Raw genomic sequence first — 72,089 nt, forward strand, 5'->3', positions numbered from 1 at the left:
TAGTATCATGGGGCCATAGTACATCGAGGCCCAATTGAGTGACTGTTTCGAATTTGCACCTGACTTTGGATATTTGAGTGCAAGGGCTCTGCTGTTTACGCGCGTGGAGTTGTGGTTTGTGATTGTGTTTACCATTGGAGTGCAGTTTTATGGGGCTAGTACTTCGAGGCCCTATCGTGTGTCTTATCCTAATTAATGTATTGCAGTGCATGGCGAGTTGCAGTGAATTTTAGTGCTATGGGTAAACCTACTCCGCGGGCGATGGAGTGGCGGTGTTAGTAGTTACAATGGGGGTGTAGTATCAAAGGGCCATAGTATCCGTGGCACAATCAAGTGCCTTGTGCTTTTCCAACAGGTGATATTGCGTATTGCTGCGAGAGCGGTGAGTCTATGGCGTGCGAGAATTTGTTGCTTGAGTCCATAATGGGCATAGCAGTATTGCGCCATATTACCTCGAGGCCCAATCGAGTGACTTCTCCAGTTTACACTTGGTAGGGCTTTGCAATGCGAGGACTTTGCCTTATCCGTGCGCAATGGTGTTATGGTGTTTGTAGTGAAAACAGTATATAGTACCTTGGGACAACCGGATCTCGAGGCACATTCGTGATGCATAGCATCATGGGGGTGTGGTATCCTTAGGCTCGATCGAGGGTTTAATTCATTTGTCAAGGTCTTGCATATCTCTATGAATAAGGTAAGCCGTTCACGTGCGATAGTTGCTTGTTTGCGTCCGGTCTCAATTTGGGTTCAGAGTATCATTAGGCCTTAGTACCTTGAGGCATGTGGCGTGGCAAGGGTGGGGCACCTACGCTCGCACGTTCTGTTCCTCAGGCTGATCCGTATTCTGTGCGTCCTGCGTCTCAGATTTTCCCCTTGCTATCGCTGCAGGTATGTGGTACTCGAGGCGCTAGGTTTAAGACAGGAGCACCCTCGTGGTGACAATTATACAGTTAGTTGCGTTATATGTAGGGTAGGGTGTTCTGTTAAGTGATGCTTGCTTATGGCCCAGATCCGTAGGGACCTTGGTGGACTCTGGTCTGGGTGTCACGAGTTCGCGCCTAAAGGGACATGATAACTAAGGTATTTTTCTTCCGTCCTCTTTTGACTTTAATTCAAATAGCATGTTTAGGATCGGACGTAGAAATAACTCTTATCAGAGCGCGGTTGGTCAGCATGCCTTTTGCCCTACTGATCCCCGGTAGCCCAGGTCGTTGCCAATGGGCGGCCCCGGTTTATGCTGGGGCGGGCCGGTATTTAACACTTCAACGTGCGCTAGAAAGGCTCGAGACAGGAGCAAGGTCGTCGGGCTGATTCTCCTCCATGCTGTTTGGCTGCAGTTAGCCATGGAGGCCCTTGTGGTTTTTATTTGTTTCTGTCTCCTTTAATGGTTAGCCCCTTTCCCTACCTGTGACCGGGTAACCTTCCTGGGATCTTCATCCCCTGCTGCGTCGACGGGTGCATAGGGCTATACCTCCCAGCAGTCAAGATCGCTTAATTACAGTAATGCAGTATACGATTATTTCAGGGCTGTGGGAGGTGACTGGTACAGTGTGGGAGGTCTTGTAGCAACTCCAGTGCGCTTTCTGCCCCCGCTCTCTGTTCATGTAGGCGACAGGGCGGTTTACATCATGAACGGTCATGTCACAGGAGGAGACAACTTTCAAGTGTTCGGATTACAAGCTGTCTTTCTAGATATGAGTGGCGTGTGCATGTTACATAATCGTACCAAGCGGGCGCGTACGTTGCTATAGGGGTCAGAGTTGCATAATACAGCCAGGGTTCAGGCTTCCGTCATGCTGCGGGGCTGGGGTGGCGCCTTTTTATCTATGGTTGCATATAGCGCGGCCTTTCGCCCCTCTTGGTGGAGTGCACATTGCTGAGTTACAATTCATTACTCGACATCTGGGTGGGTACACATGAATTGGAAGTGCTGCCGGGGGTGTGAGGCTAGCAGCAAGCACTTACATGTTCTCAGCAGGTGCATATCGTAGGGGCCTACATATGTGCAGTACCCTAGGCCTTCAGCTAGTATATCCTGACAGGGTGCCCCTGCCTTTGTCACACTAACTACACTATTAGGCAAGCACGCCGCACCCTATCAATCCGAGCCCTGCTCAAAGTAAACATTGCAAAACGCAGCTATAGATTATGACGCACTCCGGGCCATGATACGAAAAGCAACCAGACGTCACGGCAACGCACGGCTACGTCAATTTGATAGTTCAGCCTTACAACTGACACGCAGTCCGTGGTTTACTAACATGCGGCGAAGTGCTGGACATAAAACATTTTATGTCATACGTAGAAGACAGGATACGTGGCCACGCCACCCATACCTAGTCTCTATCTTCGTCAGCTATGCATAGGTCACTGCAATTACGCCAGTAAGTAAACAAGAGGCATGCTTTATTTGAAATACCAGGGGTTAACTCGTTTCACAGTTAGAATAAATATTATGTATGTGGGTGAATGAGGGGTGAATATGCACGTCTACAACCAGGGTATACGCCATGGCACAAGTCATTATCCAGACAATTACAATCCCTTGCCGGGCAGCGGCTGTTCCCCTCGTCCTCACGAGTCAGCGTCACTCACAGATAGTGAACTGTCGCTCATATTTGCACTCAAATTATAAAATGTCACACAACTCTGTAACTTGGCGGTATGTGGACTGGCGTAAACCCCCCTTCATCTGTGTTAGGTTTTATGCTAAGCAACTGAGTGTCCTTGTTACATAAGCCAATGTCATATTGATCTGCCTTAGCGTGCCATGTAGACAAAGTTTGCGCTAGCAAGGGATTTTTGGTTTCAAAATATTTTGTTTCCATGTTAACCTACCAATGCCTCAACATATAAATTGCTAAAACTGCAAGCAGACCCCTCCACCTGGGATGTAACAGCTACCCAGGCTGCTCTTAACCACACAATGGGTGGGCATGATTTTCCTGACCGCAACACATCAAATCCGCTTCATCAATCACCAGGCTAAGCACTGTTACATCCAGAGAATTCTGAATGATCCACAATAAGGACTCCTCCCCCAATTATATATCATTCAAAATATACCTTATATCAGCATGATCGTCCCTGGTATACATGATCACATTGGCCAGGCGATTTTTAGTGGTGTGGCTAACACAGGCGATTTCTGAGCAGAACCTGGAAGCGGATTTCAGAGTGCTTTATATATCAAACTGTGGTAATCATTAATGCTTAGAACTCCGGGAGTTGATAGTACCCATAATATTTTGGGGCGGGCGTAGGGGGTGCAGCGAATGCAATTATGCTATAGTACGCAATACATTGCAGACAACCAGGCACAAGAACATACGTTACGTAGGCAATTATGGCACTTGTGCAAAGATAATCAACTTGTGATAAATTGCAATCAGTGTGTTAAGAGAGAAGTGGCGTGGCTCGCACCAAGGAGTACCTAGCATTGGTACATAGACAGCTGCACTAATGGATAACACTTTAAACTGAGATTGGGAATGACATTTACGGTAACGGGCTTCTGCTAGTTGGCTTTAACCTATCACAACTAATGATCTGGCAGTGATTTGCCAGGACTATCATGATTATTCATGCACCGTCAGCTCATGTACTTATAGGCGTGTGCGAAGACCCGTTTCAAGAAATATCCATAAGTAGTGTGGCCTATGTAGTTGAGTGCATGACCTGAGAGCCATAGCAAGTAATCTCCCTCACCATCGGCCTCTGGGGGTGGGAGGGGGGGAGTTCCCGGGAGGTTTTTAGCTGGCCCAGTTAAGTTTCTCGGTCTTTCCCGCCATGCTGGTCCCCTGGGCTGCTCTGCGCTGCGTTACACTTAGGGGGCCCTTGGTTGCAGTCTCAGCTGTCCCTTGAAGGTGATCGTAAGTCGTCTTACAGACTAGCTAACTTAGTGCTGGCAGGGCCCTGGCCGCTTTCAGACTTAAACCCAAGGGGGCAGGTGTTGTCGGCTGTAATTCCTGTCGATCCTGTATTTAGCGGAATCTGGGACTCGCTCTAGTTATATAGTATGCGTATTTCTCCCTCCAATTCCCCGGTCCTCTATTGAGGTTATCAGCACTAGCGTCATGTTAGCACACTTTCTGCTGGTTTGTGCAGAAGACGGCGATTGTGTTGAGAGGTGACTTCACCTTGGCGTAGTTTTCTGACGCTCAGTGGGGGGGATATGTTGGCGTCCCAGCGGCATGTGCTGGACAGCCTAACTCATGATACAGAGGGCAATCAGTAGCATTGCCCTGTACCTCCTCTATCTGGAGGAAGCAATTATAGGTGAAGGTTGCAGGTAAAAGGGCAGTAGCAGTGGTGGGGGGGCCCGTGCGGCAGCGGGAACCACCGCACTGGGCTGTGGCGGAGTTACTGGGCGATCCGGAAGAAGAGAGGTGCAAACGCTGGACGTCAGCGGGCACATAGGGGTGCCAGAGCATAACCTCAGAGCCTAACCTGTAACCTCATGGGAGGTGCAGGAATTCGTGTCGGCGCCCCAGTAGTCCTTCGGGCGGTTGTGGGCCTGTGCAACTGGGGGTTTGCCTAGTCACGCCCCGCAATGGGCGTGTCAGTATAATTTGGTAATTTTACAACAGTTGGGTGGTTCGCCACTGTGTTGTTTGGCTCAACAGGCGGGCAGGTGGCGAGAATGCGGCCTGCCCTAGGATCGCCCGTAAGCTAACCCACCGTCATTACATATGTTGTATGTAATAAACCTGCAGCAATTTTCCCAAACCTAACACTTGTGTCTTTGTGTTATTTGCAGGTTTGGGCATGTGGGGCGGGGGTTCATGTGGCCCTGATGTGACTATGGGCCTCGCGGTTCTGCTCCCCCTCGGAGCGGCTGCGAAAGTTGTGAGCATGAAGGCTGGTGTTGGAGGGCAGTGCTGGCTCTCACTAGAGCCCCCAGAAGTGGATGCTGGCGGTCGTTCCCCTCACGGCTGGACCAGGTAAGTCCGCGGATTACTCAAACTGTCACGAAGGGCATTTGTTCTCGTTTCCTTCCCCTCATGCCTCCGGTTCGTTCTTCCTAATTTTTTCCGCGTGAACTGAGGCCCGAGAGCAGCTCAGAGGAATGAGAAGGAACAGCACCGGCACCAGCACATAGATGGAGACTATGCTAGTGCGCAGGCGCAGCATTCCACCCTGGATAATAACCCCCCCACCCCCACCAAGGTGTCTATTGATGGTATAATTTTCAGGGTGTGCAGATACACTATGGCCCTGATTCTGCAGCTTCCAACTTTGTTAAACAAACAAAAAATATAATTTATTCTGCTGGATAAAATCGGAGGTCTCAAGTTCAAGCTTTGTAATGCATGGTTTCACAACCACTTCGATGGGGCACACAAGTGAGGTACCATTTTTACATTTCTTACGAATGTGTGGGAGAGCGGAATAGTAGACTATTTGTTATTAACAATTGATTAACTACAGCTCAGTGTTTTTCTGCAAGTTAGAAAGATGGTGATACCTGGATTCCTCCACCTATCCATTGCATCAGAAAATGCCTCCAAAAGGAAGACCCAGCTTCCCAAAACTAGAGACAAATTCTATAGCTGCCCCCAGTTTTAGATGTGCAAACAATTGAAAGATGCAGTTCCCAAATCATAAAGAAATCTTATTTTATGGGTTTTTCTAGGGGTATTAAAGATACAGCCAACTAGGCAGTGCAGCTTAATTCCTGGTGATCTTAAAGGACTGATGGCCACCTGGAGATGAACAGGATTGCATGCCACAGCTTTACTATATGGGGCCCACTGGATTCCTGAACTCCTAGGCCAGCAAGTAATTAAAATAGGAGGGTTATTCAGGCGTAATGTGCACAATCCAGCTAGAATCATTACTTCTCTAGCGATTACAAAGTTTGTTATAGGGTCGCAGCATGAGGGGGGGGGGGGGGGGGGAGTGGTTCAAACAACCAGAAGGCAGTTTCATAAATATCAATGGTGCACTCAGGTTGAAGGCGCCCCTCTGCTACAAAAGAGGCAGACACTGTACCAAGTTATTAAAGCCTGCTGCCAATGGCTATACCAATTGTTAAAGGTCCTGGATCAGAATTATGGTCCCAATTCACAAATCAGGAACACAATCAATTCACAAGCCATGGGACAGCTCAAAAGACCAGTAGGCAGCGGTTATATTAGGCAAAGATCATCCAACATGGACCTTAATGCCCTGCAGACTGCTTCCAACTCAGGGAAGATACGCTGAGATTATAAAGACAGGAGGATTGTTCTAGTGGGAAAATATAGATTTTTTTTTCCCCTGGAAAGACTCAACCCTCTCCTTTCTGGAAAACATTTGGCTAAAGCTTTTAAACTAAATGTTGGGAATGAAAAGTCCTCTGCATGGTTGAAGACATGTACCCCTGCTCCGAGTACCCAACTGTACTGTTGCCTGGTCCCTCATACAGATTTGTCATAGGTGAACATGTGTGCACCATAACAGACCTGTCTCACAAGATCAGTTTTGTTGACCAGAAGGGGTACCCAAAGTGCTACTCTCAGTAGTGGAAGGCTACCGCCTTCACTTTTAGTTAAGCAGCACAACTCCTTTATTGGCAGCATACCTTGTACTGATCGGTAGTAGTGAACAGAACCTTTTTTACCCCTTGTTACTGGAATGAGGCATATGGGTTCACTCCTTTCAAAAATCTGTACTGCTCTGTCCTCAGCTCATCCTTGGCCTGCATAAGGAAGATGTAGAGTGCTATACATCACAAGATTAGTTGAAGGAGAAGTGGACCCTACAAAAAGCAGCACAACCCCAACATAAACCATAAAAGACCCAGATTTTAAAATCACATTTTGGCTTTTAGGGGGTCTCATCCTATGGTTCTTATAGTCCATTTCCAAGTGGTGATCTGCCCAGAAGCCAGACAGATCGTGCGAGAAGCAGAAGCTCTGCAAGACTTCGGCCTGTGACCAGGACTGGAGGAAAAAGGCCTGTTAATCTCCCTGCTGGGTGAGGAGGAATCACCCCCAAAAAACACTACCTGTCCTGGAGCACCAGCACCTGTCTGCTTGCCAAGACCATAGAGACCAGTGAGAAGGAGCAAGGTCGAGTGGGGGAGTCCTACTCTAAAGGAGTGAGGTGCGCGGGAATGGCTGGGCACTGATCAGGTCGTTGCCTGTGTGCAGTGTCAATTTGGCAACCCCTGTATGCCAGGAGAGGGCTGTCATGGGCTGACGGGTTGCACACTGTGCGGATCTTACCAAGCCTGTATTGCTGCAGTGACCGTGTATGCAGGAGGGGCCACTGGTAAAGTTGATGCTAAGGAGTGTAGAGACTTGTAACTGCCATGGTGGAGACATTTACACCAGAGTCTGTGTATGATTTACCAAGTACTTCAGCTACCCTGCATGGCAGGAGGGCATTCCAGTACCTATGTTGCCAAGAAGTTTGGGCCATCGCCCGGGGATAGGACCGAGCCTGTGTTTGGCAGGTCATTCCGAACAGCAAGAACTACCCTCAACTGCCCGCAGCGGACACTGGGCTGCAGTTGGGAGCCGAAGGGCATCCTCTTTCCCCCGGGAAACTGGAGAAGCCAGCCACGCCACTCAAGAGGAAGAGCCTTTGCTGCTGCATGGGGCGCAAGCAGCCAGACTTCAGATCAGAACTCGTGGGTTCCCACACTGAGGACCAAAGCTGCAATGCTGAATGTTCTCATGCAGCAAGACAAACTGGGCCAGTTGGGCCCCAGGGACCTTCCTGCTAAAGGCACCAGAAACTTTACCAACTCCTGAACAGTCAATAGGGAACTAGAGTATGGCCTAATTGTGAGCATTCCCTAGACGCAGCCCCCAGTGAATGGGGAATAACCCAGAGCACCTTACAAGGAAGAGGGAAGGACAGGTATTTGCAGGACTACTAGAGCCCCGACCTCAAGGGGACTGTTATTGTTTGCGCATATAGTTCTTTCTTTGCATGTGTAGGCTTGGAAATAAAAGCAGCAAGTATTTGACTGGCCATTGATTTATTGTAAGTGCAGTTTGCACTTTGAGTTATGAGTAGTGTTCACTTAAACATCACCCAAAAAGATCTTGATACTCTAAAGAAGATATCAGCCAATAGTCAGATAAGATGCACGAAAGCTGACAAAGGGGGAGCCCTAGTAATCATGGACCAAAGTATGTATGAATCCAAGGTAATGGAACACATCACAGATACCCAAACATACATGAAATTGGATAATAACCCCACAATGGAGTTCATGAATACCTTGAAAAATATTCTTGAAAAAGCACATGAAAGGGGTATCATCAATGACAGATCTAAGAATTTTCTCACCAAAGCCAATCCCAAAAGTCCCACTTTGAGAATGGTACCGAAAACCCACTAAAATCTCATGGATCCCCCCATGAGACCAATAGTCTCAACATGTGGAAGCATCCATGAACCGATTGGCCAAATACTGGATAAATCTCTCCAACCAGCAGTTCAATCGATGAGAACATACACAAAAGACACTACAGACTTCCTCTCTAAATTGAACAACTTGAAAATCAATCCAGATGACAAACTGATCCTCTGCACCGCAGATGTGCGATCATTATACACTTCCATACCGCATTCTTTGGGCATAGAAGCAATAGAAAAAGCTTTACTGGATTCCACCATAGACACACAATTTCAAACATTCCTGATGGAACTCATGCTTTTCACTTTGTATCAGAGTTATTTTAAATATCAAGATACATGGTACCAACAACTCATGGCCATGGGCAATTCCGCGGCGCCGGTATACGCCAATCTCTTTATGCAACAGTATGAAGAAACTCACATTTTCAAGAAAACAGAATGGACAGACAACCTACTGACTAACACGATACATTGATGATATTTTCATTGTGTGGAAAAATTCCACAGAAAAACTACAAAAACTATTGACAGAATTCAACCAAATTGATGAACGCGTACAAATAACATGGGAACTATCGTAAAACAGTGTCAACTTCCTTGATGTTAAAGTGTCCATCACCCAACAGGGATTTGAGACAGACTTGTTTGTGAAGCCTACCGACAGAAATAATATGCTCCACCACACGAGTTTTCATGAACCGAATCTAAAAAAATACCTCCCATTTTCACAAATGGCAAGAGCAAAAAGGATCACATCAAATCCTATCAAGTCCACACAAAGAATTGAACAAATTGCCACCAAATTTCAGGATAGAGGATACCCACTCAACATCATTGAGGAATCCAAACAGAAAATTCTCAACACAGACAGACAGAAACTATTACAACCTGGTCCTGAAAAACAACAGACCCGCATAGTGGTAGTCTCCAAATACTCCACAGCCAGCACGAAATTCAAACTGATTATATATAAACACTGGTCTCTATTGAACCTGGAACCGGACTTCAACCAGATCTTTTTGGAACCTCCGTTATTTGCCTTCACTAGAGCTCAAAACTTAGGAGAACTGGTTCAATACAAACCGACTGACTGTTAAATATACAGGCACCAAACCATGTTTGAATTGCGGGAACTGCAATAGTATCATAAAGGGAAATGTAATCAATCACCCTATGAAGGGCAACACAATCAAACTTCAAGTCAACGCAACATGTGACTCAAGCAATGTAATCTATGCTCTCAAATGCCCCTGCGGGAAACTCTACGTTGGCAAGACAGAACGAAAAATCAAGACCAGATTGACAGAACACAAGTCTAACATCAGATTAAAAAACAGCAAATCTTCAATTGCCACACACTTTCAAGAAGAAAAACACAATATTTCCCAACTTAAGTTCATCATACTGGAAACCATCGCCAAAACGGAAGGTAGAGACAATACCAAATACCTACGCCAACGTGAAAATACCTGGATCCAAAGATTATCTACACAGAAGCCATTCGGCTTAAATGACAGAATCGAACTCTCTTGTTACCTATAAGTGTTGCAATTGGAGCCCTAAAAGGCTTCCTGTGTAATTTCCCCAATTGTACTGCAAATTGACTTCTTTTCATTTGAATTGTTAACTTTACAATCACATCACTGTTTTTATCTGACCATTAGGTTTACAGTACACTGAACCCACATGAGCTACCCCACCCGGCATCCACACACCAATATGGAGATACACCCTATTTAATAGTATTAACTTTACCCAATCACTCCTAACCCTCCATTTTACTTCACTTTATTTTGATTTTCACTCGTTGAATATAACATAATAATGCCTGACCGCGAACGCGAGTCTTTTCTCGCTATCCATGATCACGTGATCGTAGTATTTGTAAATGACTAAACGCGGCAGCAGACGTCTTCGTCCTGACCGGCGTAGCGAGTGGATTACCTTTCAACCCGAAGCCCAGTTAAACAGGTTAGTGCACCGACAAGCGGTAAATTCTGAACGGGACTAACCATACACGATGTATACTTATCGATCCTATCCCCTTTCACTTTCAGAATCACGGTTCATTAGAATACCGGCACACGTAAGCAACGCCAGGAGCATTCATTTGTTTTCCCCACGGGTTTGAAAGTTTTTTAAGGTGACCTCATAATTTGACACTCACCCTCCCTTACACTTCCTGTAGCATCCACCCCCACTAGTTTAAGAAACCACACACCATTATGAGTTCAGTACTTCAGACTTATTTTATGCAATTTGACTTTGTTACAGTACCTTTCCCTGACGAAGGGGCAGATAATAGCCCCGAAATGCATTGGATTTACACAAGGGACAGTGCCAATATGTTAAGGATGGATTAACTTAACACGATGTACTTATGAGATTCATCAATGAACTGTTATGTTGAATAAATGCGAATAACAATCAATGAACGAAGTGTGAAACCTCTTTGAATTATAGAGGAACCACAGTGTGCACCCAAGGATGGGATCAGTGACTCACTGATCTCACTATCTACTTGTTTACTTACCAACGTCGTGGGACACTAGACGTTACTTGAGTAGCACCTAAAATCTTACCAAAAACTTACCCAAAACTTTCAAAACTTGCTGTGCATCTGCCCCACATACCCATCACTTAAACTCTCCCCCACCCTCCAGTTGAGGAAGCCTTTGAACACTCATCCACAGCTACCACTGAGAGTCAAGTGCTGAAGGGGTGCTTGGGTCAGTTGCTCAGAAAGCATAGTCCGAGTAAAAGACCTCAACAACCATGGTTTGGCCCAGTAGCCCCTGCATGCCTATTGGCCCTCTGAAAGGGCTTCAGACACGAATGCTACACCGTTTCATAAACTTCCCTCCAACTTTAACCCTTCTGCACCCCTCAAGCCATTGTCCAGTTCCTCTATACCTCCAGCCAATCAAGCCATTAAATTTCTAGGTTAGCGTGACGCGACTTTTCAAACTCTGCATCATTTTAAAACACTCCAACTCAATGAACACAAGAACTGCATCTTTAATGAAAGCCTTATAACACAATACAAGAAAAGTGCATGAGAATATCTTGATTTCCAAACAAGATGCTAGGATTCAAGAGGCTGAACTGTGGACGCTGATGCAGAACCCTTTGAGGTCTTCTTGGGCAGAAGTTGGGCCTGTATGTTTGGCAACACACCCCCTTCAGCAATGGTCACACCATCAAACAGCCTGGCCAGTTCCTCATCATTCCTCACAGCCAGTTGTAGATGTCTTGGCACAACACGAGATTTCTTGTTGTCACGGGCAGCATTTCCAGCCAACTCCAGAACTTCAGCAGTCAAATATTCCAAAACTGCAGCCAGATAAACAGATGCGCCACAGCCAATCCGATCAGCATACCGCCCCTTCCTCAGGAGACGATGGACACGGCCAACTGGAAACTGTAGGCCAGCTCTGAAAGATTTGCTCTTGGGCACCAATCTAGCTTTGACAGGTTTCTTGCCACGTCCAGACATAATGCAATCTGAAGACAGAAAGAATATGCATTTGTGTTAAGTCATTGTGAAATAGATGCCAACTTTACAATTCATTATGTGGTACTTGTGAACCTGCCATTTAGTTTAGAGATTGCCATGTAGGGAACCTCCCCAAGGCAAGGTTGGATCACAATCTACTGAATGCCATTGGGTGACAATTTCCCACTTTATGCAAAGCTTGATATGGATTTCAGAGACCTGACCACAGCTTAAAATAGCCAAGTGGTTATAAGCAGAGAATTTAAGATTGGGACAGAAGAGTGGTATTAATTGACTAGTAGTACACTTACAGTCATTTATATGTTTTGGAGATATGAAGGGTTAGGTAGAATTTGATTTGACAGCCTATCCCTACTACTTAGTTCATAGTCCAGTAGATCCAGGGGTGAATATGCATTTTTTTTTAAAGGGGGGGTTCCTTTTAAGAATCATACTGCCAGGAGCAACGAATGTTAGGGTGTTTAGTCACGTTTCTACCCAATGCCCCTTTTCTAACACCATAGATTTTGGTACTCGTGGGTTCCGTCATACATGCTACCGCCTTGGTCACTCCTTTCCCCATCTCAAACTCCCTTTTTGCTTAACTTAAACATTAGTTGTAGAACCAGCCTCCAACACAAATTAAGTATTAGGGGCCCCAAGGGCTTGTGCCACATCTATCCTGTAGACTCTTTCCACTAAAATCAGTAATCCTTTGCCACGGCGCACAATTCTCAAAGCTGAGTGACAGGATGATTTCTAGTTTGGCACTTACTAATGATACCATGATCCAAACCAGACCATTCGAACTATCCTTCTTGGTGTTAAGCAGTAGCTACTCTTGAGAAATGGAGATTTTGCTGGGAAGAGGTGAAGTCAGAGCAGGATGCCCATGATCCAAGATGAGCCATCAAGGAACATGTGTTAACTAGAGCGCTAAAGAAATTAAATTTAAAAAAATTAATCTGTGCATGACTAGTAAACTCCCTCTACAAGTTCACAGTTGAAAATGTTAACTGGGGGCAAGGTCATCATATTTGTGTTGCCTTGCATGTGAGTGAACAGCTTCTACCAATGCATGAAAACACTTAGACGTTTGGCGAGATAAACTTCTTGTTGGTAGCACAAAATGCCATACTAACACCAATATATAGTAGAGTGTTAATTGGAGTTCAGATGGCGTTCCAAAAGCACGAGGTCCTAATTTATTTGCTGGGCTCCGAAATAGTCAGTGTTGGGATGGGAAAAAACCCTGCATGGTGCCAGACGTGTGCATCGCTGCCCAGAGTGCGACAGCTGCATAGATAGCTGTCATTTTTGATCATGGGTGAACACAGATCATGTGCACGCTCCATGACCTAGACCCGTCTCATGGTAAAGCTGTCTTGTTAGACCAGAGAGGTTAACCTAGTGCTCCTGCTGGTACCAGGAGCTAAGCGACAATGGCGCTGTGGTGGTAGCATGCCGTTTAGTAGTGATCAGTATTATGCAGTCCTATTTAAACAAGATCACAGGAGTGATACTTCTGGGCCCACTCATGTTATGTTGTGCTGATGTGTACTTAACTCAACCTTGGACTACATGGTGACTGTTATGTGTCAGAGTGCATGATACTTGCGTGAAACTGCTGGGTTGTACATGTGCCCAGTACAGGACACGGAGGCCAGTGGGTTCCATTTGGCATCTCCATTGGAAGACCATGGCCTGGAAAAGCTAGTGAAGATAGGAGTCCAACCCCAAGGCAGGAGTTGTGAATTGTCTGCATTCCTGAGGCAGGGGGGCACTGGAGGAAGTGGAGCAGAGCATCCGCCTTGCATATCAAAAGGAGGATTCCTGAAAGAGTTGCTGGTAAGTGCCGTCTGATAAGGTTTGCACTGTAGCACCAGGGAATCATGAAAGGGATGGATTAGGCCTTTTAAACTTGGAGCCATATCTCAGTGGAGGCAAACAGTGAGGTGTGAGCCTTGGTTTCTCTTGGCCAGCGTTGTGGGCCAATCAAAATTCAAGACACTCCTGCTGTGGCCGACTGTCCCTTTGACGGTAGGCTGAACAGAAGGAGGGCACTTCAAAGTGGACACCCACAATAAGTATATCAAAAGGACCAGACCCTAAAGCACATTGGTTTCTGGATTTGGACTATAAACGTGAGAGCGGGAGTACCAAGAGTTGTTTAACAGCACTGTTCTACAGCCAGGTCCAACTGGAGAGAAGATTACAAGATTCTAGTTGCCATTACTTGTGACCGGGGTCCACTAGTCTCCCTGCGGGGTGAGGGGACGCCACCTGGGAAGTCAAGACCACTTGCCAGCCTTCTTCCTGCCTGCTAAGACGAGTGGATCATGTTAGGAGAGCACCTTGAGGGACAGGTCCAGAGGGGATCACAGTGAGTTTAGTGAGATGTTTGGTCCATTGGGAACCATTGCAAGGGAGTCATCTGCTTGCTCTTGAGGAAACCGTCACCATTGTGAGAACTGAAATCAGCAACCCCTATGTGACAGGAGAGTCCACCATGAAGCTAGGGCTGTTGTCCATGTGCTCTGAAGTGGGCTCCCCAATGTATCAGGATAGGGGCCACTGAAGATTAGGCATTTATCGGTGTGAGCTGAGCCAGAGAAGGCTCGAAGAGTCAGGGAAAGACTGCAAGAGTTTAGATAGCATCAGGGGACCAGAGAACACAAAAAATAGTACATCTGCCCTCCTGTGTTTGCTGCCGCCTTCACCTAGATTAAGACTGTTTTAGGCAGTCAGGTCGGTTAGTGACTTGCATGAATTTAGCAAGAAGCACTGCCAACATTGACTCTTCAGGCCAAATGGAAATTTTGATGTGTGGGCCACAGCTTAAGTTGTCTCCATTATTGAATTTCAGAATATCCAACCCCACTAGTTTAAAAAAGACTGGTATTCCACCTAGGACATAGCTGGGGCCCCGACCTTAGATTATGGGGACTTTGTGTACTGTGTCTTTGTTTCAGGTGTTTAATTTAAAACACTCAAAGAAAACACTTTATTGTATTGAATTTAACGCAGTTACTGGTTTTATACAAGTCTTGTGCCTTTGTCAGCAACCCCTCCCCGCAGTTTGGGATAAACAGTTATTTCTGGAGCCAGACCATGGCAGATCTGCATATTGCTGGCTTTTGTCTGAGGTGGTATGGTGGAGTATGGGTGGGCAGGGGTTAGATTGTGGCCCACAACAAATGTATGTGGCTGAGATAGATACAAGTAATTCACCAGACATTTTTGGGGTTTTCTTTCATATACATTACGTTACCCGATTCTGCCAGATAAAAATAGGTGACAAACAAGGCAATGAGGAAGTAATGCATACACAGTCACAAGAGCATTGTATAATGCTGGTGCAACTGTGTGTCATTCTACCCAGCAAGTTTTGGAGACGGTGGATCCAGGGGCACAAATGTCACCATTCGACAGAACTGTTGTGTCTGCTGGGACAGGAATGCCCTCTTCATGGTATACAAGTGTTCCCCTCCCCTGGTTGCAGGACTGCTAGTAAATCAGACATGCTGACTTTCTTTGGCCCTGGCATCAAACTAATCTAGCATATGTGCAGAGGCCTATGCCTGTCCCTTACAATGTGAAGTTAATGACAATGTGAAGTTAATGACCTATCCGGTAACCTAGGGAGGGGGGGGGCAGGGTGCACCAAGCACGCAAAGGACTTACTGTCCCCCTCATGGATGTAACCGCAGTGGTGCAGCATACTGTTTCCTTATTTGTAGTCGGACCAATCCTTTTTATCTTGTCTGGCAGTATGGCCTGCTGATCTCAGTTCTGTAAAGTTCTGCTGTTGAGTAACCCTTAAACGGTGCACGGTCACACGTGTATGTTGTGCATGGGTCCCATGATCCTGTAACATGCAAATGCAGGACTCCTAGTCTGTGAGGGAGCCCAGATACTGAATCCAGTGGAGAATGTTGGATGCCATTGGTTTAGGATGGAGCAAGATTGAGGGTGACAACATGGTACAAAGACAATGGAAGTGCATTGTTTGCATTCGTGTGGCTGGTTCGGTGTGGAGAACCAGCCACTTAAATGAGGAGACAGAGCTACCTTTGGAATTTCCATGAAAACTATTAGCAAAGAGCTGCTCATTTTTCCTTCCAAGCACTGCCATTTGGTTAATAGTAGGGGTGAGGAGTGGCAGTTTCTATTTTAAGATGTAGATTCTAGCTAGACCTGCCCTTTTCTGTCCCAGATTTCGAGAGGGGATTTATTGAGAGAGGTCAGCCTAGTGAAGAAATCTCACTTGATGTGAATGGTGATGTTGCTTGGAGACCGCAGCAGGGCCATTTGCTGGGAGAATCATTACTTTACAAAAAAAGGCTCCGCCTGCGGACCAGCCTGAGAAAGACACTGCAATGAACCATCCTAATCCAGCTGTGAAATGCGAGACCATGAATCTGCGTCCCCAGTCTATAAGAGAGGTATAAAGTGGGACCTACCTCGCCTAACTTCGTTCCAGTTCCAAGGTGGTCTTGACCAAGGAAGGGAGCGCTCCACAGAGTACTTCGAGGTAGGTTGTGTACCGAGGGCTGATGCCTGCATGACAGTCCGAGGTGCACAAGATCACCTGACGTCTGCACTGAATGCAGGAGGATTCAAGGGCCTGCCTGGTTCTGAGAGAGGAGTGAGGCATCACCTGCAGGAGGGGAGGCTGTCGAGAAGAGAAGCCCAGCATGTCCCCAGTGATTGAAGAATCTGAAAATATGGATACTATTAAAGAGCAAGCCAAGTGCAACTTATCGAGAGGGTTCCCTGGGTATGTGTGACTGCACCTAGTCAATGAGGCTGGTCAGCCCAGTCGGCCATTGTTGCCACTGTGAACCAGACTCCTCTGGCAAGGCAGTGCCACAACATCCAGATCTGAACTTCATCCACCCAACGTCATCAGGGAGTTGTTATCGCAAGTAGTGGTATCACAAGGATTCCCCTGTGACTGCAGCACATGGGCCGAGAGCCACTCAGACAGATGATGCACTGAGATAGTTTACCTGAAGTTAGCCAGGGATAAGGGCGATTGAGATGCTTTTCAAAGCCTCAGGGGGGGGGGGGGGCGACTGATAATCTGCACTTCTGTTTAATTTGTGCTGCTGACACTATATTGGAGACCATAGCCCCCGGAGATCACCCGAATGGGGAAACCTGAGAAACAACCAGGGATTTAAATGTATTCTTGTGGGGTACATAGTTCGGTTATACAATTAAAGTAATTGCTTTTGCAAACAGAAAAGAACTAGGATGGACGTGGAGGGTTGACTTTTTAGACTTATGAGCTCCTGCCCCCATATTACCATCTTGAGAAACTTTGGACTGATGGTTGTCACTTCCATGAAAGTGAAGTACAAAAAGGGTTGTTCTGAGTCCACTTTGCAAAGCCATTGTAGGCCGTGCCCTAGGACCCCATTGGAAAACCGCATCAGCCCCATGGTTCAATAAACTGCTCAGGAAGAAACCAAAGAAAGAAAACACTAATGGGTACCATGATAGGGACCCAGGGAGGGAGTTCTGTGGTGTTAGGCTCGATTTCCCAAAATACACCCCATGTGTCACAAATACATTTTCCAAGGTTTCCCCAGAGACATTCCATTGGCTTCACCAATTTCAAGAGTGCCACTGACCCCACCTCCAAGAGTTGTTCCCTTTATAGATTTAAGATATGCTAAACTATCCCGAAATCTAAGACTGTGGAAGAGAAGACTAAGTTAGGGCGAGATGTTCCTGGCAAGCCAATATCAAGAGGAAAGGAGGTAAGACAGGAGGACTATATGTCGATGATGAGCGGAAAAGGGAATGTACAGATTTAAATAGAATGGCAGGCGGAAAAAATGAAATACTATAAAGAAAATTGAGGAAGGGGGGCACACACCCTTAGAGGTAGCTTAGGCTGAAAGAAATCTACATCTGGGAGAGACAATCCGGATCTGCAGATGTACAAATATTCCAAGAGAGTTTGTGCACATATGTGCAAGGCCAGAATATTTTTGAAAGGTTTAGTGAGCTTTATGTTGCTTGCAAAGTACAAGCTTTGAATGGTGGATGTAACAGCCACTCTAAGGAGTTATTTGGAGGGCACCTCTAGCTGATCCAATGAAATAAGTCAATGAAGTAAACTGATGAAAAGGTTGGAGCTGAAGCCAGGTCAGGACCTTCAAAGACTTAAAGCCAAAAGTGAATACTATTCCTTCATGGTGTTTTGTAGGATTGGAATGAGTGGGTGACATGGAGACCAGAGATTTTCATGCCCTTAACCAGTTAACGTGACTGTGCAACTCAAAGGAGGAGATTTACCAGATCCTAACCCAGCAGCACTGCACCGGGCTAGGATTAGTGATTGGCAGTATCCGCAGAAGCCGGTACAGGTAAGCGGGGTGGGGCGGGAAGCAGATGGACGATGAATAGGTATAAATAATACCTATTCCATCGTCCATCACCACCCTCACTGTGCTTACCCGAGCCAGCCACCACTGGGCAGTATCATATCTGATAAGATATGGTCCTGCTGCTCTTCGCCTGTCCTAGGGCTCCTTCAGGCTGCCCAGTGCAATGCAGAAACACTTGCAGCATCGTGCAACGGTGTGCGCATGTTATTTTACATAACAAGGGCCATCTTTCAGTAGAAAGAACAGATCTTCAGCATACTTAACTATTCCAAATAGTACGTGTAATGCACAGCCCAGCACACATGCTTTGTGAAAAAAGTCACGAGTACTACTATCATTTCTCCTCATTTGCAGTACACCAATGTTGGAAGACTGACTTTGCACCAAACCATCAATGTTCATGTCAGAATGCCCACTTACCACCTATGGGATGCCCCCGTGGTGTAAAATTGCACTATTTTGTTAGTTTTAGAGCTTATTTCTGGACAGCAAATATTTGGTCAACACTTTTCACCAGTTTATGTCACTGCGTGACTCTACAGTAGTGAAATGTTTTGCTAAATTTGCCCCAAGGAGTGCTTTACCTCACTTTGACTGGCATTGCCAGACTAGAAAGATTTAGAAAAACTTGAAGGGTTTACTAAAATGTGGATAGTTGTACAGGTTAACAAAAAGCTGGTGCTGCCTGGATCCAAGGCCAGGGCAGAGAGGTAAGCAGACTGGATTCAAACCAGAGGGTGAGGGCCAGGACTAGTCCAAATGGGTTAAAGGAGAAAACCAACAAAACGGAGTGTGTTCCAAGTCAGGAATACAAGAAGGGAGGGCATCGTCAAAGCCCAATGGGGTGGGCTTTACAAATGACTGCCAGAAAACCCAGTGAGAGCTGCGTCCGTCGTAGTAAGTGTGCCGACTGTGGGTGAAAGGAACTTAGAGGGCCCAGTTGTACTCAACCAAGTAGCAAAGTGCATTTGGAAAAAGGAGCTAGACTGCCTGAAGCACATCCATCCAAAAACCATGCTTTGGAAGCTAGTAACGATGGAAGTAACATATATTAACTGTAACATCACGGGGGACACATGGGCCGAGCACTTTTCTAAAATCTATGCTGTATCAGGGCCCCCCCCTGACACCGTCTTCCCCGTCAGGCCTTTGAAGATTGAACTACACGAGGTTGAGGATGCCATATCAGAAAGTGCGGGTAACAAAGCCCCAGGCCCTGATGGCCTATCAATAGATCAAATCAAATCAGAAATTAGTTTTTTGGGCACCCCTCCTCTGTAACCTTTTTAATAATTTATCTGACAATTCCATCCCAGAGTCATGGTCTAACAGTGTTATCGTGCCAATATTAAAAAAAGGCGACAGATCAGACCCAGGCTGCTATCGCCCGATATCACTGATAGACAACACCTTAAAGGTCCTTGGGAGGGTAATTTTTAAGAGGATAAGCAGTTGGGCTAACGATAATGATATCTTACATCAATGTCAGCTCGGTTTTAGATCTAATCTGGGCACTGTCGAACAATGTCTGAAGTTGAACCTGTTAACAGCAAAATATACTATTGTAAAAAAGTCCCCCCTGTATTTTGGTTTTATGGATTTACATTCTGCCTTTGATTTTGTTAACCGTTCACGCTTGTGGTCACTGCTGCTTAATTATGGTTTAGACGATTCCTTGGTTTATTTTCTTTCCTACTTGCACAGGGATTTAAAAGCCTGTGTTTGCATCAATAATGAGGGCGAGGTCTCCAAGGACATTTTAATTGGCAGGGGGGTTAGACAGGGCTGTGTGCTCGCCCCTCTGCTTTTCATTTTGTATATCAATGAGCTGAGCAACACTTTATGCACTTTAACCAATGATGTTCCAATCATTAATGGCACCCCCATTCCCGCTTTATTGTACGCGGAGCTAATGGGCCGCACACCCAATGCCCTGCGTATCCTAATTTCAGGCTTGGTTTCCTTTATGGCAGATTTGGGTTTGTCGACTAATTTCAATAAATCGTATGTTATGAACTGCGGCCCTAAAAGATATAACATTACCACAATTAAATCTGGAGAAAATACTCTAAAAAGCACAAGCACTTTTCCATATTTGGGACTACTTTTCTCAAACTCTGGATCCTGGCAACCACATGTCGCTTATGGGAGATACAAGATTGGCAAATCTATTAACTCGGTTCTCTCCCTTTGTCAACCTAGACATGCAGATGTGGTCTCCTCACTCATAAAGATCTACCGTACCCAATGCCAACCTACCGGCACGTATGGCTCAGAGGTGTGGGGATATTCCAACTGTATCTCTATCCAAACTGAGGAAAATAGATTTTGTCGAAAGGTATTGGGGGTGTTGTCTCCGCTGCAACATACATTTGCCATAAAGAACTTAACTTACCTTTCATAGAAGACTTCATCCGTTCAAGACCAGCTCTTTTTTGGCTAAAAATCTGGCTGAACCCTTCGGCCACCCTAACACGCAGCATACTATCTGACTGCCTACAAAGTGATAGGTCACACCATATTCCATGGTTGAATGCGGTTGAGAAAAGTTTGACTAGTGTGGGGTATGGCTCTTTATTTACTTCTCCTAACACTGTAGACCACTTCCATAAGAATAAAATTAAAGGGGCCTTGTACAACCTTTATGACATGGAACGGGCAAGATCTGAATATCTTAAGCCATCAGTTATCAAGTACTCTACACTTCTTAACCCCAATGTTGGCTCAGTGTCACCACAGAGATATCTGCTTACTATATTAGGTAGATTGAACAGGAGCCTTCTGTTCCGGTTTCGGGACGGTAGTATTGTGAATCTGTTAAACTTTCCTCTGGGATATAACAAACATATCGATAAGCTGGATTGCCCTTGTATGGTGGGTGGTAAACAAAGCCTGGTACATTTCTTCTTTTTTTGTGGTTTTTATAGGCTGTACACCTCTCGATACTTAATGCCGTATTGTCGTAGACATGAACTTAGAGTCTTCAATCTGGCATTAAAAACTTTTCGAATGTTAAGTTCGGATGAGGAGACATTCTGTGCAAGCAGCTTCCTTAAAGCTGCTGTTCGTTCCCGTGCTACTATGGATTCACTTTGATGAAATCAGTGTAATTGCATTCTTTGCACAATTTCTTTTTTGCACATTTTGATGGCTGTATGTTAACGATTGGACAAGTGGAGGCTCTCCTCTATATGAAATGATATTTTTAACTTTTGTACCAACCATTACCGGGTTTTATTAATTGCACTAATATGATGTATCTGTTGTTTTAACTATGATTATTTTTAATGTATATTGTACTTTTATGGATGTATCTACTCCGAATAAAGATCATTTGACTTGACTTGGAAGTAAGGTTCCTGCCCCGAGGGATAACTATGCTTACAGGACAATGGTGAAGGAAAGCCGCTCAAATCGGAGGAGTTTCTTCCTAATGTCAATGGCACGGGTTTGTTACCTAGCGAAATGACTAAGTATTTTGATTCCCCGAGCTCTGGCATCAATGACAATTTGGCAATGGATGATGTAGGGTTGGAGCAGGATGCATGGAGATGTCATTTTGCAGTTATTTGACTGGCCTAGTTTAGTAGCAAGGCCAGACCAATGGCGCCAAACACTAGCAGCCATCTTGATGCCAGAACACAGAAGGGAAGGATAATTAAATGGAAAGAAACTCTTGAGCGTGGGCCACATAAGATCCTTGATCATACTGTTTTAACATTGTTCAAGAATGGCATCATAAATTACTTTGAGGACTCCAAAGGATATTTAGCCAGAGTGTACTGAGAAGGCATCTGCCTTTTGGACTCTGAAGTAGAAGTGCAAATCATACAGGGAGTCGCTCTCCATGAACTGATAAAGTTTTGAACTCCTATGCAGAGTTTATTCCCCATCTGCCCGCCTTTAGGTTTAAATTTGGTGGTCCTGAAGAAGGTGGCCATAAAGCAATTCTGTGCCACAGAGACATATGTTGACCTGGATGTCAGATACCAAACTTTGCCACGGAGACTGTTCTTGATATGTCTTTACTGTGACTTCTTTGGTGTATATGAGCTGGTTGGGCACAAATTATGTATGAAGAATGAGTGAAAATGTGGTATGGTGGGAAGTGTGTGAGTGGAGTCCTCATTTAGGGGATTTATGACAATGAGGATGAAATTATGGTTTGTGACGAGAACATAATGCATATGTTGATGTAGCACAATCGATCAAATTGTATAAACAAGAAATATTACATAAAGATTTTTTTTTATTACCAAAGATGTGAATTTTTTATTTTTGTATATGAACATAAACGAAAAAAGGAAGTTTGGAATAATTTAATTTAAAAAAATATATAATAAAAAGGACATGGATATTGGAGTTTGTATGGTGGATAGGCCCGTAGAGCTGGTGTCAGCCTATATTAAAGCAATATAGATCATGTGGGAGTTTTTTGTGCTCTCTTTGGTCGTTTCCCTCTTCTACCAGACCTGAAAGTCATTTTTAGGGGGTACCTTTGTTTAATGGAAGGCCTTAATTCTACATGGCTTAGAACACAGTAACACGCAACTGTAAGATGACGAGTCAACCTCTGAGAAGGGCCATCCAGTGCACAGGAAAAAGTGTAGCCATGTTTCAGTAACTTTAGATCCGTTTGATTAAGAAATTGATTTTTGTTAAAATGTGCAGATTATTCAGCAAATCATACTTATGCACAAGACGCAGCAGAATTGCATAATTCCAGTGGTGCTGGCTATAGGGTTGGGTAACGGCTGATTGGTGATAGGATTTGCTAGCTATTCATGAGAAAGATCATCAGGCACAAGTTGCGTGGCTAGCTCTTGGGGATTTGAATGGAAGCCTAGAGACAGGTCAGCAAGGGAGTGGTTGGAAGGCATTATGTTGGATGGGCTGCTTTACAGTGAGAATAGGAAACCTAGGCCATGTGCTGCAGCCCGCAAGAGGCTAGAAGGTCCCCTAGTGCACAAGAGTTTCCGGTTGTCATTTTCCCCATGACCTTTATGCACAATGTATGCTTGAAGACATTTTTCTTCCAGATTGTGAAGCGTGAGAGGGCGGAAGGGCAAGCAGTTGTGGGTGTGGGGTTTAATAAAGACAGTGAGTGGAAGGGAGGTAAAGTGGCGCAGGGACAGCCCGAGGGAGAGAAAATAGCCCATCACATGCAAAGTGACAGAAGCTCGGATACATGCTATCCAATCAAAACAGAGTGAGAACCAATGGGAGAACAAAATGCGCATCAGGAACAGCAAACCAGAATAGGGATAAAGAGCCATTTGGTTGGTCACAGGGAAGCGAGATAAATCCATCCAATCAGAAGCAAAAAAGTCTGACAAACATCCAAGGCTGCCTGTAGGCAAAACCTAACCAACATTGCCTAAGCCAATGTGTCAGCCCATGGGAAGTAAATGTGCCCCCCCTTCCTATTCTTTTGAGGAAAATGGATTGGAAAAGAGGAAAGATTGTGGGGCAATTGAAGGAGGATTTTTGTTGTTTTCCTGGTCTTCACGGGCGTGGTTCATTTTGGACTGTGCTAGCAGTAAGAAGAAAGGGACTTGGTGTGTTGCTTTAGGAACTGGTAGAATAAGAGTGTATACTCCTTCTGACATATGTTTATAGACCTTTGTTCCCAGTGTTACTGTGGTCCAGTGGGATTGTGTATTATCCTGGGTGCAAGTACAGAGATATAGCATCCAACCATGCAAAGTGTGACCCCTCCACCCTTTTTCTTAACCACCCCAGGGGATCCCACTATCCAGTGGAAAAAATGGAAAAAAGTGTTTTTAAATTACGCTACTGTGTGTGGGCCAAACCTGGGTTTAGAAAGAAAAGTTGTGTTGTTGGCCTATTATCTAGGTGCAGAAGGAGAGTAATTTCTAGATCACCTCCCAGATTTAGAGGCGCAAGAAGCAAGGGGCCTCAACGAGTTTGAAGTAAGTCTAAAGAAACTAGATGTACACTACCTCCCCCAAGACTAGCACGATCATGGAGAGGTACCATTTTGGGAGAAGAACACAGAAAGAGGGAGAGTCTATAGAAGATTTTGTGTCTGACTTGAGGAAATTAGCTGCCACTTGCAAGTTTGGTGGTGCAAGTGAGGAGAGAATTAGAGATCAGTTTGTTTTGGCTTGTAGGATGGAGCGAGTGCGTGAAGAGTTATGGCTCAAGGATGACCCACCGTTGAGAGAAGTTCTCATAATAGCCAAGCAGGTGGAGCATATGCTGCAGTGTGTCAAGGAGATAAAGCAAGACGCAGGGGAGAAGAAAAATGAAAAGACTAATGTCAGTGAAGTGGTGACCGAAAGTGAAGCAGTGTGTGGTCAAAGGCCAGAAGTTAGTGGGAAGAGAACAGAAAGAGGGCAGATTGGGGGGATCGTTCAAGGGTACCTGCTGTAGGTGTGGCAAGCAGGGACATCTAGCCAATGACAAAGAGTGCCCTGCTCTCAGATTCACGTGTAACAAGTGCGGTAAGAAAGGACATTTCAAGCAATACTGCAAGAGTGGGCAGGGAGTCAGTAGACAGAGTAGAGACAGGACGAATGTAGTGTGCGACGAGATTGTGGTGCAAGTACAAGAGGTGCAGGTCCAAAGTCCCAGCGTCTCTATGTGTGAAGAAATAGTGGTGCAGGTTGAGGGAGGTCAGGTCAGCAGCCCCAAGGATACCATAAAAGTAGGGGAGGTTGATTTGGAAGCATTGTTCGACTCCTGTTCTAGAATTACCATTATCAATGCCAAGGAGTTCTCACGAGTGTCAAAGGGTATGATAACTTTGAGGAAAATGGATTTAAGGCCTGGGGGGTATGCTGGTCGTCCCATCTCCATGAAAGGGTATTTTCTAGGGAAAATTGAATACAGCAACAGAGCAACGGTCACCAAAGTGTATGTGTCCACTGTAGGAGACAATATTTTGGGTTGGCAGGCACAGAAAGAGCTAGGGGTCTATTTAAATCCTAACAGTAATCCCCAGATATTGATACAAGAGATACAAGAACACAAGGCTGACGTTGTGACAGTTCAGAGAGGTGTTTAGAGAAGAACTAGGATGCCTAAAAAACTATTGTCACAGAATAAGATTGAAGGAGAACGCCAGGCCAGTCGTGGCGAAAGTTAGGAAACTCCCCATTGCCATCCAGGAGGAGGTAAAGTCCGAATTGGAGAAACTGTGCAAGGCCGGAGTCATTGAACTGGTGGAAGCGACGGAATGGTTGGCACCCATCGTGGCAGCAAAGAAGAAGAAGGGGTCGGTCCGGCTCTGCATCGACTTAAGGGCGTTGAACAAGGAGGTCGTGGTCGACCGATACCCCTTACCGAACATCACCCAAATGATGAGCATGCTAGAGGGTGCTAAGGTATTTTCCACTCTCGATCTCACCTCGGCCTATTTTCAAATAAAACTACACGAGGAGTCCCAGGAACTCACAGCATTTGTGACACCCATGGGCGCATACAAGTTTAAAAGAATGCCTTTCGGGCTAGTCTCGGCGGCCGCCGTGTTTCAGAGAATCATGGGCAACATCTTAAAGGGCATCCCAGGGGTTATGTGTTACCATGATGACGTACTCGCCAAGAATCATGAAGAGCACGATGAAAGACTGAGATGCGTGCTTGGGAGGTTTCAGTCACAAGGCCTTACTGTGAAAAAAGACAAGTGTGTGTTTGGTTGTGCAGAGTTAGACTTCCTGGGACACAAGGTGACGACAGAAGGTATCTGTCCCAAGGCCGAACTACAAAACACCATTGTGAATCTGACACCCCCCAAGGGCAAGGACAAGATCAAGTCATTCATGGGGATGTTGGAGTTCTACGGGAAGTTCATAAGAAACCTGGCGGGAAGGACTTACGCCATCAGGTTACTGTTGAAGAAGGAGAATGAATTCAAATGGAGTCAGGAGTGTCAGAGGGAGTTCGAGGATGTAAGGAGGGCACTTGCAGAGGCCCCCAGTTGGAAGTCATATATACCCAACCGAGCAACGGTAGTCACCACCGATGCGAGCGCAAAAGGGCTGGGAGCTGTCCTCACCCAAATAGGCGAAGAAGGAGAAGAAACCATAGCTTTTGCCTCAAGGTCACTCCAGAAGTCCGAGAACAACTACTCGGTGGTCGAAAAAGAGGCTCTAGCAGTATCTTGGGCAGTAGGGAAATTCAGAGACTTCCTGTGGGGGACTCAGTTCACCCTCCGTACTGACCACAAGCCATTGGTGGAAGTATTCAGCAAAAAGGGTCTGGATGCCATATCCAGCAGGATAAGGCGGTGGGTGGTCAGCCTTCAAGAATACACTTTCGACGTCGAGTACGTCCCAGGAACGCAAAACCTTGCAGCTGACTGTCTATCCAGACTCGTCAGTGAGGAAGAAACGAGAGAGAGGCAAGAGAAGACAGATGAAGAAGAGGAGGGCCTTCAGATGGAGGATGTCTTAACCATCCAGAGGGCGTTGGGAGAAGAAACATGGAGAAAGGCGTTGGAAGAGGACAAGATTTGCATATGAGTAAAAGGCGGATGGAAGCACGGAGACAAACGGGATGAAAACCTGCGGCCATACCTGGCCATCAAGGATGAGTTGTCCATAGTGGACGGATGCCTATTCAGGGGAACGAGGCTTGTACCACCTGCAACAGTGAGAGACAACCTGGTCGAGATAGCCCACGAAGGGCATTTGGGTATCACCAAAACCAAACAAAGACTCAGAGAGAGCTATTGGTGGCCGAACATGGACCTGGTCACCGAAAGGAGAATCAGAGAGTGCATTCCGTGCTGCAACAGCGACAAGGTCCTGGGACAACAGACGCCCCCCATGGTGTGTAAGCCGCCCCCGTCAGGACCGTGGGATGAGTTGGCATTAGACATTGTGGGCCCTATGTCTGGAGAACTGCGGACGGCTTACATCTTAGTGCTTGTGGATTTGTATTCCCGATGGCCGGAGATAAAGTTTGTCAGTGAAGTCACGACCAAGACAGTTATCAGATTTCTAGAGGAGGTATTCATCCGGGAAGGGCTGCCCAGCAACATCCTCACGGATAATGGAGTACAACTATGTTCGAAAGAAATGGAAGACTTCCTGGAAGAAAGAGGCATCAGACACAAGCGTTGCGCTTTATACCACCCCGAAACCAATGGCATGGTCGAGCGATTTAACAAAACCCTCAAAGAGAGCATCCAATTGGCCAAAGCCAGTGGCATAAGCTGGAAAGAAGAGGTGTGGAGGCGGTTAGAAGCATACAGGTTCACGCCGCATCAAACTACGGGCGTCACCCCGTTCGAATTGCTCCGTGCCAGGATACCCAACACCAAGCTAACCCCAGGGTGGATGGAGTGGCACAAGGGGTGGTCAGACCGAACCAAAAGAGCAGAAAGCTTGAAGAAGCAAGAAGAAGCCATGGAAAAGAGGAAAGCAGGATATGACCGGCACAAGGCCACCCGGGAGGTCGAATTCAAAGTAGGGGATAGCATCAAAATCAGATCTCCCACAGGGAGGGCAAGTTGGTCAGGGTACAGCAGTCCCACAAAAATTACCAAACTATTCAAGAATGCAGTCAAGACACAAGAGGGGAAAATATGGAACCTAGGGAGAGTTGTAAAATACCACCGGCCAGAGAAAGACCCTGAGAGTACAAAGGGGGGAAAAGAGGACTCAGGGCAGGACCTTAGTTTCACCACCAAGAGGCCGTCGGCAGCCCCTCACCCAGGCAATAGGCCCAACAGGAGAGTGACCAGACCCCCTAGACATTTCGATCAATATGTAATGATGTAACCCATGCCTGTCTGCCTACCGTGAGTCGCTACCTCCACCAGGTCTGGGTCCTATTTTGTTTTACATCCCTGATCTGGTTTCCTTTGGTCACCCTGTACTTTTCGCTGTCATGTTGTATTTAATACTTTCTTTCTGCAGGGAAGGGGGATGTGTGGTATCTCCCCTTTCATTCCCCCCCGGCGTCTCAGCGTGTGATTGAGCTGCTCGCGATGACATCACTTAGAATGTCATCGCGACCAGCATTCCAAGGCGAGCGCTGGGGACAGTATGTGAAGAGGCTGTTCAAACGTTGGGCTGTGGCTGAGGTCGCAGTAGGTTCATCTTGAAAATAAAGACTCCTGTTTAACTAGCTGTGACGTCTTTGTCATCATTGATCGTCACTACACATCCTTTGCAATAACACATACTAACGTCAGTCACACTTGCAATAAACATTTTACATTTAAAAATAAACAATGACAAAAATAATTACCATTGAGTATAGTTTGTAGCACAGTACAGTGCTTCCTAGCATGCAGGTGTATTTGAAACAGACACAATGCCCAAGGGGGAATCCTTGAACTTTGTTATACCAAGATCCTCTGGGGATCCTACCTATGTCAGTACGAGCTGCGAGAATGCATTACATCCTAAACTCCTTACCCAATCTATTTTTTTTTAACTGAATAAATGGTCTGGATGGAGCGACCACAATCCACTGGTTTTGTCAAAAATATCCATGTCAGAAAGTGTCCATCAGCCCATGCCACCATCTAGCTCCCTCAATCAGAGCAGGCTTCTAAAATGGAAGAAAGCGATCTCCAAGGAGTTCTGTGGAAACCTGTCTTCCATGGGCAAGTGAGCTTCAGTGCTGCCTAAACCCAGATTGATCGCAAAGATGTTTAAACTGCCTTTTCTGTACTCTGACAGTATGAGCGAAGCTCTCAATGTTACTAACAGCCCTCAAACACTCATCCTGGAAAAGAGGGGATGTAAAACTTACGTGGTCTTTGAAAAAAGGCTACCAAGGAAAGCAAAAACGTAAAGAATGAAGCTTGACTATTTTGGACTAACCCAGAGGCCGGCCTTAGTAGACAAATTATTAAAGACTTTCTGATTTGTGACAGAGGGAGTCACATCCCCTAGATAAAATACGTAAAAGACTCCTTGGAGGCAATCGGCTGCAAGAATTTTTACACCGCACCTGAAACCCTAAATGCCCAGAATAAGACTTTGGTCAAAAAACTGTTTGGTGAACGGACATCCACAAGCACGGTTGTCACTGAAAAGCGCAAATCTACAGTTTTGTCCTACAGATTATTGAAAACTGAATATGGAATGGAACCTTATTTTTCAGTGATGTACAACGCACAGGACAGATTTTATATGACCCGTTTTAGACTTACTATGTTACATCATTTATTGTTCGTCCCCTCTGGATTTACTTTATTAGTGGAGTTGAAGGGTACCTGCGGCTGCGACAGTAGGTCTGCGCAGGATACCCTTCACTTTGTACTGTTATGTCCATTTTATTCTGCCCCTAGACGTAAGTTCCTGGTGGGGATTCTCAAAAAAGCTAAATTCAAACAGGCAAAAGTAGCTCTACGGTTCTTGCAGAAAGCCCCAGACGCTCACACACTGTTTTGCATAATCAGTTTTATTAAGGTGGCCGTGAGGTTAAGGAATACAAGAGAAGTAAATGATTGCAATGTCTTGTAAATAGAGACTGATAACAGAAAATCTCAGATATGAAACTAATGCCCTTTCTCTTTTTTAATCATTTTAATGAGGTTTTTAAATGTTTTTATGTACTTTTATGGTATCTTTCTAAGTGCCGAATAAAGATATTTGAATCTGTGGAAACCTATCTTCCATGGGCAAGTGAGCTTCAATGCTGCCTAAAGCCGGATTGATCGCAAAGTTGTTTAAACTGCCTTTTCTGTACTCTGACAGTATGAGGGAAGCTCTCAATGTTACTAACAGCCCTCAAACACTCATCCTTGAATAGAGGGGATGCAAAACTTACGTGGTCTTTGAAAAAAGGCTACCAAGGAAAGCAAAAACGTAAATAATGAAGCTTGAGACCAGTTACTGAGCACCAGGTCCCTTCGCTATAGCATCCCCTTTTGGAGGTTTCGTAATCCAATCCTAGCATCGGAGGATGCACCAATGTTGACCGCCGTGATGGGTGAAGAAAAAATGATTTGATCATTTTTTCTCATGTATTCTCTTGAGGTTAGTTTGGGTCTCACCTCAACCCAAAATGGTGGAGCAGTTGGGAAATGTAAAGCTTTTTCTATTTAAGAAGTTGCAGGCGCTAGGAGGTTAGCTGAATAAGTCCCCAGGCCCAGACGGAGTTCCGGCAGATCTCTTTAGGAGTGACCCACTTATCCGGACCCCAGACCCCCTGCTTTTAGAGGTATTAAATGCTGCTTGTCATCAGGTCCTAATAGTTTGTGGCTCAACCCATCCTTGTGCCCATTTTCAAAACAGGTGACCGAGCTGACCCAAGATGCTGCAGGCCCATCTCCTTAAGTGGTACAGCTGTCAGGAGGTCTTGGGCCAAGTGATCTTGAAAAGGCTCTCCCTGTGGGACAAGGAGAATAATTTCGGACCTGGATTACCGGTTCAGGCCTGGCTTAAGTACTATTGACCAGTGCCTGAAACTGCACCTAATAACCCAGAAGTAAACCATGGCTAAGAAAGGTACCGGATTTGAGTTCTCTGGACCTTACTTCAGCATTTGAGCTGGTGAACCATATAACACTTTGGGCAAAGCTGATAGTTATCCACGACTGGTATGCGGGCGGCTGGTCCGACCCAGCATACCGGGTGGAGCTGGAAGAGACTGACTTCTCACAGCTTCAAGCGCTCCTCTATGGCTGCCCAGTCACGCAAACCATGGCCCCAATTACAAGAACGGTCTTGCTGGCTTGGTGCGCCGCCCTACGACACAGGATGGGACCGCAGGCTTACCCGACAGACGCCACTCTGGCATGGAAACTGGCTCTGGGAGGTGGCGTCCCTGGGTGGATTTTGGCGCTGGGACCTTATTGGGGTGTCTGTGCTCTGAGACGTTTGGGTGGGAGACCGCATTCGAGCCTTTGCTGACCTACAACAGCGCCACGCCCTACCCCATGCCCAACACTTCAGGTATTTACAGCGGCAACATGCCATTCATGCACACCTCCCCGCACCCACTACCCTTCCAGAGTTTAGACCACTAGAAGCCCAAGTGATGATAGGGGGGGGGAATCTAGATAGGGGAGGAGTATCCCGAATTTACTGGACCCTAGTCATTAATAGCCCCTCTTCCCTTGAACAGCTGCATACCCGGTGGGAGGGGTGGGTGGGACCCCTGGAGGAGGCCGATTGGAGGGATGCCTTGATGGCCCCCCGCACTCTGACCACATCATCCAAGGTGCGGATGGTGCAGACATACGTTCTGCACACATCCTACCTCACCCCAGAGAGACTTTTCCGTGTCCGATTGCAACCCTCCCCGGACTGCCCAAGATGTGGGCATTCCCCGGCCGACTTTTATCACATGGTGTGGCTGTGCCTGGGGCTTGTGAGGTTTTGGAGGGGAGTGGAACGGGAGCTTACGCAGGCTCTGGTCTGGGAGGTCCCTCACGACATCCTGCTACTGCTGCTGGGGATCTTAGATGGCCTGGATGGCTCCAGATCAGATAAACACCTGTTGGGAACAGCGGTGGCAATGGCTAAGCGGGATATAGCCCGGAACTGGTTACTGGGTGCTGCACCCACAGTGGGGGGATGGAGGAGAGGGGTGGACTGGTGCAGGGCCCAAGAAGAGGCCCTATTCGAATCCCGGGGCTCTCTTGACCTGTTCACTAAAATATGGGGGGGGAAGTGGTTTAACATGCTCCCGCCGTGAACCCAAATATGTACACTGTAAATGTAAATGTTGTAGTGCTTATATAGCGCACAATCACCCCAAGGGGTATCACGGCGCTGTACACATACCGCTCTGGAACCCCTCCTGGCCTTTCCATGTGAAGTGCCCACTCCTGGGCCCCCCAAGGTGAGGCCAGGCATCCTGGCGCTGTCGGGGCTGTTGTGGAGATTAAGCAAACCATTGCCCAGAGTTGCAGCGTGGGACCCATGATTAGAATAGGCACTGAGGCGAGAATTGTCAGATCCGGGGAAATTTAGCCCAAGACCCGCCTGAGGCGGGAATCGAACCCTGGTCCGGCCCAGACCTCTGCATCAATGCTTGTTAATGTTGCGCAAATTGTGATGTTAGATTGGCCAAGATTAACCCTACCCATGTGTACTACTGAATTTCAATCATTGTGCCTGTTGAGTAATGAGCTGCTGCCTATGATGTTTATATGCTGAATAAAGTTGATCAAAAAAAACTAAACACCTTGGGCAATGATGTCAATGGGCTAGACCCAGCACCGGTGTCCTTTTTGGGGGACATTCACAGGGACATGTCTGAGGTTCGGGAAGTATGGTTGTTGTACAAGATCTTTTCCCGTAAACAGAGTCATCAGGCAGGGTGCTTCCTGGTCCCATTTTATTTTTCATTTTTTATATCAACCACTTAGAGATGGCCTTGGTGAACCAAGGAAAAAAAAATTGTGATGTTCCTTGTGGGGGACATTGGCCGTTACCAGTTATGCTTTATGCAGAATATATACGGTATAGGGATGCAGCTATTACTGGTCACCGGCGCCACTAAAGCTATTGTTAAAATTTTTAAACTACAGTGTTCCCCTGTTGCCACGTATGGAGCCGAAGTTTGGGGATCGGCCAGCAGCATTGGTATTCAAAGAGAGGAAAACCGTTTTTGCAGGAAATTGCTGGGAGCACCAATTTCCTCTTCCAATTTCATCTGTCATAACGAACTCAACCTCCCTTTCATAAACGACTTTATTAAAGTAAGACCAGCACTCTTCTGGATTAGAATCTGGAGGAATGAGGCTGCTGCCCTTACGCAAAACATCATTAGGGACTGCCTTAATAGTGATAATGGCATGCAGATCCCCTGGTTTAAAGAAGTTTTTAAAATATTTAATGAAATTGGTAGAGGCATTTTGTTTACTGAGCCAACGGCTATTGAACCAAAGGACAAATATGAGGTCCAAAAGGCACTCTATGCACTTTACCGTAATGAACGGCTTGGAATTGAACTACAGAAATCAGGGGTCAAAAAATACATTGGTAATGGTCTCTGTATGCAAATCATGCCACCCTACCTATCACTGCCTATGTCAAATTGGGAACGATCTCTACTGTTTCGTCTAAGGGCAGGAACTGTCAAATTTTTGCTCTCTTTTCCTCTGGGGTATCAACACCATACTGACCTTACCCCCTGCCCCTGTGACGGTACAAGCACTCAAGACGATTTGCACTTTCTGTTTTTCTGTAAATTTTATGTGAGATATACCAAATGGCTTTTAACCCCATATTTTAGAAAACTTAGACCTCTTACACTTCAGGAATCCTATATGCTGCTGCTCACCCTGGACAATGATGAACTGACATTTCGCACTAGCACTTTTCTAAGACTAGCCATACGCGCACGCAAGACTATGGAAAGTCCTTGTAATCAGATTCAGTCAAAAAATACTACTGCTAAAACCTTATAAGTTAATGAAATTTATTGTCTAACCTCTGTATGAATTGCTTTGTTACTATGAAATGTAAATTATTTAACTGTTTTGTATTATGTGTATGTATATGTTCTTTGATGTGTTCGGTACTTTTATGAATTTTAACAAATTCGAATAAAGGTCTTTTTGAAATTTGAATTTGGTCACCGTTGCAGATTTTTATAGAGCATTTAGATATTTACATAAATCACAAAATCATGCACAATGGTCATAGGTGCTTTAAGGCCACTAAACAAAGCTATTTTGCAATAAAATTAACACTACAAAAGTTCATACTTTTAACTATTTAAGCATTTTGTTTGATGACAGAAACATGAGGTCCCTTGTTCAGTTCAAAAAGAAGAATGCTCGCTCACTCTTGGGGGAGCAGTTAAGGATTTCAGTGCAAGGATGGGCAGGAAACCAATCAATGCCCTTTAAGTTTATAATGGCAAATGTGTGTGCCACATGCTATGGCAGAGACATTTGAAGGGACGCGTGTTCAGGTTTGTAGTGCCATCCAGGTTGACGAGAACAGGTTTGCCAGACATTTACAGGCTGTGCAGCAAAGCATTTCAACATGTCCAAGAGGAATTGGGTCTTAAATACACCTTGGATACTGTTGCACTAAGACCATTGTTATGGTAGATATATGTGTTGTACAAGTGTGCGTAAACCTTGAAGGGAGCAATTATTAGGGACTGTCTTACCCTGGAATAGCTTAAGAGCGATCTCATGGCTTGGATATATAAGAGCTAAGTTTACCATTTTGGGTCGTCCGGACTTTTATTCATGCACTGAAAGGATAATCAAAGCAGATTACAAGTGGGTTAAAAATATTTTTTTCCATTTGTGTAACTGTTTTAAGGGAAAGCAACGAATTACAAAAACCTGGCGACCGTGCCCATTGATTGGTAAAAAACAGCACCCTCAATTTAACCGTACCCGACATGAATGACCAACGCCTATAACCACCAGCTATTCACAAGGTTTAGGTTACTTTTTAATCAATTAGTCAGCTTCCCCAGGGTTGGTCTGCTCATGGTTCACTAGGCCATAGTGAGCGAAATAAAAAAAAAGAAATAAAGAATTTTTTTTTAAAAAAACTGTCCACATTTTACCTGGTCAAGAAAAAGATCTTTAATAGCTCCGGGTGGCGTGGAATTAATCTTGCCACAAGCCCGAGACAGATCTGACAAATTAAGACATCGCTACCTGCTTCTATACCTTTCTCCTCGGTTATAACCCACAGACCTTTGAGGGGGGAGGGGGGAGGGGGGGGGGGCTTTAAATAGGCGCTACTTCCTTGTTATTAAGACTGAGCCAAGTACATGGTAGATCCCTCCCCAGGATTCACTCAAGACAAGTTACTGTGCTGAGGGACCAACCTGGAGCTCGACCCCCCGCACTGCGGGGAGCTGTGTTACACCACTGGCTCGGGATATTTCAGCATCTATTTTATACTACTAAGTACCACCATTTACATTGTAACGGCTCGGATGCTGGTCGGACTCGCATTATGTGCCCACTGAAGCCCGTTTGGGCATTTTTTTTTGTGGTTGTATGTTTGTACGCCTTCCCCCCCCCCCCTTAAATATAATTAATATCATTGTGCTGTATTTGGTGATATGTTTAAGTTTATGTATCTTATGATTATATTTTAACCAAATAAAGAATGTTTGATAAAGTAATCAAATGGTAAACTGCCACTATAAAGCATGTTTCATGGGCAGAGTAATGGTTACGCGCCATGAGCAGCACTATATCGCCTGCTGTTGGATATTCGAGGCGCTGGGGATTCTGCATCCTTTCATATCACAGAAAGTAAATCGAACACTGCAAGGTCTGGAACAGGAGAAATGGCTGAATGAATCTGATAGAAGCAGTTAATGATTGGCGACAGATGTTTACATTTAAAAGTGACCCCCTTCCCCCAGTCTCTAGGTCATTAATGGCTGCCTCGAGAACCGACTTTTCACTTATAAATCACTGATTTCAAGTGCGTTCGTTTAATTAGTTCAATGCAAGTAAAACAAGACTACGCAACCCAGAATGCATTAGGCAACCATACTACATTCCAGGGTTGGAAAGTTTCCATAATGACGCGAAGGGAGATGTTCAGGCTTCATATGCTTTCCGGAGAGGAAGGAGGGTGGTGTGTGGGGGATGTCCACCCGAGGGATGCTTTTCGGGAGTGGGCAGTTCAAGCCCCGGGTGTGTTAGGATTGTCCAGCCTGGGGAGAGGCGAGGTCTCAGACAGTTGGGGATATGCTGGACTATTTTAAGTGCACTGTGGTCCTGTCAAGTAGTGCAGGGTATGGTTCTTTGGTGTTTCCACACCCTTTTTCAGGGTTAGTCGACATGGTTGCCTATGGGCTTGCTTTGATTTTTCCAGGTTGGGGCCTTGGTGGTCTCGCTAGGACAGGTGGCAGACAAGAATAGGGCTCTCACTAGTCTGGAAAGGTTGGTGCCTTTACACAGAGGACGTGTTGACAGATGGAGTACAGGGGGCCGATGCTTACGCGAGTAAATATATAACCCAATATTTTAATATCTTCAAGTAGACCTTTGGATAGTTGGTTTGTGGTTCTGTCTGTAGGCAGTCTGCAGTAGCTAATAACTATATTTATTAACGGTGTTGTGGGCAGCTAATAACTATATTTATTAACGGTGTTGTGGGCAGCACCTAGACGTTCTCTATATACCGTGGTTTAATTTGAAAGTGAGATCACCTGCACTTCTCAACTCTATTGCAATACTTTGAGAGAGTGCCAGAATTTCTCAAGAGTAAGCGGGTACTCCAAGTAGTGGGGACCTGCACCTCTATTCGTTTAGACTGCCTACAGAGGCAAAGAACCCTACAAATACCAACTGCGTCACTCCTCGCTCACACAGCCCAGAAATCTGACAGCAGAGTTAACTCCTTGACCAGACAGTCCTTTCAGCCTCGGCTCAGGGAAGAGTAGAATACCAACCAGAGAGCGAATGAATAAGTGGAAATAGGTCTGGGGTCCTCCTACCTGGTCAGGTTTATGGAGAAAACGCTCTAATACAAAGAAATCGCCGATACGTTTAAGGAGTCGGTTACTTACTGGCAAACGTGATGGTATTTCGTTTTAATTTGTGCGAAAAGGATTCAGCATTCAGGGGGGGGGGGCACTGTATAACAATATTGGCGAGACAAGCCCTCACGCCAGGGAAAGCGAATCAAATGAGATGCATCGAAGCGGCTCACGCGAGTGTAGCAGGGGTTCGATAATTCACCACAACCAAAAATTAGAAGGTGAACGTCACATCGTACTAACGAGTTAGTAACATTTCACAAACACGTAGTAACAACTTAAAATACATTCTGCAGAAGCTAGTTATAAAAGTAGTAAATGTCATTCTTCTACGCACAGGCCTACTGCGCACCTCATAAAAGAAACTGCTAGAGGTTTACTGTTAGAAGACATACTTATATACTGTGCAATTAATTAATTTCGTAGGATGCAAATTAAACTTAAAGAGACGTTACCGTTTTAGTTCACGTTTCAGCGCGCAAACACCACCACGACGCAACTCTGGGGCGTTCGGTTGCCAAAAAAATTAACTTTTAAACCCCACCCGCCCCCGTCAATTGGTGTTAAATTCACCTGTGTTGCCATCGCAGGCCCGCTTCACTCCTCCCTTTTTTTTTTGAAACGTGGAAAGCGAAGTGTTTGTTAAAAGGGTTAGACAATGCCATCATTTTGACCCGTGTTTAATTTCAGCAACAAAATGCTTACCGTCGCAGTTTGTTTCACCTTTTCACATCAGATCTGTGTTGAAGCCCAGCAGCCAAATGTCACTTGGGATACCTTAATATAGCTGCATACATAGTGAACACAAAACTACACATCCCAGAATGCAAAGTGCTCTTGGTTGAAAACAAGCTCTTGGTGTGAGTGCATGCCAATAGACACGATAAAACGGCAGAGTCCCGATTTTTTAAAGGCCAACACTTTTATTTTAGGTGACTCCCGCCTAAAACCCCCTCTGCTTTAATGCAAGTAAATGGGAATAATCAATTCCTCCGAGATTTTATTCCTTGTTTATCCCTCTTACCCAGTGGTCGAAGTGCAATACAAAAGTAAGGGAACTGTGACCCTGCGCGCAATAGGGGCGGGGTGAGTGAGTGTGGGGGTTTGGTCAAAGACGTAGCTAAAACCAAATATTCTGTAACTGTTTACCTCTTTCACCTTCAGGTAACGATATATAAAACAAGGTACAGTGAAATGCAAGAGTTATGTTAGTCAGTGGGAAATAGACTATTGTAGATTATGAAACATCTATTAGTTAATGCACTGCACCAGAGAACCACAGCATTGAATCCTCGTTGGTGCAGTGAGGAATATCAACTTATGTATGTTTAGTGCTTCAAGGTCCCGCTCTGTGACAGAAAGCACTGTGAATACGTAAGCCATTATTTTAAACTTGCATTTCACACAACACAGTATAAGATAGGCTGCTACAAGATGTGACAAGAAGTTTAAGATAAAAAGTGATTCCAAAATACAGATTTTAGTACTACCCAGACTGTATGTAGTGCAATTTTTTTTAAACAATCTTTCGAAAGCACACACTTCCCACCTTACGTTGTAGCTCCCTTACAATACATTGCAAATAGAATGTGTGTCATCATAAAGCTTCAAGTGATTCTATCAATTAGTTTTTGTTTTTAATAATTAAGGTAAAGTACATGAGCACAAAATAAAGCAAACATTGAAGCTTCTCATCAAGAAATTTCAAGGACGGTACAGATAATACATTACTGTAAAAATTGATCACAAATCATAAACATAAGAGAATTCCGCTATGGCAGACACTATACAGCTGTACAAAGCAAAAAATACGTCATAGCGGTGCCTGAGATAGAAATATATATCAAGGTACAGAGGAAGTCAGGGATAATCAACCATCTGCTTCCATATATGTACTAACCAAGCCCCAAATTTGCTGTCCCAGTGTCCTTTTCCGCCTCCCTTTCAGAGCATACAAGCTGTGTTCAGTGTTGTACGTAAAAAGAAACCGCGTCCGCCATGCTTCAAATGAAGGAGCATCTCTTTGTAACCAACACGAGGATATACATATAGCCTAAGTACAGCTGTAGCTACAAATACCAAATAAACAGTATTATTAGAGGCAGCAACAACATCAACCCCCATATCTATACCCAGTAGGATCTGCATAAGTGATAACTGAAATCTCGGATAAAAAATTATTCACATGCCCAAACAGATTCCTCAATTTAACACAAGTACCAAAAATATGCATCACGTCCGCCTGTTGAGCACTACACCTGAAACATTTCCCATCCGGATCACCGCCCCAAATTTTGTCTCGCGTATGATACAAATAAAATAAAGTCTTATAGTGTTGGGTGACCAAGTTAGCAGACATAAGCACTCGTCCCTCTAACTCAATTGAATTCTCAAGCAAGATCCCTTGGCATCCTAATCTATTTTCCCATTTACTAACATGTATTTCTAAATCGCCACTGGATTCAAGCAAGCCGGGCTGAAGACGGCTGGAATGCCAGAAACCGGTCCTCGGAAGCTTGTTTCCGGTCCAGGGAAGACATGGCTTGGCAGTTCGGGCTGCACTGTTCCCATGAGGCACAGGGTCAGACTGATTTGCATATAGCCATGTCTGAACTGGGGTGGCAGAGTGGGCTAAAGAACGGTGATGGATTAAACCCAGATCTTTTGACTGGGTGTGAGTGTTTGATTGATTCAGATGCTCCATCCATCACCACCCCCTTTTGTACCGTTTCTAAATCGTTAGGCATGACATCTAACATTAAACCCCTATCCGAGCTGCTTTCCTATTGGCCTCAATGAGAGGATTGGATTGCATGCACAGGCGAGCTTTCAACAAATAGTCACGTATTTGCAAGTATTTGAAAAAGTGTGAAGTTGGGAGTTGATATTGTTCCTTCAGCTGGCCAAACTATTTTAACCCGCCCGCTGTATATAGGTCACTCAGAGTGATTAGGCCTTTCAATCGCCAGCTCACCACTACACAATCCCAAAAGATGCTGGGGAAAAAAATCGGGGCAGTCAGTGGGGTATACCTAGAGATCTTTTATATTTTGTATAACTAGCCTTCCACACTTTATAGGCAGCGGCAGCCACCTTGAACCTTGTGCGTTTGTAATAATTCCAGTCCATATTGAGGAAAAGGCGATTTCTGGCTTCAGTACCAAGGAGCAAACTGTATATTGAGGGTTGTAAAGCTGGGTCTAAGGGCCATACCCCAGTAAGTAGAATATTCATGTGCTGGAGCATGCAAGCGTAATAGTATAATACAAAGTCTGGTACAGCCCAACCTCCTACAGCCTTTGGTAAGACCATGTATTTTTTTGCACGTCGCTCCTTTCCCCGTGACCATAACAATTTCATACAAATCGACTGCAGTTGTGTGGACTGACCAGAGGACAGACGTGCCAAATACCAGGATGTCATCACTGTAGTTGAGGCTGTTCTTAATTGGTCTTATTATTTGTCTGATTGTTTCCTGGAAGATCTCAGCTGTTGATGATATTCCGAAGCTTAGTCGCTTGTAGCGAAACAGACCTAGGTGTGTCGAGAATGTTGTTATGTACCTTGATTGTTGGTCTAGTTCTAATTGGTGGTATCCTTTACATAGGTCTAGTTTGGAGAATCGTCTCGTTCCCGTCAAACAGCTAATCATGTCGTCTAGATGTGGCCCCGGGTGTTGTTCTCTTTCAATGGCCATGTTGGGAATTCTCATATCTACACATATTCTTATTTGTGCCATGTCCTTTTTTGGTACAGCAACTATTGGAGACACCCATGGCATCGGCCCTTCAGCCGGTTCGATGATATCTTGATCCAGCAGTGCCTTTATTTCTTCTTCCACTTGCGGCTGTAGGTGGATCGGTCCCTTCTGTGATACTAAGCGACAGGTCTGACTGATTCGTTGATGTGCAGTGTGATCTGCCGCCCTTTCAGCTTTCCAAGCCCTTTTGTTAGCTTCGGATACTCTTGTAGGATGCTTCTTTTGTCAGACACGTGATATGTCATCGGTAGTAGGCCCATGACCTTCGCCGTGACATTGCTTAGTAAGCATGGTGCAGGGATGTCTCCTTGTAGTACATGAATCTCTTCTGTGACAGTTTTACCCTTGTGTGTCATGGTGTCCGTGAATTTGCCCAAGTTTGTTACTGGCCTCTTCGCACCCCAGGTAAATACTCATACACTTGATGGTTGTAGGTGTGGCTTCCTCTTCATTTTTCCATATTCAGTGGCGCACATGATGTTGCACGTGGCCCCACTGTCTAACACAAATTCTGCTTGGTGCGGCCCTACATTGATGGTCACCCAGTCTGTTGTTTCTATTGACTGCTTGTCTACCAGCCTGATGTTTTCTTTCTCATGTCCCTCTTCTGTGGACATGAGATATAGGCGTTCCACTTTCTCTTCTGCTTCTTCTTCTTCTCCTGACTTCAGCAAAGAGCTCCTTGCTGTCGCTTCCATGTGTCGCACATGTCGGGTTGTCGTTGTTCTTGGTTTCCCTGGCCTTCCTCTGTCATTCTTGAAGTGCATTCCTAGGCACATGGTGGCAAAATGGTTGCTTCTGTTGCATTTTCGACATGTCTGACCAAATGCTGGGCACGCTCCTCGATGTGGAAATTCCAGCCCGCATCTGTAACATTGTGACCCTTGTTGTTTTCTTGTCACCTGGTCCTTCGACCCCTTCTTCCAGTTCCCAGATCGACCCGTGTCTCTTATTCTGTGAACTTGCTTCTCTCGTCGGTCCATTTGTCTTGCATGCGCCATCGCCCTTGCCTCTGCTCTCGCTAGATCTAAAATTCTTTCTAGCGTGGTCGGTTCCATTAGTATTCTCGTACGAAAGTCTGTGTCACGACATCCTTCTATCAGTCTTAGGCGGATGGCTTGCTCATTGTCGTACTTTTAAAATTCACAATGGCCCACTAATTTCCTTAGCCACGTTGCAAAGTCATCCATGGACTCCTCTGGTTGTTGAAAAGCTATGTTGAAACTGTATCTTTCAAAATCAATGTTTCTTTGAGGATCAAATTTGGTTGTCAGACACTTTATTAGTCCTTTGTATGTGCTTTTTTCGCTCTTTGGGAGCATTATTAGAAGGTCATCTACTTCATCTCCCACCAGATTCAGGAATAGTCCTAGCTTTTTGCCTTCTACTTCATCTGTAGCTTCTACGTATCGCTCAAATTTCACGCTCCACTTCTCCCATCTTATTCCCACCTGTGGCTCTGATACGCTGAATGGTGGTGGTGTGCGATACTGCGCACTTTGTTTGGTCTCAGGCATCTTCTATCTCTTTGTCTTGTTGCACCTTTATTTCCTCTTTTTGTTTATTTATTGAAATGATCTTGTCACTTCTCCTTTCTTATTTCTTTTTTCTTGCTTGCTGTTATTTATTGTGGGGATCCTTTTGTCCCTTTTCCCTTTTTCTACCAGTTTTTTCTTTTTTTCTCACTTTTCTCTGTGCTTGCCTGTCCTTAAAATGGCTGCCTTGCACTTCTTTGGTGCTCCTATGCTTTTGTGTCCCACACAAAATGGCCGCCGCACTCACGCGAGATTTCGCGATCGAAATCTCGCGTTGACTGTCCTTGAAATGGCCGCCTTGATGTTTCCTTGTTGTGATTGGCTCTTTACGCCTGATCCTATTATGGCCGCCGAGATTTTTTTCTCTCGCGAGACCTTGCGCTTTCATTCCCGGGCACTCGCGCTGGTACGCTGCTTCCCTTACCCCAACTTTGCTGCGCTTTGTTGGACGCTGTCGGGGTGGGCTCTTGTGTAGCTCCGTGCGTCTTTCTTTGGCTGCTGCCGCGATGCTCCTTTTCAACACACGATGATTCACGCGTGAGTCCGTTTCGCCTTCGTCGCCAGATGTCGTATCCTTGGTCTACAATCGGTACATGAATCACAGGACAGCAGGTGAGTGTAGGTATCTCTTTTATTGCTTCTACAGGAGCGCTGCGCGGCACGTCTGTCCTCTGGTCAGTCCTGGGCTTCTCTGTCCACTTCCTGTCCCTACAGGATGTGGTGTCCAGTGACCTGGTCACTGCCCTATGACCCACAGGGTCCTAGTGCCCTATCGTCAGTAGTCGCCCTGAGGTCACTATACTACAATTGTACACACCTAAAAAAATACAGAATTTTAGGTAATACCATCATTTTTAAAATATTACATCTGCCAACTATTGTTAAGTGAAGGTATTCGGACTGGTCCAGTTGTTTACGAATGCCAGGCAGCAACCTCTGCCAGTTAGATTGAACCATAGCAGCGGCAGAGGCTCTTATCTGTACCCCCAAGTACGTAACCTCTGGGAGAACCCTAAGGTCTGAAAAAGATCTGATATTTACACATAAGATCTGGGTCTTAGCAGTATTCAATTTATACCGGATACCGAGCCATATACGGCTGCAAGATATTCAATCTCGGGCATCGCCACAGCAGGCTTTGGAGAGACTACAGCAACATCATCAGCATACGCAATTACCCGATAATGTTGCTGATGTATTATGACTGGCGGGATCCGGGAGCTGTTCTCAATCATCTTTAAAAACAGATTGATATAGAGGGCGAATAACAATGGGGAACACGGGCAACCTTACCTTGTCCCCCTTTGTATTAGAACCGACGCCGACTGTAACTCCATTGTGCAGATCCGTGCACTTGGTTGTTGGTATAGTGTCTGTATAGATTTTATATATTTTGCCCAAACCCTCGGAATTTCATCACATCCCATATGAAAGCCCACAAAACTTGGTCAAAGGCCTTCTCGGCATCCAAAAGTATAAGACTCAAAGCTACTTCCATACCGTTTGCGTAGTCTATTAAAGCAATAACCTGGTTAGCATGGTCAGTTGTTCCGCGTTTGGGGATAAACCGATGCTGGCGCAAAGACACCAGCGAAGTTATCACTCCTGAGAGCCTTACCACTAGAATTTTAGAGTAGATCTTTCCATCTGTATTTAGCAATGAAATAGGTCGGTATGAGGCTGGCTGGTCTGCAGGTTTTCCCTTTTTCCTAAAGACCACTATGCTGCCTCGTCCCATGATTTAGGATATAATCCAGGCTGCGCCAGCCTAAGCGTAGCTAACATATCATGTTTCATAGCTTGAAAAAAGCATTTGTAAATCTCTAGCCGGAGCTTATCAGGCCCGCTTTTGGAAAAGGGGGTGGTGATGGACAGAGTTTCTGAATGATGCAGAATACTCCTACCCAGTCAAGAGATCGGGGCTTAATAAATCACCGCTTTTTAGCTCACTGCACCATCCCAGCTCTGAACCTGGCTACATGCAAATTAGTCTGTTCCTGTCCCAGTGCATGATGGGAACAGGGCAAACCAAACTACCAAGCCAATTCTTATACTGGGAAGGAAACAAGCTTCCCGGGACCGGTTTCTGGCATTTCAGCCGTCGTCGGCCCGGCTTGCTTGAATCCTGATGGTGCAATGAGCAAGGGACTCACGTCTGAGTATACCCTCCCACACTTAGTGTGGACAAAATCGATTTTGGAAAAGGGGGTGGTGATGGACAGAGTTTCTGAATGATGCAGAATACTCCTACCCAGTCAAGAGATCAGGGCTTAATCCATCACCGTTTTTTAGCTCACTGCACCATCCCAGCTCAGAACCTGGCTACATGCAAACTAGTCTGTTCCTGTCCCAGTGCATGATGGGAACAGGGCAAACCAAACTACCAAGCCAATTCTTATACTGGGAAGGAAACAAGCTTCCGGGGACCGGTTTCTGGCATTTCAGCCGTCGTCGGCCCGGCTTGCTTGAATCCTGATGGTGCAATGAGCAAGGGACTCACGTCTGAGTATACCCTCCCACACTTAGTGTGGACAAAATCGATTTTGGAAAAGGGGGTGGTGATGGACAGAGTTTCTGAATGATGCAGAATACTCCTACCCAGTCAAGAGATTAGGGCTTAATCCATCATCGTTTTTTAGCTCACTGCACCATCCCAGCTCAGAACCTGGCTACATGCAAATTAGTCTGTTCCTGTCCCAGTGCATGATGGGAACAGGGCAAACCAAACTACCAAGCCAATTCTTATACTGGGAAGGAAACAAGCTTCCGGGGACCGGTTTCTGGCATTACAGCCGTCGTCGGCCCGGCTTGCTTGAATCCTGATGGTGCAATGAGCAAGGGACTCACGTCTGAGTATACCCTCCCACACTTAGTGTGGACAAAATCGATTTTGGAAAAGGGGGTGGTGATGGACAGAGTTTCTGAATGATGCAGAATACTCCTACCCAGTCAAGAGATCAGGGCTTAATCCATCACCGTTTTTTAGCTCACTGCACCATCCCAGCTCAGAACCTGGCTACATGCAAATTAGTCTGTTCCTGTCCCAGTGCATGATGGGAACAGGGCAAACCAAACTACCAAGCCAATTCTTATACTGGGAAGGAAACAAGCTTCTGGGGACCTGTTTCTGGCATTTCAGCCGTCGTCGGCCCGGCTTGCTTGAATCCTGACGGTGCAATGAGCAAGGGACTCACATCTGAGTATACCCTCCCACACTTAGTGTGGACAAAATCGATTTTGGAAAAGGGGGTGGTGATAGACAGAGTTTCTGAATGATGCAGAATACTCCTACCCAGTCAAGAGATCAGGGCTAAATCCATCACCGTTTTTTAGCTCACTGCACCATACCAGCTCAGAACCTGGCTACATGCAAATTAGTCTGTTCCTGTCCCAGTGCATGATGGGAACAGGGCAAACCAAACTACCAAGCCAATTCTTATACTGGGAAGGAGACAAGCTGGAAGTCCTTTAAATGCCGCTTCAAGTTCCAACATCGTTATCGGGGCCTCTAATTTTACTGCTATTTCACTATCCAGATTATGTTTACAGTATTGACCTAGCAGTATTGTAGCTTTATTACTATCGTAATCTTCTCTAGCATATAATCTAACATAAAACTGCCTGAATACTTCAACTATTTCAGTTTCGCTCTCTACCAATTGCCCAGCCAAATCTATAATACTGTTAATTCTTTGTGCGGCTTCCCTCAATCTCATTTTCTGGGCCAGGCACCTACCACTTGCCTCCCCATTCTCATAATGGAACTGTTGTTTGATAATATATGTTTTAGCTGCCTCTTGGCTCCATTGGTAATTTACCCTTGCCTTGCACCAAGCCACCTCTGCTACAGAGCCCTAAATATCTCTGCTTAGGTGTATATCCTGCACCAGCCGCTCTTCAGCCTTCCCTAGACATCTATATAACTCCTGCAATTGTACACATGTTGGCGTTTGCGCATGTAGCCCATAATTGAGAACCTTCCCTCTAAAAGCGGCTTTAAACGCGTCCCACACTACCCCCATCTCGGTGCTCCCCCTGTTATGATTAAATAACCCTGCAATCCAATTCATCGTATACTCCTAAAAGTTTATATCCAACAGCAATTTGCGGTCAAAGGAGAATTCCCGGGCCTAACTGGCAAGGCAATGAGATATTAGAGAAAGGACAACAGGGCCGTGATCGGACGTGGCTCTCAGATAAACCTGTATTTGTGCACCAGAAAGCATGTATTTTGGCACAAAGAAGTAATCCAGCCGCACTAGCTTCTGGTGAGGCGCAGAAAAAAAGGTATAGCCAGGATTGCTTCCCATGAGGTAAGACCAAGAATCAACCAATCCGTGCGCTGTGAGAAGTGCTTGTAGTGACCTAAATACTTTGGGTTTTCTTCCAATATACAAGTAGTTGTCATTGCGCAATGAATTGGAGGTTTATATTCAGATCCCCAAATATTATTACTGGAGTAGGCCACATCGCTAGCTCGACATTCAGATAGTCTGACACGGCTGACTCATCAAAATTAGAGCCATATATGGAGCATAACATACATTTAAAAGAACCTATAGCACATTCTGTTTTTGTCCATCTACCACCGCTGTCCTCTAAAATCCGACCAGTACTAGTAACATGTTTCTTTGCCAAAATAGCAACCCCACGAGCAGTACAAGTTTGTTTAGTATATACTAAGACATTATACCCCAATTCAGTTAAGAAATTCTGTTTAGACCACACTACATGCGTCTCTTGGAGACAAATAATATCACAGCGAAGTCACTGAAGTTCCCTAGCTACACGCTGTCTTTTATTAATGGAATTGAGACCCTTAACGTTCAATGTACCTAACCTTAAAGTTCTAGCTGCCATTCCATAATCTCAGAAAAAAAATGTCATTCATCCACCGCCTTGCATACCACAAATAAGACAGAAAAGTGTGCTCATGTACTACTTTTATATTTAACCCCCCCCACCCTGACTGCCCCCAGCAGACCCCACCCTCCCTTCCACCCTCCCCTCCCCTACCACGCACAACAAGGCTTAAGGACATAGTCCTCGGTGATGAGAGTGTGCAAGTGCTCCCCCTCCACAGGAATCCCGACAGACCGCCACCTGTAATTATTAATTTTTCACTTCTTTACAAAGAAAAAAAAAGTGTCTCTGGCTTGACCGACGCCTCTATATTAGCCACCATTCAATATAAGATATCAAGCTAAGAAGAAATCTCAATTGCAATTAAACCTTTAATCAAAAAAAAAAAAAAGAGTTTTAGCCAGCCTGTCTGAATGTCTCATTGTAAGTAGTCTCGTTATTCAACACGGAAACACAGTTTATAAAGTATGAAGCTAGTCTGAGATTATGCTATTAAAATAAACAGAGAGCATAAGTGGAAATTCAAAAAATGTGAATGGGATCACCAGAATCAGCTGGGCTCTTCATGGCAACTAGCACACAAAGGAAAAAACCGCAGCAATTAGTTTGTATTACATTTTCAGATATTGGCATCCAGGGACTTCAAGTAATCTTGCGCCTGAGCTTCAGATGTTAAATGTTTAGTCTGGCCCTTATGAACCACCTTCAATTTGGCCGGATTTAAAAGAAATACTTGTGCCCCCTTGGCTTGGAACAGCGAGATCAGCTGCGGGAATTGCCATCTTTGCCGCACAGTAGCAGGACAGAAATCCGGGCGAACAAAGAATTCGCATCCACTGCCTGTGCGGTGTCTATCTGGACGTTCTAGATCATATATTGCCTCTCTCAGTATAAAGTTATTGAGACATATCAGAATCGCTCTCGGCTGTGCTTTTGAGCGCCCTGCCGCACTAGAGTCTCCATAATGCTTTCGCTGGGTGAAAGGAAATGTATGCGCCCTGATGACCTCATTCTCCCACTACCAGTCACTTAGCTCAGGGAAAGCTTCTGAAAATACTTCTATAATAAACTTGCGGACATCTTTCCCTTCTTTAGATTCGGGTATACCTAGGACGCGCAAATTATTGCGCCTTGCTCGATTTTCCAAGTCCGTTAGTTTCCATTCTACATCTGATCTTGTTGTCTGCAATGTCTCTATGGCTGCCTGCTGTTTAGCGAGTGTGGGGAGAGTAGAAAGTGACCATAACCCCCTCTGTGTCTCCCACTCATGGTGGAGGGCCGCACGAGCCAACCCTGTGTCAGGTAGTGGGAGCGTACCTGTTATGGCCAATGACTCAAGAAGGGTGAAATGGCCATATGTCCTGGCCAATTTGGCCACCTTGGAGTCTATTCATTTGGAGGTAGACAATGCTATTGCCGCCATGGAAAAAGTAGATCCTGTATTACCAGGCTCTGTCCAAATAACTGATATACATGACACATTCTTCTCTTTGATAAAACCGCACTTTATTAAGCCACTGAAGACTAATAGAAAAGTACCAATCACAATGGCAACCTGGTTCAACAAACAGTGCAGGGTAGCTAGACTGGAGTTGGGCAGAGCACTCAAAAGCAGGGACAAGGCCTCGATTAGAGCCACCAGGAAATATTATAATGACAGTATCCGAAAGGCTAAGAAGCGGTGGGATGAGGAGTACTGGGAGGAGCTACTTGAGGCTTCAGGGCAAAAGGATTCCAGAATTTTCTGGAAAATTGTGAAATGGGGAAGAGGGGGCGCCCCCAATAATCCTGACAACAATGTCGATGAGGCATTGTGGGTCGAGTATTTTAAACCCCAGTATGCTGAGTGTAGGGATATAGTGGCCATAGAATCAATCCCTATGGTTTTTTGCAAGGGTGATCTATTCCTAACCAAGGATGCGGAACTTGTAATTTCAACTCTGCAGGGGGGAAAAGCCCCCGGGCTAGATGGAATCCCTTCAGACATTTTCAAACACGACAAGGTCCAGTGGGCAAAATATGCGACCCTGTTGGGAAATGGCTTGGCCAAAGGGGCAAAAATCCCCAATATATGGAAGGGGGCAATAATAATACCGATTTTTAAGAAAGGCGACCGGTCACTCCCGGTAAACTATAGACCAATAAGTTTGCTGGCTACTATGCAAAAAGTAGTGGGGAAGATGCTGGTCGACAAACTTATGGTCTGGGTAGATGACAACAATGCCTTATCCCCCTTCCAGGCAGGCTTCAGATGTGCAACCAGTACGGTCGATCAAATTTTTCGCTTCACCATGCTACGGTGGGGGACTGTACTCCTGGGTAAAGGCAGCCTCTATGTAGCATTTGTAGATCTAAGGGCTGCCTTTGACCTGGTGCCCAGGTGCACGCTGTGGGAGGTTCTGTCCAAAATAGGGGTCCCACTTGATTTGCTCACGTTAATAATGCGTCTTCACGAAAGCAATTATGCCAAGGTTCAGTGGGGGAGGAATGGGGAATCCACTACTAACTTTCCAGTTGAGCGGGGGGTACGGCAGGGATGTGCAATGGCGCCCCTGCTGTTCTCCCTGTTCATTAATGGCATTGTAGATAGGATATTGGACGCAATGGTTGACGCACCTTCGTTAGCGGGCATCAGAGTTCCAATTCTGATGTTCGCCGACGACACCTTGATTGTGTCTAAGACCCCGTCGGGTCTCCAGCGAGCCCTGAACATATTTGACGCATTTTGCAAAGAACGGGGTCTCGAGGTTAATGTAAATAAAACCAAGTTGATGGCCTTTGGGCAAAAGCGCCAATCTCAACCCAAGGTATTTTTGAACAATATCAAATTAGAGTTAGTAAATGTTTTTACATACCTCGGGGTGGAGATATCAAGTAAACTTGGATGGTCAAGACACATAGAGAAGGCGGTGTTGAAACATCAGCAAATCTCAGGAGCCCTCAGGGTCGAGCAAGTAAAATCCAAAACCAGGCCTATAAAACCTGTTCTTATGGTTTATGACGCAAAAGCCTTGGGCGCAACCCTTTATGGGGCTGAAGTCTGGGGCTTTGAGAGTCTTACCACCCTTCAAAGATCTGAGAACAGGTTTGTGAGAGGGATAACTAGTCTTCCCCAAAGTACCCCATTAATACCGCTTGGCCTTGATCTAGGCAGAAGATCGCTTAGTGACCGTGCCCAACTGAGGCCTATCCTCTATTGGAGACGGTTATGGACAACCATGGAAATAAGACACTACGCTGAGGGGTTCCTAGCATTAGCCAAATCAGATGTTTTTCGTAAAATTAAATGGCTAAAAATGCTAAGGGACGTCCTTGCTGAGCTTGGGCTCTCCAAACTATGGGAAAACCCCCTCGGGGAAGTATTCCCTAGTAAATCCAGTATCAAAGAAATATATTGGGACCACATTGACCAGAAACTTTGGAGGAGCGCAACCTCGGAATCCATGGGGGGTAGATTTATGGAAATTAAACAAAGACCATCCCTAGAAAAGTATTGGGACAGTATAACTGTCCCATTAGATAGGAAATTATTTTTCCAGTTAAGGGCAGGCTCTCTCCCCCTGAGGTGTTTGACGTCCAGCTGGAGAACTAGTAGTGGTTTGTGCTGCCCGTCATGTGGGGCCCCCAATGAAAGCATCGCACATTTTCTTTTTTTATGCGAGGCCTATGTAAATCCAAGAAAATCTTGGTTGGCTCCAGTATGTAGGAATCTTGGTGTCCGAAGCAGTGTTGAGGGGTTGAGAATTATTTGTTCCTCCACTGAAATGTCCATCGTAGTTGGAACAGCAAAATATCTGGGGTGGGCATGGTCCATAAGGAGGAGGGCTCTATCCCCTAATGTGTTTTGAATTTTACATTTTACTTTGTTTGACTTATCCTTGCAAACATCTACTGGGAGATATATATGAATTTTAACTACAAAATGCGGCTAATATGTATGGTATGAGTTCTTATTGTATAAACTTTGGGAATGGTCCGTAACGCGGAGGTCTCTATACCTCAACATGCATCTAGTTTTCGCATATTATGAAAAAGCTTATTTTATTCTAAGTGGTAACAATTTTAATGCTTATGTATTATGTATTTTCAATTATAAATTTATTGTAACAGAATGTTTGAAGTTTAAAAAAAAAAAATGTATGAATTTATATGTCTGTGCTTTTATGAGTGTATAACTCGAATAAAGCTTTTTCAATCAATAGTCAGCGAGTCCTCCGCACTAGAGATACGGTCCTCCGTTTCAGTAACTCTCGCAGTCAACTCATTATAAGATTTTGCCATCCGCCGCATCGTATTTTGAAGCTTCCAGACTGCTCCCTGGGTACGACTACTTTCTGCTTTGGTCTCTGAGCGGTGTGCCATAATACTCTTGTAAATAATGTCCAGAGTAACCCCATCTCCTTCCTCTTCCGCCATACCCTGACTGCAGACTTGTTCTTGCTCTACACCTTCCCCGCCTTCCGGGGTTCCCTCTTCCCAGGTAGGTTGCACAAGGGAAGACATCGCATGAGGCATTCTATCCGATTCTTGATTCCGTCTGGCAGTCTCTTGATCGTCAGCCTGTCCCTTGGTCTGAATTAGTGAATGCTCAAGATCATCATCTTCCTCCACGAATTCGCCTTCATCTCCCCATTCACCATTCAAGCTGTTATCACCCTCAGAGACAGCTGAGAGGTCTGACATCGAATAGAACTTGCCTTCTGAAATAGCTGACTCCGAGTCATTCACATCGTTATTCAATATACAAGGAGCTTTATTCACCTCAACCGCGACATTTACAGTGCAATTGGAAAGGGTTAAACCATTCGTGGCCGAAGCAGTGTCGATGCTACCACTCGCTGTTAGTGCAGTGCTGGTTTTCGCTTTAGCATTAACATTAGCTTTCTTTAAGAAAATTGCAGGGACTGTAGGATTTCTAGGCACATTGTCATTTCCAGTTACACTTGGCTCACCTGGAGCTTGGATAGAAACTGAGGGCGTAAGTGCCATGCTGCATGTAGTTTTATCGAGCACGACCCGTGTACTTCCTCCAATACTTCCATTTCGTCCACCTCGAGTCGCAGGTGTAATCGTCGCGGGTACGGATGAAGTCAGCGCTCCAACAATTGTACTCGCACCCCGAGGCTCAGGGTTAACAGCATTAGCGGCATTAGCAGCATTAGCATTAGCTCCTCGCATTTTCGTGCCTCTGCCCTTCGGGCCATAATGTTGCAGCCTAACTCGATCCTGGCAACAAAGTATCAACAACATTTTCAGCCACCGCCGCCTACCCGCTTCCTGGGAGCTTAATCGCCTCGCCTCCACTCCGCTTCGCTCCAGGTTACTCCACCTTTGCTCCCGCCTTTCGCCTTCACTCTGCCTCTATGCAGCTTCGCTGCCGAGCACTGACGGTAATGCAAAGTCCTCCCCGCCTTCACGCTGCCCAGGCAGTCCAATGGCAGTCCAACAGAGTCAAGCAGCAACCGACGGCTCGCGGTCCACTCACGGAGCCTCAGTCTTACAGATACATCACACGGCATCCAAGGAGCTACAGAGACCCGCGACCTGTAGAATTATCCGTGAAACACATCGGGAAACGGGTAAGCGGCTCTCTGGCTTTGTCTACTGTGGAGGAGGAAGGAACACACACTCACACGGCTACAACCGCGGCCACCATCCTGCCTCTCCACCACCCCGCCCTCTATCAATTACAGTTAATACCAGCTACCAAGCACCTTTTGCATTTTGCAGGTTGACCAGTTGTGCACTTTTATTTTTCTTTCAGGCTAGTAGACACCCTGGCAAGAAGGCTTGTTTAGCTGGCTGTCCCTCATTTGGCTTCACAACACAGGAGACTCCCTGGTTTATGCTTCAGCTGATGCATTTCACTGTCAGAATTAACTTTCCCGGGACAGTTGTGGTTTCACAAAAAGTAGGCATAGCTGTTTCTCTAAAATTAAAAAAAGTATGGGTGCATCATGCCCCTCAGTTCGCCCCACTTCGACCACTGCTCTTATCAGGTTCAAAATGGTAGCAAGTATGGGTGTGTCACAGATGATGCCTCGCTCAACATAGTAAACACAGATCTACATTTCCCAGAATGCAAAGTGCTGTTGGCCGAAAACAAGGATTGGGTGTGTGCCAGATGAAAATGGGTCACCTGGCAGCTTGTCTACAGTTGACGGAGAGCCCAGAAGAGACACGTTGTAACATACCAGGCATGGAAAATGATTTCAAGTCGATGTTGTTTCCCCCACATCAAACAGATAAAGAAATGTACTGTTCTGTGTATTTAGAAACATAAAAAAAAATAAAGGAACATATACTACGTTTTTTGACTGAGGTAACTCGATGACTACATGTTAAGAACATCCATCCCAACAGACGCAAGTAAATGTAAATGTAAATGTACAGGAATTTATATAGCGCAAATCACCGAGCGGTTTCTAAGCGCTTGCTTAGGGAACCCGTCCTGGTATTCCCCTGTGAGATAACCCCGCAGGGTATCCTCAAGGTGAAAGCCAGGCATCCCGCCGCGAGGGGCCGTTGTGGAGATTAAGCAAGCTATTGCCCAGAGTCGCAGAGTGTGAACCCGTGAATCAAGTAGGCACCGGAGCGAGAATTGTCGAGTCCATGGACATTTTAGGACTCAAGACCCCGCCAAGCCGGGAATTGAACCCTGGTCCCGGGCTGACCTCTGCTTCCAGGTCTGCCTCCTCTAACCAGTGAGCCACACTTCTCCAAGTCGCAGGAGAAACACTTTTTTAAGCCAAAAATTGCTTTATTTTAGCTGCCTCCCACCTAAAAGTGCCTCTGCTTTAATAAAAGTAAATGGGGAAATTACATTCCCCCGATATTTTTTCCAAAATCTCACACTTTTCATTTTTTAAATGTTGGTATGTATGTAAGAAGTACTGAATTTCCCTTTGCCCTCTGTGCATTCTAGGAGTTGCGGTCCTAGTTGACCAGTAAACCTAATTAAACGAGTCTAAGACTCATGAAAATAGTGCTTTGTAAAAGAAAATCCCTGCACTGTTGTAGTACGTCTTTAGTGACTTGGTAATATCACTTCAGTGCACATGCTCATAGACGCTCAGTTCTCAACACACACACACACACTGACACAGATCACACAATCATGCACATATTCTAAAAGGGAATCACAATTAGATGCTCAAGGACGAACATAGCAAAAAACCTCCACACAGTTACAGAACAGACATGGGCCATCAGACAAAAGAGTACCCATGCACACAGATGTACATACACCATGACGGCAGTTCAACAGACCCGCATTTATATACGGCACACAGGATAACAGATATACAGGTACCCACATACCACTGGTGTAACGAAACTTGAGGGTGCCCTCCTGCAAGGCATGTGGAGGCCCCCCACCAGACTCGATTAGGAGCTCTCCGGCCAGAGTACCATGCTGAGGGTGCCCCCTGGAGCTTGGGGTCCCTCCGCACTGCGGGGGCCTGTGTTATGCCACTGGCACATACAAAGACTTATACAAACAGCAAATCAGTCTCTCCCACACATGAACACACACACAGCACTCATACAGTTCCACCAAATACATGCTGCAGGACAGCACAATATGATTGTACATATGGTCATGGTTGTAGGTGGGCAAACATAAACTACCCCAACAGAGGAGTGCAGGATTGAGGTGCCCAATATTTAGGCCCTTGACAGAAGAACTAAAATTGTGAATAGACAACAGAGAGGAGTGTAAATTAAACCGTTACTTACCGGTAATGTTCATTACCCTTAGGATGGTCCTTCTTGTCTCGTCATAGTCATAACATGTGAGGCCGTTCCATCTCTCACAATGATCACTACCAAAGTCAAAATGTGATTGGCTTAGAAAGGTCCCTCCCACCCCAGCCACTTCCTACTTGTCACCAAGCTCATACATTGTGCACATGAACTGGGAGGGATGGCTGGAACCTAACATGAAAAGGACTATTCTAACAGGAATGAAGACTACCGGTAAGCAGCGGTTTTATTACCCTACATCTCATTATCCTAGTCATAGTCATAATGTGCGAGGATGTTCCAAAGTCAAAGAAAAGACTGACACAATTTATGCTGCTCCACAAGTATATAATCATATTCAACAATTATGTCATTGTTGTTTTTATCACAGATGCTCTAAAGTCAACATCATCATTAAAAAAAACTCCAGCTTATAATGCGAAAAGAAAGTATGATGGTTTGCCCAGATGGCAGGTCTTCTAGAAAACCACTCCCACCTCATCTCAGGATGTAGCCACAGCTTGCATTGATCTTGCTATCATGCTTTCTAGCAGTTGTTCCCCCATGGAAATGTAGGCTTGAGAAATTGCCTGCTTAACTCATCTACTGATAGTCATCAGTACTGCATCCTTTCCTTTATGTGCTGATCCATATAAAATAAAGTGAGAATGGGACTTTCTTAGGTCTCCCAGTCTCTTCAAATAGATCAACAAAGCTCTTTTGACATTTAAGGATGAAGGAATATCATCAGATTTCTGAAAAACTGGAAGCACAATCTCTTGAGAAGAATGAAAACAACACTGTATCTTCAGCCTGATCTTAGCGTCTGTCCGAAGAACTACCCTGTCAGGAAATACTTCGATTAAGGATAGGAAACTTAGAGAGATGACAATTGCCCCAACCTCCTAGCCAAAGTTATGGCCAATAAAAAAGTTACTTTAGCGGACACCCAAGAGATATGAACTTGTTCCAGTTGTTCAAAAGGTTCCTTCTGTAGACCCTGGACAACTAAAGAGACATGCCATGAAGGCATAGGATAATTTAGGCCTTTTCAATGTAAAAGACATGGGTGTTTTTTGTTTTTTGCTAAAGGTAATATCTTCAGCAAGTCCCCATATGAACCTTTACAAGAGTAAATGCCGCCCATGGAGCTGTTAAGGAAGAGGTGCTAAACCTCTTGAAAATACATCCCTTAAACAATCCAGAATTCTGAAGGAATCTATAGAGACCTGGCAACCTTGGCCATAATTGGTCATAATGGAGTACATCATTTTGAGAAGGTCCCACAATGTTTTGCATATTCTTTCAAAGTCTAGTCTTTCTTGGAAGACTGAATGTCACAGGCCACCTCTTGAACAATCTAACTGTTGTAGGCGAGTCTGCTTGATCTGCAGGCCCTCAGATTTAACTGACATAGCTGTTTGAATGTCAGTTCTGGGAGCAGAGGAGGTGAGGGCTGAAGAAGTAGCTGCAGATAAGGATCCGTCGACATCTGTGTATGAAGAGGAAATCACGTTCTACTTGGTCAAAATGGAGCAATCCGTCTTACTGTAACCCTCTTCCTCCAAATCTTTTGAAACGCCTTTGGGAGGAGGGGGATAGGAGTGATGGCATACAACAGCTCCTGAGGACCTATTCCCCACACCTCCATACACAAAGTCTCCATACGGAAGCGTGATTAAAGAGCATTCGTGGGGGATGCAAACCGGTGTAGAGTTGGAAGCCCCACTTGCTCAACAACTGAAAAGTCTGCTGACTGAGGTGAAAATCTATTGAGGAGGGTAAATTCCAACGGACCCAGTCTGCTCTGTAATTGTCATTCCCCATAATGTACATGGCTCATAAGGAGACAAGATTCTCGTCTGCCTAGGAGAATATCTTGTTTGTCAGACTGTCCAATCGTAAGAATTTTGCCCCTCTTATCTGTTGAGATAGCACATGGTGACCTGGTTGTTCGATCACACAAGAGGAGGCTTGTTCATGAGGGCTTTCTCAAAAACATGGCTCTGATGACTGAAGCAAGTTCTCACCAATTGGAGGAGTTCTGGCTCTCTGCAGGGATCCACGTCCTTTGAATTTCCTGATCTCATAATGTTGTCACCCAACCCCACTGGCTTGCATCTGTCATAAGAACCGGAGGCAAGAGTTCTACCATTGGAACTTCCCTCTGTAGATTTGAGGGAAGAAGCCACTATTGGAGTTACTGGGCAATGGTCTAAGACACTTGGATCTGAACTTGGTAGTTCCTTGATGATGGGGACCAGTGACCCAGAACATGAAGGGTTAACAGTTTTAAACGACGGTGAGCCCACAGAACTACTGCTGTGCATGAAGCCATGAGGCCATGAATTTCCAACCAGTGGCGAACTGATGCTAAACGAGATTGGAGGAATTGCTGTAATTGAGACTGCAGTTTCTGTTTCTTGGTTCTGGAAGAAATGCTTGTGCTTTCTCTTTGTCAAAAAGAACTCCTATTAAGTTTTTCTGCTTCGTTGGAACCAGTTGTGACGTCTGATTGAGAAGGAAGCCCAGCGAGTCCAGAGTTGAACAAACCAGCTTCACATGTTCCTAAGCCTTAGAAAAAGAAGGAACAAGAAATAGCCAGTCACCCAGATATGGAAACATATGAACACCAAAGATATGTAGATGAGCCATTAACAGAGCTAGTATCCTAGTGAAGAGTCTCGGGGATGACGTGAAGCCTCAAGGTAAAACTCCAAACTGACAATGATTCGCCTGGATCATGAAATGAAGACATTTCTGAGAGTCTAGATGAATAGGCATGGGAAATACACATTTTGTACATCCAAAGTTATAGGAAAATTCCATTTTGAGATCAAAGTAATCACAGCCTGGAGAGTCACCATTTTCAAAGTCAAAAGCCAGAGAAACCTGTTCAAGTTCTTGAGATACAAGACTGGTCAAAAGCTGCCATCTGCTTGCCGGAACAGAAATAGAATGGAGAAGAAACCCATGGCCCTCTAAGCCTGTAGGACTGGAACCGCTGTTCCTTCAGCTACTAAGGCTTGAAATCCTTGCATCAATGGTTGTCTCCTGTCAGGATCCTTGGGACACAGAGGGGCATATTTACAAAGAAGTGGCGGAGGGTGCCGTTAGCCTCCTTGGCATAACAGCTCACTCCGCCACTTCTGAAACGCAGGGCTGCACCATATTTACAAGAATATGGTGCAGCCCTGCGTTTCCCCCTGTACTGGTGCTAAGTTTAGCAGCCTAGCGCCAACGCTGGTGATGGAGCAAGGTTTCATACGTAAAGAGACTTGCTCGGATTCAATTCTCTCGAAATAATATATAATGTATTAATCAACATGTTTGTCTAACTAACAATTGCACCGCACAACATTTCTAGTATCCAGGGGAAGCTTGCCTGTGCGCTTTTACTAACAGTAACTCAAATGCAATAAAATGGCTGCCGAAAACACGGGAACCTTTCTGCGCATGCGTTTACCACATTCACATGGTGTGACGTCCTTTCTGCTTGGTGGGAATTTCCTGCAGCTGCGCACTAGTATTAAAGATGGTTGCTTCATGTTTCACTTACTAATGCACCTGCTACTGCTTTAACTAAACGTTGTTCATTCTGCTTAACTATTAATGCTAAAGTTAATATAAAGTAATGGGAATAGTGTAGAGATAAGTGGTATACAGTGCATTAATTTATTCTTTGTTTTAGAATTGTTTCTCTTTGACTTTGCTGCTAACTCGTGTTTGGGCCTGGAGAGTGAATGTAACTTCATATTGGAACCCTCAATGCGCATGAGCCAAAAGTTCAAGAGTTCTCAAGCAGTGGCATTGAATCCATGTCAGTGACAGTCTTGCCTGCGATGCGCCTGGGAACCTCACCCCATGAACTCTCCGGAGGAAGAGAATAATATAAAATGTTAATACATTGTATATCTTTTGCTACAATAATGCCGGGTAGAATAAAAGTACATGGGAAAACCAAATTATGGGCGGGAACATTGATCATTATTTTGAATGAAGATGATCTCATAACTGGTATGGTGTGATTACCTCTCCTCGTCTTTTGACCAATCAAATCAAGTGAATATACGAATTTGCAACACTGGGCGTGGTACATTGCCATGGAAAATGGTATAACTAAGGTAGGCTTAGCTAGTTAGATTGTCCGACTTGTCCGAATAGCTGACCTGTCCCTGACCCAATGCACGCTATAGGAGATCGAGAGCAGAGGTGCTGGTGGAGCACTCTGTCAGAAGAATCAGGAGCAGAGGTGCTGGCGGAGCACTCTGTCAGAAGAATCGCTAAATTACTGAGGGAGAACAATTGATAACCCAATCGCGGACTGACTGTTAGCCGCAGAGAGGGGTGTGACGCTGGCGTTGCACTTCGCTGAGGTTACCTTTCCTGACCTGCATCTTTCCTGTCCTGCATCTTTCCTGTCCTGGTCCTTAACTGTCCTGATCTGCACCTGTCCTGTCCGGTGGGCACCTGAACTATCAGGAGTTCTGTTTCTTTATCCCAGCCCGTGGCCAGGATTGGTCTTCACACCATTCTAGGTAAATATAAATCTGTGCGGGTATGTCATTGTACTGTTTCCCTTTTCCACCCTTCCTACGTTTCAATGCCTAAAAGAAGTCCGAAATATTTCTACATATTGCTTTAATCATTATCTTCTTAATTGAAAAGGATTTAATTGCTTCTGTATGGACTCTGACATTTAAGACTTCGTATAGATAAAGTGTTTAACCCCTTCACTGCGGCGGCTATTCCGCCGCAGCGCTAAGAGGGTAGGGCGGCCGCGCGGTGGTCACATGCTTGTGACGGAACGGCTCCGTCACGGCTCGCGGGTGAGCTGTGCTTGTGACGGAACGGTTCCGTCACAAACGGGCCCGCTCAATGGAACGCGCCGCGCAGGCGCGAAATCAGCGCCGCACAGGCGCGCCGAGCGGGCCGTGACGGAACCGTTCCGTCACAAGCACAGCTCACCCGTGGCTTGTGACGGAGCGGTTCCGTCACAAGCACACAAGGGGTTAAACTTCTCCCGAGTCTGTGGTTATTTATGAATGTAAATGTTAATATCTACCTGTTATTCAAACACTCTTGATCCCTTAGGACTTTAATACAGGTGACAAGGATTGGTTAGTCAATGTGTATGGGTACAAGTCCTAAAGTATATATAAAATTGTGATTGGCAATTGGTAAAAGCCAGATTACCTGTTCAAAGTGTGTATGTTTATGGGCCCAGGTGAGTAAGGTAATTGAGCAGGTAACCCTGCGCGCCAGCACAGGGACCCTTCTACCATAGTGCAAGGGTGTCTGCGTTAAGTGTAAGATTATGTATGCACAGGAAGGTCCCCCTTCCTGCACAGAAAAAATCTTTAAATAATGCTTTGTAACTTCTATGTGTGCTGTTTAATGCAGCACACACAGAAGTAGCAAAACAGCATTTTTTAAAAATTATTGTTTATGTGCAGGAAGGAGGACCTTCCTGTACATAAACAAACATTGGCATTTTGCTGTTTCTATGTGTGCAAAACAGCATTTTTTAAAAATTATTGTTTATGTGCAGGAAGGAGGACCTTCCTGTACATAAACAAACATTGGCATTTTGCTGTTTCTATGTGTGCTGCATAACGCAGCACTTATGAAAACAGCAAAAATGAGGTGAAATGAAACATTTCTCCTCATTGCTCCAGGGTAAGAGCAGGTTTTCCCTGGTCTTAATTCTGGTGCTGCCTCCTATTTACGCCTCCCTAGTAAATAGGAGTCAGCAGGCAGAATCAATGGGTGTTGCGGTGGAACGCCCACAGCAACACCCATTGCCCTCCCCTTTCACGCTAAGCACAGCGTGAAAGGGAGCCTTATTTACAGGCAGCGTTAAGGGTTAAGGATACTAGAATGACATAGAGAATATCAGATGCACACTATCAGGATTAAGGGGAAGAAGATGGTTGTATGAGTATAAAATTCATTAAGCACATAGTTTTGGGATCCGGTCTCATACCAACGATAGGGAAGTGATGCACAGGGATAGAGACTGTTTGGTTGGGTGGAATGGCTTAGCGCAATAGAAATATTTTCGCGGTCTAATGAATGGTATTAATTTCACAATGAAAATAACGTATCTTTTGAATAGATACTGTAGCAGTTTTTAAAGGTGCTTTAGCTAAAAGAAATGTTGAAACTCATGTAAATTACTGTCTGTAATTGTGCCTTTATGATTATTTACAGTGACCCCCGAAGAAGGGCGTTGAGCCCAAAATGCATTGGGTTATGTTAACTGAATAAACGCTGCCTGAAATGAATTCATGCTTCAACTCATGTTCTTGCAAAAGGTCGGGATAGACCAGCTGGGACAGTAGAAACTTGAAAAATAGCATGTACACTAAGCGTGTGGACTCTGTTATAAGCATACAACATGGAAAATTATATGTGATGAACGCGGAGAACAGAATAAAATTATGAAGGTTAAAAAAACAGATACATTTTTGCCAAGTGGCAACAATGCGCTGTCCATTTTGCTTGGGACGTGATGACGCCCCACTCTATTGACATTAGTACTTCAGAGCCATAAGGCATGGCACTATAAGTAATTTGCACGCAATCAGAGAAAAAGAACGGAATAAAGACGGATTTAACACGAGAAAAAGAAAAGTAATGGTGTGCATCCTGTCCCTTTGAAAAAATAAATTCATAAACAAACATATAACGCAGCACTTATGAAAACAGCAAAAATGAGGTGAAATGAAACATTTCTCCTCATTGCTCCAGGGTAAGAGCAGGTTTTCCCTGGTCTTAATTCTGGTGCTGCCTCCTATTTACGCCTTCCTAGTAAATAGGAGTCAGCAGGCAGAATCAATGGGTGTTGCGGTGGAACGCCCGCAGCAACACCCATTGCCCTCCCCTTTCACGCTAAGCACAGCGTGAAAGGGAGTCATCACAACGTCACAGAAAGTGACGTTGTGATGGAGATAGGAGCTTGTAAATATGCCCCAGAGTTTTCACAAAATGCTGATCTTGTTGGGAGGAGATACACTATTACATATTTTTTATTTTATTTTATTTATTATTGAAGTTTTATATAGTGCAGACTTGACCCGAAGGCATCACAACACTTTACAGAGATTCACTCAAGCAGCAAATACCTGAGATATGTTTGGGAAAGAACATATACATAGTGACAAAAAGTGAGACTTGATCTCCCCCATCTATGGTCTACATCTTTCAGCCAAAGTTTCTGTTGCCCATATGGGTCAAATGGCATTCTTCAGGACTGAGTGATTCCCTAATCTCATGCGCCTGTTCCCTACTCATGTGAACATGCACAATGGTACTTGTGAAGTTGTGCTATAATCGTAACTTAGAATTTTCTGTTTATGCTTCAGTACAGGAAAGTCTACTGTGAAAGTGTGGCGCAGAGGAGAAGGAGCCCAGGATACAGAGGTTAGTATGCAAAAAATGGTCTTTTTATTTTCTCTTTGGGCTGTTCTTGAACATAAATCGTAGATAGGGGAAACAAAGGAAAAATACAAGTGTTCTTCTCTCTTGTCTCGGAGAGTTGGGGTAATTTTAGGCGGCCTTGTTTCTTCTGGTTCCTGATCCTTGTCCGGCGAATCCAGTCGTCCGTGACTCAGGCAGCAAAGGGGGAAGGGGAAAGGGGTAGAACAAAAAGACGGCTCGTAAGGAAATATATTCATAAAATAAGGAGAAAAAATCGGGAAAGGGGAGTGAAAGGTCAACAGAACACCCGACCGACACCAGTGACGCTTTAGGTACTGGACGCAGTGAACAAGCTTGGCGTCTTAAAAACAGTCTCCCGTTATGGCGGCTTAGCGGGCGTCCCGCCCCTCACTCCTGTCCTCCGTATCTCCCAAGCAGCCCCCTTTGTAAGCCACGACCCTCCGGGGCCGTGGCAGGCTTCAGCGTGGTGCCGGAGAAGGTCCGACTCCCTCTTTCTTGGATTCCGGTTCACAGGCTCTTCCGTCTGTGGATCGGTTCGCTCCGCTTCCCCTCCAGGATCTGCAAGGCTCCAAAGACCTCCAAGGCCGGGCTCCACAAGAAAGGTCCGTCCGTCATCCTGTTTCAACACCCTACACATGCTCCGAAAGATCTTCCGATGGATCATCACCGAAACCAGGAAGACAGTCACCCAGGCCCTCGTCACCAGTCGACTGGACTACGGGAACGCCCTCTACGCTGGAACCACGGCCAAACTACAGAAAAGACTCCAGCGCATAAAGAACGTCCCCGCATGACTCATCCTGGACATCCCCCCCACAACCACATCTCCGCCCACCTGAGAGACCTGCACTGGCTCCCCGTCAGCAAAAGAATCATGTTCAGACTCCTCACCCATGCACACAAGGCTCTCCACGACCTAGGCCCCAAGTACCTCAACAACCGCCTCACTTTCTACATGCCCACCCACCAGCTGCAATCGACCAGCCTCGCCCTCGCCACCGTCCCATGCATTCGCAGAGCCACCGCCGGAGGCCGATCCTTCTCCTACCTGGCGGCCAAGACAAGGAATTCCCTCCCCATCCACCTACGGCTGACCCAGGACCATCTCTCCTTCAGGAAGCAACTCAAGTCCTGGCTTTTTGAACAGTAGCAGTCCCCTCCCCTCCCAGCGCCTTGAGACCCTTATGGGTGAGTAGCGTGCTCCATAAATCTGATTGATTGATTGATTGATTGATTCGGGCTCCACCGGTGCGGGTGGACAAATCCAGAATGAGCATGGCAACTCCTCTGTCTTCCTTTTTGAAGGAGGAGGAAACGTCAGCTGACCAGGTCACCTGATCGGCCGTAGAAGCTGATGCCTTAAAGAGATACCGCTCTTCAGATGTGGGAGTCTGTGAATAGAGGAGGGGACATGGAGACAGGTAAGGCGGCTACTGATCATCGATGGGAGAGGGATCAGCAGGTTGTTCTTCGCCACACACCCCCACCCCAGCCTGTTCACGGTCGAGGAACAGGGAGATGCGGGAGAGGAAGTCTGCGTTCCCATTTTCTGACCCTTTGCGGTGACATACTTCAAACGAGAAGGGTTGAAGGGCCAGAAACCATTGAAGGACTGGTTGGTTGATTCCCTTATTCCTGCTCAACCAGAGGAGCGGAGCATGATCCGTATACAGGAGGAAATGGGTACCCTCAAGGTAATACCACCATTTTTCTATTGCCCATTTAACAGCATTCCTTCTCTATAATGGGGTAATTCCGTTCCCTGGGGAATAACTTACGGCTAAGGAAGAGGATAGGATGTTCCACCCCATTTGATACCTGTGACAGAACTGCACCCAACCCATTTTCAGAGGGATCACTGACATAATATCGTCGACCACAATATCGAGTTGCAAAAATATCGGCGACATAATAGCGACTACCATTATATCGACATCCAATACTTATTTAAGAACCTACAAAAATATCGACTACTAATTATCGAATATAATAATTATCGACATCACTAATATCGAAAGACAAAATATAGAATAAACAAATATTGTGTATTCAATAATTAAACAGTACACAACAAAAATATCGAAACAAAATATATAGATGACACTAATATTGAAATTAATGGAATATCGACACAATAAAAAATACCTAAAACGTTTTAAATACAATAAAACTATATATTTTAAATACATAATACACTCCACAATAGATATAATACTAAGAATAAACATTTTTTAAAACACATACAATAAAAATAATTTTTTTAACATATATCATCCAAACATTGCAGTGAATGCATAAATAAATAGGATACTTTTAACAAAAATGTGCAAAATATAATTACATACATTTTAAATAGAACAAAATCAAACCTGGATTACTGCAAAACTATTAAACAAATAGCATTTCCACAATACCAAACATAGCAATTAAATTAAAAGAAATTCAAACCAACCAATGAAAAGCTCTCAATCTTAAATCATCCAATCAAATGAAGTAACTAATCTAATACACACTATAAAAGGATTATTTTGCTACTGCTATTTCCTGCTTCTAACTCTAAAGAAAGAAGAAGGTGACACTCTGACCAACTGTTTCCTGAGAAAACTACTTTTACAGACAAGACTCCTACAGAAATAATTAAAGTAAATTTAACTAATTTTTAAATAAAACAAAAGTAGTAGGCTAAAACTGTAACTATTTCTCCAAACAGTTTAAATAACATTTATTTTTTACCTTTTACATTTCTTCTACAGACATCTCCAAAACACAGCAATAAAAGTTGAACTGATTATTTACTACAAAATCCCTATTGTAAGTATTTTTAAATGTTCTCTAACACACCAACTGTATTTATAGAACCAACATTTCTAATACACATTTTATCTTTATTCTACCTTCTTAACAGAAATTTCTAAGACATCCAAAAAATTACTCCATTAAAGCTAAAGACTACACAAATTAAAAATGTAAGTATATTTTGTGAATTATTTAAAAACTCTAAATGCTAACTACAAAACAGCTTCCCCCTAGAAACCGCTCAAAATGTAATTAAAGACTAGATTATCAAATTATTTTAATTTTCTACCAACAGAAAGATAACAAGGAAATACAAGAAAAAGCTTGAAAACACCTTCTCAACATTTCGAATTACAACAAAGAACAAATGTAAGTATACTCATAGAAATATGAATGCATTTAAAACATGTATAACAGTATTTAAACTTAAAATATATTTCTTTCTAACCTTTCCTAGCACTACAAATAGAAACATGACTGAAGGTGCAGAGTTTGTTATGTCGCAGAAAAACAAGCTTTTACTATTTTACATGGGGTATGTGTATACCTAAGAAAAACAGTCAGGATGCAAAGTATTTTGGAAATGTAGTAAATACTACTCTAATAAATGTTATGGTAGGGCTACAACAGAAGAAAGTAATGTACTATCTACCAAGGAACACAATCACCCCGCTAATATAACTGAAATTGAGGTCAGGGATGCCCTTGAAAGCATAAAAGAAGCAAGTGAAGGGACTGACAAACCAACAACCCAAATATTAAAAGAGGAACTCTTAAAAGTTCCTCAACATTCTTCTGGCCAACTCCCCTCGATTGACTCCCTAAAACACACAATTGCAAGACAAAAAAGAGTCACAAAACAACTCAACCTAACCCTAAAACGTTAGAAGAAGTTGTTATTCCCCCTGAACTGAGTATAACACATAATAAGGAACCATTCTAACTATTTGACAAAAAATGCCCTACCAACAGAATCATAATGTTTGGTACAGCTAGCAATCTAAGAAAATTACAAGAGTGCCAAGACTTTTAAAACATGTCCTAAACCATTTTACCAACTCTACAGCATACATGGATTATACGATAATTCTAACATCCCATTTATTTACTGCTTGTTGCCCAACAAACAACAAAATACTTACACAGAAGTCCTAAACACAATAAAACAGGAAACAAATAATTATTTTCTACAGAAAATAATTATCGATTTCGAACTAGCTATGATCAATAGTATATTAAACACTTTTCCTCACACAGCAATACAAGGTTGCTATTATCATTTTATTCAAAGCATTTGGAGACATCTCCAAAAATCTACATTAAGCATACAATATGCTACAGATAGCACCTTTGCATACCAAATCAAAAAATTCATTGCCCTATCATATGTCCCTGTTACAGACGTAGCAGAACATTATAACATCCTAATCGATAGCCCATATTACAAAAAATATGAGGAAAAACTATCACCACTCCTAGACTACTTCGAAGATACATGGGTGGGAAGGCTACATAGATCGGGACACAGACGCCAACCTAAATTTCACATAGCTTGGTGGAATGTATATTTAAGTACACTGAATCAAGAAGCTAAAACTAACAACAGTGTAGAGGATGGCACAATGCATTTCAAGCTACCACAAGCAGAGGAAAACCCACTGTCCAAAAACTAATAGAAGCTTTACAAAAAGAACAAAGCTACCAAGAGCTATGTATACAACAATCAGTAACCCAAATAGGACCAAAACTAACTAAACAAACAAAACAAATGTTTTGACTGCTCCAAAGCCAAGTCCCCCTATATCCTTCTACAAGAGGCCTAGACTATCTTTCCTTAATAGCCAAAAGCCTACTGTGAATTATCTACACAAAAATAACAATACTCTCATTTATTTAATAAAATCGTGATAAGTAGCATAACATTTTTATATCATAATAAATATTACATAATTGTCAAACATATTTATATACCAAATAAACAATTGTAGACAATTAAGCAATAGTTGATATGATATAAAATATAACAATAATAATAACAATCACATTTCCCACCCAAATAACATAAAATTAATAAACTTACAATTCATGTTGCTGAAGAATACGTAATCCAACCACTTGTAATCCGTGTACTCCACTGCTAAACCATTACAAATCCAATTTGGGAAACTCTAAAAAACCCGAAAACAAGTAAAAATAGAAAAAACGCTCCAGGAATTCCCGATAAAAGAAAGTATGTTAACTTTATTAATTAAAGTAACATACACACACTTTTCTTTAAAAAAAATGCATGATCTTCTCCCAATCCAAATCGATACCCTTAAAAACCCGAAATATAGTCAACAAGAGTAAAAATCGCTCCATGAAACCACGAGAAAAGGAGAGAGAGTATAAAAACAATACTTTAATAAAGTAATACAATCTCTTCTCCCCCAAAAAAAACGCATCCTTCTAGGGAACGAAATGGCGAAATCCCCGAACCTGTAAAAAATATCGAAAACAAAACCACCCACACAAAGCCCCCAAACATTTCCAAATATACGTAAACATGAAAATACACAGATTTTAACATCAAACTCAAAAAATAGACTAGGCCTCAAAAATTCACAACACCTCCGTAAAATCCAATTAACACCAAAAACGTACCAAAGCCGAGAACGTAGGAAATTCAGAGGTGAAGGGAGGAAGATGGCGGCCGGTCAGTGAGCCCGGTCGGGAGCTCCGTGCCGTCTAGGTTGAAAATGACCTAATACTCTGCAAAAGGAACGCCAAGAACAGCAGGAAGTCATGCAGGTTGATCTTTTCAAGTGACTGTTAGCTATGGGAATCACGAAACTCGACAGAATCCTCTCGATCTTTGTTACACTCTACAGCGAATGACGGACTGCCGGATTTGCAGGATTTTCAGGAAAAAAAGCAACCCGAAGTGCAGAAACCACTTGGAGTCTCCGCCCGCCGTTTCCACTCCCTAGCGACATCTACTAGCCCGGAGATTCACGCACAAAGGGAAAATGCTAAGGGAATTCCAATAATAACTTCGTTCTTACCTGAAGTCCCCGTCCTGCATTGGCAACAACAGGCGCTGGGTTCCGTGCATCGGGCACTTGCCGGGCGGTGGGAGGCGGCCTCTCAGGCAAACAGGATCTGCCGGAGGGCCACGCAAAGGATCTCCATCTTCTTCCGGGGCAAAGGAGGTGGGGACAGCAATCACAGTGGACACAGTGAATGCCGCATACCCAAAACACACGACGGAGCAAACGGGGGGAAGACACCAGGTTCTGAAACCTCTGTGGGTTCGAAGAAGAAGCGCAAAACTGATTCGCGGAGCCAGATTGAAAGATTGGGGGCAGTGGAGGAGCCCATCCAAATTTCCCAAATAACAGACTCCGGAGGTCCTAAAGATCGGTACATGAACCGGGTAAGCCAGGGACAAAGTCGGGAGGTGGAGGTGGAGGTGGAGGTGGGAGGAGTCAGTGCTAAAGTCGGGGAGGGAAGGCTGAAAAACAACAACAAAGGCAACAACATCAAAATAGCCACCTTAGAACGGATCCCTGCGAAAAAGAGGGGGTTACTGCAGCTGGGGGGCCAGAAAAACCGGGCGAGTTAGGTCAGACCCCAGAGTCCAAGGGGAGATCCACATACTGTTTAAGGAATAGACAGTTCTTTAAGACAAACCAGCCTCCAGTCATCAAACATCCCGTTCCACCTCGAAGCACTAAAAGAAAATCCAAGAAACCCCCTAAAGTTCAAGCGAAGGTAGGAAAAACATTAAAGAATCTAGGGGGCATAGTAGATGTGCGGGAAGGGGCTGACAGCGCAAGGATTAAAATAACTCCCTCGTTAAGATCCTTCTTTAAACTACAAGAGCAAGGCCAGGTAAAGAAGCGGGAGCAAGACTTAAAATCAAAATCAGAAGTACCTGGACCTGAGCAGAAGAGGACACGTGACCCCATTATTTCACCAAATACTCTACCCAGATCCACAACTGGCCTGGCTATGTCAGTAACAGGGGACGCAGAATTATCCACTCAAACTCATTGCCTAAACCAAACCAAGACTCCAACCCCTTCTGTAGCTCAAACTCCAAGTCAGATGAGCACTTCCACAGATATATTCCTAGAGAAAATGATGGAAGAAATCAAGTCGAGATTCGAGATATCAGAAGGAAACCAAAGCAAGATCCAGGAGGCATGCAAACTTCTAGATACAAAACTAAATGCCTTAGGAGAAAGAGTAACAGCTGTAGAGGCAGAAGTGGTCTCACTAAGTAGAAGAGTGAAGTCTAATCAGAGAGAAATCAGAACGTTGAGAGAAACAGATAAAATAATCACCGACAAACTGGAAACGTTAGAAAACCACTCGAGATGAAGTAGCCTTAGGGTTCTAAATGTACCAGAAGGTAGGGAAGGCACAGACATTAAGAAATACATCGTCTCTCTGTAAGAGGAGTTCTCCCCATGGAGCAAAGACCTCAGACTAGAAGATGACATACAGAGAGTACACAGGGACCCATTCGGAAAAAGTAAGGAAAGGAAAAATCCAAGGAAAATCTTGGTGAATTTTCGAACATACTCTCTCAAGGAAAGACTCCTAAGTGAAGCCTTGAAAACTGGATCATACAATAAAGACGACTGGTCCTTCAGGATCCGCTCTGATATATCAAAAGCTACACAAGACAGGCAGTGGGAGTTGCGGCAGATGATGCCTGAGTTGAAATCTCTTGGCGCTACAGTCCAGATGAAATTCCCGGCCTCCCTCAGGATAATGTGGAGAAATAAAATGCACAATATCAGAGACCCTAAGAAAGTCCAAACTTTCCTAGAACAGTTACGTGATCAGACGCGGAAATAGTTTTCACGGAATAACTGCAGAAAAATTGCGCCAGAGTATTCTCCGCTTAAAAGATATTAAGGCACGGAGCTCAAAGAGGGCTATCAACAAAGCCCAAAGAAGAAAAAGGGAGGTTTCTCCAGGGAAGGGGGGACTTTTAAATCTTCTTTTTTAACTTGTGCACTACGAAATAAAAAAGAAACAAAAACAGAAAAGATTATGCACGGGAAATGGGAGCAAGTTAGGGAAAAAAAAAGAAAAAATGGCCTCAGCAACAATCAGAAAAAAGAGAAGGCGTATTCGGAGGCCCGCAAAAAAAAAAAAGAAATATATAGAAAAAAAAATGAAAAAAGATAAAACTCATGTGAAAATAATTTCCTGGAATGTTAATGGTTTAAGAATCAAGAGTAGAAGAAGGAGAATATTAGAATACTTAAAAACAGCAGACAGTGAGAATATAATCCTCCAGGAAACACATCTGCTAAAAAAAGAGTGGGGAGACATCGTGAAAAAACTGCATTGGGTAGACTCATACATCTGCACTGACCAGGAGTGTGTTGTTAAAGGTGTCGCCATTTTTTTCAAAAAGTCTCTAAACGCGAAAGTGGAAGCATTAGAAACCGATCCAAAGGGGAGATGGGCACTGGCCAAAGTGAGGATACGAAACAATGCCCTAACTGTGGCAGGCTATTATGGTCCAAACATGGACGACCCGGTCCCGCTGCAAACTCTGTATTCGCAATAACTCTCGGTTTCATCACCCATCATTCTCAGGGGAGACTTTAATATCATACTCGACCCAAACACAGACCGCCTCCCCAGTAGAAGACAAACAACCCTGCCAAAAATGAGAGACTGGTTGGGGGTGTACAAAAGAGATCTGTGCTTAGTGGACATTTGGAAAGAAAAGGGTGATAGACAAAACAACTTTACCTTCAAAAATAAAAAACTCAGAATCCAATCAAGAATAGACTTCTTCCTTTTGGATCAAGGGCTAGTTGAAAAAACTGTAAAAGTAGAACATATTCCTGCCCATCTCTCAGATCACTCGGCGGTCCTGATCACCTTGAAACTGAAACCTAGTATGGAAGGCACAAGATGGACCTTAGATCGTACAATTCTCCTGGACCCTCAGATCACTGACCAGCTTAAAGTACAGACGGAGCTCTTCTTTGAGGACAATAAGGAAGGTACCTCAATACAGACAACCTGGGATGCATACAAAGCGGTGATCAGGGGATACATCCTTAGCATAGCAGCTCACCAATCAAAGGGAATAAAACAATCGATCCAAACATTGGAACATATGATCAAAAATTTGGACCTACAAATAGCTGCTGCAGCATCTCCTTCTATTAAAGAGCAACTGGAGGCGGATAGATCGAGTCAAAAAGAAATTTTAGTAGAAATCCTGGAAAACAAAGTTAGAGAAAAATGGGAAGCTAGCAAACTCGCCCATTATGAATATGGGGAGGGATGTGGCAAGATGCTCGCTTGGAAAATCAAGACGGATCAGGCCATGAACAAAGTTGCTTGTATAGACCCTCGAAATCCAGCTGAGAATGGATCAGAAGAAGCTGTAATAAAACAAGAATTTCTCGCTTTTTTCTCAGATATGTACAAGGAAGATTGTAAACCCGAAATTGGAGAAATAAAACACTTCTTAGATCCCCCAATTCTTCCAACCTTATCACCAGAATTGAGAGAGGAACTAAACGCGGAAATCTCAACTCAGGAAGTAGAAGAAGTATTAAAAAACCTCAAGAAAGGCAAAGCAGCCGGTTCGGATGCTTTGCCAAACAAATTTTATACAAAACTAAGAGAGTCATTGCTTCCCCCCTTAACAACTCTGCTGAATACAATCTTTTTGGAAAAATGCAATCTCCCAGACTCCTGGAATCAAGCCACAATCTCTATCCTTCTAAAACAGGGTAAAAGTCCCAAAAAAATGTGAATCATACTGCCCAATCTCGATCCTGAACTGTGATTATAAGATCTTTACACAGATTATGGCTAAGAGATTGGGGAAAATAGCGGGGCTACTAATAAATAACAACCAGAAGGGCTTTATACCCGGAAGACAATTACAAGATCTAACGCAAGAACTGTTTGCCGCCATAGACATAGCCACTAATAAGAATCTTTCCACTATCAATAATCACTGTCGACGCCGCAAAAGCGTTTGATAGAGTCAACTGGGTATATCTAAGTGAAGTCCTGAAAAAATTCAACCTGGGGACAAATATTCTGAATATGGTGGCAAAAATATAAACTTTCCCTAGAGCATAAATCTTAATTAACAGTAACCTCACTACAAATATACAGATAAAGGGAGGAACAAGGCAGGGATGCCCCCTCTCCCCCTTACTTTTCAATTTCTATATTGAACCAATGGCAGAGCGTCTTAGAATAGATCCATCAATATCCCCCTTCTCCTTACGAGACTGGTCTAAGAA

The 72,089-nt window shown here is 44.6% G+C and overlaps 1 protein-coding gene across 1 annotated transcript; it reads right to left on the minus strand.

Annotated features, from left to right (window-relative positions):
• Window positions 1-11,359: 11,359 nt before the first annotated feature.
• On the minus strand, window positions 11,360-37,275 carry LOC147697271 (histone H2A-like). The gene is made up of 2 exons (XM_086933326.1): window positions 37,240-37,275; window positions 11,360-11,862 (listed from the first exon to the last, which is right to left on the minus strand). Exon 2 carries the CDS (start codon window positions 11,852-11,854, stop codon window positions 11,444-11,446), a length of 411 nt encoding a protein of 136 aa, XP_086789452.1. The 5' UTR covers window positions 11,855-11,862; window positions 37,240-37,275; the 3' UTR covers window positions 11,360-11,443.
• Between the last annotated feature and the right edge of the window lie 34,814 nt (window positions 37,276-72,089).

This window comes from Lissotriton vulgaris, chromosome 8 (assembly GCF_964263255.1).
Source record: "Lissotriton vulgaris chromosome 8, aLisVul1.2, whole genome shotgun sequence".
NCBI lineage: Eukaryota > Metazoa > Chordata > Amphibia > Caudata > Salamandridae > Lissotriton > Lissotriton vulgaris.

Coding starts and splice junctions, on each gene's coding strand:
- LOC147697271 (XM_086933326.1), bottom strand. CDS start 11,854: ATGTCTGGACGTGGCAAGAAACCTGTCAAAGCTAGATTGGTGCCCAAG.